Genomic DNA, 72,089 nt, shown 5'->3' on the forward strand with positions numbered 1-72,089 from the left:
CATGAGTGTAAACTAGGGGTAGCTCCCCAGAGGTGACGGCCTGCCATTGAAGTCCGTGGTGTTACACCTGTGAGGGAATGGAGACTTGGGCCCTAGATTTCTGAACCCTACACTCATTGGCAGCCTTAGGCTCAGTACCTTGCCCTCATGTGAATTGCCAATAGGGTTAGTGAATTCAGTAGAGTAGGGGAGCAGACTGCCATGCTGGGTCCCTGGACAGGGTGTGTGTGGGGCGCTCTATGCCCCCAGAAAGGGCGGGTCCTCTGGCAGAAGAGGCAGGGCTAGGACAGGACCCAGGATGCACCCAGAATGCACTGCCGCTTCTCCCCACAGCCCTTCAAGCTGCTAGGAAGCTGTGTTGTTATTGCGGCACTGTAACGGGCCGGGGGACAGCCAGAAGCCCCAGGCACTTTACAATCACTGGACCCTGCGGCAGTTGCCCTCTTCCTGTGTGGGGGCATGCAGTAGAGCTACTGTGACATCAGTAGGGTCTGGGCCCCTAGTTTCAGGGGCTGATGGGCCTTTTCACTGTTGGAATCAACCCCACCAAGAGAAAAACAAAAAAAACCCAGCCTGCCCTGGATTTGAACCATTGTGCCTTTAAGGTTGTTGGGCTGACGCTCCCACCAAATTATTCAACCCTGAAAGGAATCAGTTCCTAAAAAACCCTGCTACAAAGGCAGAGCAAACTAAAGTCCTGGGAAGGTTTGAGTTTGAGCCCCCCCCCCCCCCCCCGTGTTGTAGAGTCATTTACACCTGGGCCACAGGGCTGCACAATGGCTATAGAACAGCCCTGTTCTGACTAGACAGCACCTTAGCGAGTGCAAAGGAGGGGTCAGATGACTACACAAAGTGCAAGACAATGGAGAATCAGGTCCCTTCTAGGTTGATATGCCAGTGAGGTGTGATATGGGAGGAACAGTTGAGAGCATCAAATGATATCCTCAGCCAAGGCCATGAGCATGTCCCTGCTGAATTCTCCCTTCTGCTAAGCTCATGCTTTTGGGGAATGACAACTGTGGGAGGATGGAGTCTGACTTGAGCCATTGCACTTCTTAAAGTGGAACTCTGATTTTCTGAATAAATGGGCACGCGATGGCAATTATTCAGTTAGGTAAATCCTTGCTCCTGGGTAATCTCTTTACCACTGGGAGCAGCTGATGTCTTGGAAGTACGAGTAAGGGCTTTTATTGTGGAACATGGTAAGGGGCTCTTCCATCTTCTGGCTGCACCCAGTAATTCAAAGATCTGTTTCTTGGCTTTGTGATCAAGGGAATGGAAGCACGTGTGGTGTATCAAATGTTACCGTCATTCCATGCTGTGCTGGTGCTACGCCTACTTCCTATGAACTGGCATTGAACTGAAATTAGTAAGAAAAGGTATAAATGTCTTCTCAACCCTTTGTACCAGATGTGGGGAGAAGTGGTTGCCAGTCTACAATGTGCATTTACCAATTACTAAAGTTTGTTTTACTTCTTACACTCCTGCTTTATGTGAAATGATGCATATGTCTACATTCTGTCCAGCAAACACATTATTTGTTTCCCCCGTCATATGTTTATTGCAGGCTGATGCTTTTTTGGGTCTCCTCCCAAAATGTGGGAGGAAAAATTGTCTCAGATCTTGTTGCACAACATCATTAAGGTGCATCACATGAAGTCATGTATCAACTGGTAATTAAAACACAGAAGCTGCGTCAAAATCATTTATCAAAGAGCAGCAAAACAGTGGTAGCTGCATCTAGACTGGCAAGTTTTTCCGCAAAAGCAATTGCTTTTGCGGAAAAACTTGCCAGCTGTCTACACTGGCCGCTTGAATTTGTGCAAGAACACTGACGATCTAATGTAAGATTGTCAGTGTTCTTGCGCAAATACTATGCTGCTCCTGCTTGGGAAAAAGCCCTCTTGCGCAAATGCTTTTGCGCAAGAGGGCCAGTGTAGACAGCTAAAAACTGTTTTGCGCAAAAAAGCCCCGATGGTGAAAATAGCGATCGGGGCTTTCTTGTGCAAAACTGCGTCTAGATTGTCACAGACGCTTTTCCGCAAAAAGTGCTTTTGCGCAAAAGCGTCCGTGCCAATCTAGATGCTCCTTTCCGCAAATGCTTTTAACGGAAAAACTTTTCTGTTAAAAGCATTTGCAGAAAATCATGCCAGTCTAGACATAGCCTGGTGTGTTTTCAATGCCACAGTCATCAAGTCTGTATGTCCTTGCTAAAAAACTTAGGGTATGTCTACACTACCCCGCTAGTTCGAACTAGCGGGGTAATGTAGGCATACCGCACTTGCAAATGAAGCCCGGGATTTGAATTTCCCGGGCTTCATTTGCATAAGCGGGGAGCCACCATTTTTAAAACCCCGCTGGTTCGAACCCCGTGCAGCACGGCTACACGGGGCTCGAACTAGGTAGTTCGGACTAGGATTCCTATTCCGAACTACCTAGTTCGAGCCCCGTGTAGCCGCGCTGCACGGGGTTCGAACCAGCGGGGTTTTAAAAATGGCGGCTCCCCGCTTATGCAAATGAAGCCCGGGAAATTCAAATCCCGGGCTTCATTTGCAAGTGCGGTATGCCTACATTACCCTCCTAGTTCAAACTAGGAGGGTAGTGTAGACATACCCATAAACACTGCAGTTGGGCTGGACTGAAGGCAGAAGCCAAGTCTTGACTCGCAGTAGGAGATGGAATTGTTTCTGAGGTGCTACAGCAAGACTGGAAATAAACAGGACAGCTGTACTTCTGGGGTGACCAATAAACTGCAGCCACCTTGATGTTTGACAATGTGATATGTGGTGCTCACATAGCTGGAGTCACCATTAGCTACTCCAACTCAGACAGAGCCAGTTTTTCAGGTTGACTCAGGCCCCTTTATGCACATGAAGCTGGTGAAGTATTCTGTTCTGAAATCCGGTACCAGCTGCCCCAACCCCACTATAGGGGGACAACTAACTTGTATGGATGTCAGGCAGCTTTGACTCAGAGAGCTGCAACCAGCTCTGAGGGCACGTCCATGCTTACAAGAAGATTGACGCTCCAGCGATCGATCTTCTAGCATTTGATTTAGCAGGTCTAATAAAGGCCTATAAAATCGAATGCTGAGGGCAGACCCCCCTCCCCCCACTGGTGTTTGGTTCTCCTCCTTCTGTGAGGAGTAAAGGAAGCCAGCGGAAGCATTTGCTCCTGTCAGCCTCCCGCTGTGTGGACCCCACCATGGCTCACCTTAAGGTAAGTTAACACCAGCTACGCATGTTGCTGGAGCTGCATACCTTATGTCAACCTTCCTGGTCTTGTATAGACCAGGCCTGAGTGGCTCCCCTTTCACCGTTCCATTCAAGCTCCACATAGAGGAAATGGAGAAGCATCAAGACCACATTGTTCCTCTCCTGGGGGCCATGAAAGAGATTACTGAGTGCATGGGAAGGTATTTGTTGAAAAGGCCAAGGTATTCCTCGTCCCTTCTAACTTTCTTATACTTTTCGTTAGTACATCAGAACTCAATTCCACAAACTTGTCTCTGAACAGAGGAGCAGCAGAAAATGAACTGATAAATGAACAGCTCCCTTTTTCTCCTTCTGTGTATGTATCCACCACTGGTGGCAGACACGTGAGAGAAATGCACACAAGCTATAGGAATTCTTACCCGAGGCATTGACAAGTTACATGGTTAAATCACGCTCTCCCTACATCTGACAGACTCAAAAAGACCCTAGGGACTGCCAATGCCTTGATGTTAGTGCCAAGAAAATTCCTCGTTATTCAAGTCACATCACCTAAGATTGTGCTGGAAACTGACTTTCGAGAGCTCTCAGAATATGAACTGTGGACTTTGCTTAGAAATACAGAAAAGCATGGACTCTTCTCTAGAGCTGCTCTTAGGGAACTTTGATAATTTGGTTTGTGAGATATGTAATAGCAGTTTACATGGAATAAAAATTGAAGACCACAGTGACAAAAATAATGTTATAATATTAAAATAAATCAAATGATATACTGCCATTATTCTGATACAGAATTTTTACAGAGCAATATTAATACACGTACATGACAAGAAGTCCGGTGGCCCATTAGAATAGATTTTAGGGTTTCTTTTTAAATATAGACTACAATTTAATACATCATTTAAGATGAGCAGCGAGTTTTACTCCAGGTTAAGGAACAAGTCTTTCTTCTCTTTGAACACTAAAACAACATACAGAATTCTTTGAACACTTTTTACACTTAGACGCTTTGGTTTAATGCAACAGTTTTTAAAAATGTAAACGCTACACCTATTGATTAAATTATTAATGTAGTGATGCACCCAACCTACAAATACTATAATAATTACAATAAAGGTACCAAATTTAATTTAAATACACTTTTTTGGCAGTCATCTTTTGCCTTGGTCTATATTTCTGTATAACACCCTCCCATCACATTTTAAATCAAGCCTATTCAAGTATAAAAATACTGACCAAGAGTTACCAAGTAACTAGTGATTTTGGATTCCTCCATGTATGGGCCCCATAGCTCAGACATTTAAATGGGCATGATTTCAAGAAAGTGCTATGAAACTGCCAATCATATCCCTTTAAGATATCTCAATTTGGGCATTCAGAAATGGAAGCATCTGACATCAGCAGTCCCTTTTGAAAATCTTGTCTGTGACACCACAATAACTCAATGTTTGTTTTCAACATTTACAAGGCAAGAAAGTATGTTAAAGTATTTCCTCTAGCAAATAACTTGTTCATCACAAAAACAAGGAAAAATATAAATACATGAAGTGGCTGTTTCTGGTTAAGAACGGCTCCTGCTAAAAATAGACATCTTCGTTTCTGAACTCTGGTAGACATTTGAATCTGCTAGGAGATATCCGCAGGCAGGCTAGGGTAGGCAGACACGGGCAGGTGTGATGCATTCTTCTTCCAAAGAATGGGATCTGGAGGCAAGTATTGAAAACGTCAGAAAGGACGAGAGGAAGCAGCGTCAGCAACAGGCAGCAACAGTGCCCACTGGTATGCTGAAATGGAGGCAGTGACATGAGGTCAGCTTTCCCTCCAATTTGATAAATAGGTCTATTGTGAAAATGCATTAACCATAGTCATCAGGCCCTGCTTTTACTATCTGTACTTCACACAGATATCTGCATGCAGTGATCTAGAGGGAGCCCTCTGAGGTTTGACAACTGTCTAATCATACACCCCCAAACACCCTCGTCCCACCTCTTCCTTGAGGCCCCACCCCCACTCATCCCATCCACCCTCCCTCTGCCGCTCACTCCCCTCCCCCACTTCCTCACTTTTGCTGGGCAGGAGGTTGGGGGTGCGGTAAGGGGTACAGGCTTTGAGCTGGGGCTGAGTAGTTTGGAGTGTGGGAAGGGGCTGAGGGCTGAGTCTGGAATGGGAGGTTGGGGTGCAGGAATGAGTGCAGGGTGCAAACTCAGAGTGAGTTTGGATGCAGGAGGGGGCTCAGGGCTGGAGCAGGGATTGAGGTACGGGAGGAGATGTGGGAGGAGGTGCAATTAGGGTTGCCAGGTGTCCAGTTTTGAACCAGACAGTCCAGTATTTGAGCTTTCTGTTCGGGAAACAAATTGAGCGAATAGAAATGTCCGGTATTTTCTCAATCAGATGTCATGTAGATTGTGATGTAATGCCAAGTGTGTCCGGTATTTTTGTTCAAACTGTCTGGCAACCCTAGGTGCAAGGCGCTGGTTCCAGGAGAAGGCTGGTTGGGGGGCAGGAGGGAGGGAGGGGCATGGGCTCTGGCCAGGCAGTGTTTACCTCGGATGGCTTCTCTGCCAGTAGAGCTAGAGCAGGCTCCTTGACTGCTCCAGCCTTGTGCCATTCCCTGGAAACGGCCAGCATGTCCCTGTGGCCCCCGAGACAGGCCCGGGGGCTCCTCATCATGCCCCTGTCTGCAGACACTGACCCTGGAGCACCCATTGGCCGCAGTTCCCAGCCAATGAGAACCCCTCCCAGGCGCTGCAGGGATGTGCTGCATGCTTCTGGGAGCAGGGCAGGCAGGGAGCCTGCGTTAGCCCCATGGCGCCGCTGGACTTAGAGACCTAAAATCTCCCAGTTCGGTTTCGGTATCCTCTGAGAGATGGAGCCCGATTCCAGGTGACTCCTGGTGAAACCGGGCAGGTTGTCAACCCTAACCCCTGCTTCATGACTCTTTGCTCCGTACTGCCATCGTAAAGCAGCCATAAGGCAGCATGACTGGCCACAGAAAGATCACCCCACTGGAGAATAATTATCTGGTGGCCTACAGGTCACATAATGGCTTCTGTATGTCCCGCTTTCCCCCCCCCCCACTTCTGCCACCACTGGTCCCAGCAATTCCTGCCTTCCCTAATGGCCTGTTTGCCTTTCACAGTGCTCTAAATTATGTCCGGAGAACAGCTGGGTTGGCACGGGGAAGTTCAAAGCAGACTTCAAAGCCATTTTTGTGCAAAATTTCCAATTGTGCTGAGCTTTTTTTGGTGTGTATAGCTATATTACACATACACAAAAACGCCTGCAATAAAGAATATAGCTTGTGCATGTACATTTTGATACAGTCTTTGATTACACGATAATGTACTTTTCCCATAGGATCCCTGCCTTACTCAGATCTAGCAAGTATATACTGAGCATGTCTGCGATACAATTTTTCTAAGGCTAATAATTGAGCTGAATGTAAGGAATTTTTCATGGGGACAGCAAGACACTCTGAGAAAAAAAAAGGCCCTGCTTGTAAGCTTGAGGACACTTAGCTTTCACAAAACAAAAATCTCTAGATTTAAAAACAAACAAACAATCCTCCCTGCACCTCACATTTCCCCCTTGACTTCTAGAGTTAGGGCCTGTCTCCACTTATTGGGAGATCGATCTCCCAGGGTTTGATTTAGCGGGTCTAATAAGGACCAACTAAATCAACTGCTGATTTTATCCCCAGTGACTCTGGTAGTCTACTAGGTCATGAGGAGTACGAGAAGTCAATGGGAAAGTTTCTCCTGTCAACCTCCCACATTGGATATGCTGTGGAAATTCGACCTAAGGTACGTCGACTCTAGTTACGTTATTCACATAGCTGGAGTTACGTATTTTAGGTTGACTTTCTCCTCGAGCCTAGACCTGGCCTTATTCTTAGAAACAGCTGAAACATTTTCGTTGAAATCTTCCAAAAATCTCAGCATGAGACAGAACCCTGGCATGGGAAAATTCATCCCAAATAGGTAACATTTGACAAAGTTATGAAGAATTGAAAACAGAGTCTTACAATGGGAAGTGTCAGGCCATATTAATCATCCGCAGTGCTACCCGACCAGCCTATAATACAGATCTGTAGATTTAGAACATAGGAATATTGTTTCCTTCCAATTTGATTATTTCACAAAATTGAATTAATTTGACTCTTTTATGCCCTTAAGTTCAAATATGTCTGTTGCATAAATTACCATCTAAGATTTCTATGATAGAAGTGCTCAGAGGGCTGGACAAATACATATGAAGACACTGGGGAATGATTCTCCTCTTACTTATACCAATTTTATCCTAGAGTTTACAGCAATCCTAATTTACACCAATGGGAAAGGAGACAGATCCATGGCTTATGTCCTGAAGAGTTAATAATCTAAGAAATCTTGCCAGGTGTCTCTTTCATGTGTTACAAGAAAAAGCTTGTCTTGGCATTGTGCTCCGCTATGATCTAGAGCAGTGGTGAGCAACCCGCAGCCCCCCATCAGGGCTCGACGTGTGGCCCTCCAGACATTCTGTTTACTCTTGCCTGTGCACAGAGTTGCTGGACTCTGCTGGTTTCCATCTGTATGGTATTTTTCCTGCTGGAGTTATTGAAGTGACATGCATGTAAAGCAAGGTCCCGGGGAGTGACGTGCATGCTGATTGCACCCAGCTAGGAGACTATTGAATGAGAGAACCACGCGCTCCACTGCATCCAATCAAAGCACAGCTACGGTTCAATCAGCACCCCCCACAAATTCTAGGTACGCCCATGCAGTTAGCACAACTCTCCTATCCCATGGGACAGTGTTGGTTATGGCATTCTCCCGGCCCACTGAAATGAAGCAGGGCCATTCACGCAGCCCACTCACTAGCTTAGGTTGCCCATCACTGACCTAGAGACGTGTAAAAAAATGGGATTAATGTATATTCAAAGATACGATACCCATATATTCCTCTGTCTACAACCTGAACAATTCTCAGAACGGTACGTATCACATGATACTGTCAACGTGGCCATACTATCTAGCCCTCACCATGGGCCCAATTCCACAAGTGCAATTGTCAGTGAAGTTAAAGGGAGCTTCATTTCCACACAGGATAGTTTCAAACCCAAGGAAAACAACCCTTATATCCTTGCATGACTGTCACTAAAACTGCGCATTGCACTTGGGCCTGGCCAGTCAGGACAGACGCAAGTGCAATGGGGCCAAATAGCTAAAAATTATTAAAAACTGTTAAAACCACATACTTAGCAGCTTAAAGGCACTAGGGATATAAATGGTTAACCAGTTAGCCAGTTAACTGGTAAGTCTCACCCGCTTACCAGTGCCAGTTAATTGGTAGGGGCTGGAGTAGCTCCCTGCCCACCCCAGACCGGAGGTTCTTCCAGTCCTGTGGGTCCCACTGTAGGCAGGCGCAGATCTGGCTAGCTGGAGCAGCCCATGTCCATGGTGGGCCCAGTCTGGCCTTCCCACTGCAGGTTACACACTGGTGCCCCAGGAGCAGGGCCGGCAAAGGTGCTTTGCTGCATCGCTTGCCGGCCCTGCTCCTGAGGAGCCAGCTTCGCTACAGGCTTTGCAATCTCAAGCTTTACGCTGCAGAGCCCATAGTGTGTAACTGCTAGGATTGTTAGTGGTTAGACAGTCACGTTTTAAATGACTTTTTACATCCCTAAAAGGCACCCGTCTTGGCAGCCATCAGTGACTGCGGAGAAGGCAACAGTCACTCTGAACTGTAGCAGTCTCCCCCAGTTTGACACTCAATCCCAAGCAATTTAACTACACTGATGGCCCCACACAATTTCGAGACCTAACCAAGCAATGTCTGCCAAGGAACCCCCCGTGTGGGGAAGTCCCCACCGGGCAAAGAGCCACCAAAGATGGTTCCCATACCTCCCTGAGCTGTCTGAGCGTGGCCAGAGTGCAGTGCTCTCAGACTGTGTCCCGTTGGTGCATGGTCCCTAGGGAAATTTTGCCAGTGAGCACAAATTACAGCTGAGAGACACAGGGAGCCATAACTGGCTGTTGGTTCTCATCTGCTTCCCTTTCCCCCTTTTATTAAGCTGCCTCATGTCGGGGACTGGAGCCATCCTTTGCTAGGCACTTCCCTAGGCTAAGCAGAGCCAGCGTTTCCCCCACCGTTCAGTGTTTTTCCCACAGATCAGCAACTCTCTCTTCACCCCACCTGCAAGGTAGTGAGCAGCCAGCAGGGGATTGGCTTTCCAACTGCAGTCGGGAGGTAAGCGCAGCTTCTCATAGCTCAACCGGTCTCCTCCAAACCCTGGTGCAAGGGGTCAGCTTAGGGCACACATTGTCACTCCACACCCACAGACATTTTTCACCTAATACAGTTGACAATAAGGACTGCAATTTAATGGTAATGGCTACAGACCACACAGCAGTGGCCTAGGTAGATGGTGACTGATGAACTAAAGACAGAGAGATCGGACAGGACATAAATTCATCCTCATAGAGGGAATACATATCGGGTGCATCTTGAGATTGTTACACACAATGGATAGAAATAATATTTGACTCATTTTATATGTTGGTGTGTGAGGGAGATCAGTGGCTTACATCTGTGTTTTATTTGGGAGGAAGGAAGGTCCAGCGTTTAGGGCAGAAGATTAGTATTTAGGAGACCAGCATCCTCCTTTCTGCTCTACCACAGATAACCTGTGTGACCTTAGGCAAATCAATCTCTCTGTTGCACATCTGTAACATGGGGATAATAGCACTGCCCCACCTTCCAGGGTGTTGTGAGGATACGTATAAAGACTGTGAGGTGCTCAGATACAGGTAGAACCTCTCTAGTCCGGCAATCTCTGGTCCAGCAACATCCAGCATGATTTTAATTAGCTGGATGTCCACTTATCATGGGTGTGGCCAAATTTCCCGTGGTTCCATAACGGTTGTTTACAGCCATCAGTCCTGGTGCTCAGTGTTCTGTGCTGTTATTTAGAACACATTTAGGGGTAAATTCGAGCTAACAGCCCAGCAAGCAGTGGAAGTGTTGGTAATGCTGCTAGACAATATTGACCTCCTGTGGTTCGGCAAATTCTCTGGTTTGGCACCGATCAGGTCCGGAGGGTGCTGGACAAAAGAAGTTCAACCTGTATTATCAAGGACTGCTTGCATGAGGAAATGTATCGGGGTTGGGCTCTGAAACTGTAAAAAGCTTTTCCTATCAAATACTTTTGACTTTGGGTTTTCGTCAGAGTACTTTTGACCGTAATATATTTCTTTACGTATGTTCCTTCAACATGGTTTCCATAAAGCAAGCAAACTGCTGGGTATTGTAACCGACGCTACAGATCCGAACGTTTTTACCATGTATGATTTTTTATGCAATTTGACTTGCAACAAAATATATTCACATTTTTTTTCTGCCTTGTCAGTTTCAGTATGATCAGAACTGCCATTAGTACATACTAACTTTATGACTCAACGGATGGCATTCTTCTCCCAAGTCACCCATTGGCGTGCACATTCGGAGGCTGCGAATCCAGAGACTGACAGCACAGCACATGCCACCTCCGCACTGTAGATCCCTGTCACAAGCCTGAAGTTTAATAAATAATAAATAGCATTAGGCAAACCAAAGCACTCCAAAAATAGCACTGTCCCTAGCTTTTTGCAAATGTTTGAGCTACACTTTCAGGTGGGAACCTATGCATAACATGGAAAAGCTTGCAAGCTACGATGGATCATTTAACACTTATGACAGAATCTAGTCCTGTATGTTTAAACAAACCGTGACTATGCAAGGGGTCTGGATCAGCGCTGAAATATCAGCTCTGCCACCTGCTATCCCCCCATATGCATGTGAGGATAAAACAGGAACCTCTGTAGTCCCCCTCCAGGAAAGCATCTCAAACGGCTGTCTGATGTTCTTTCCTAATTCCTGGCTTGAGGAATTTGACTAAGTGTAAAATGAGGAAATGAGGAAAGCCTGCCAAACAGATAAGTGGCCCTGTCTTGAAGAAAAACTAATGCTGAAAAATACATAAATGAATTTAAAATGTTTTGAATCACTTTTCCTTCTAGATGCTAATTCTAGTACTTAATTGTAGTATTTTACGGTTGAGTGTCTTTGCCAAAGGTAAGACCATATTATACTTTTATTACAAAACTCCCTTTGGAGCTAGGTAAAATAAAAGCATAATCGGGGAACTTATGATTTCTATCTTTAGACCAGTTTTGGAATCTAAAATAAAAGAGGTTTTTAATATCTATAGGTACGTCTACACTTGCTCCCTAGTTCGAACTAGGGATGCAAATGCAGGCAACCAAAATTGCTAATGAAGCAGGGATTTAAATATCCCACGCTTCACTAGCACGATCTCGCCGGTGCGTTACTCCGATCAACAGCTGTTTCGAAAGTGAAAGTGCGCACTGGGACACGTTAGTTCGAACCAAAGCCCTTGGTTCGAACTAATTTTATTCCTCAAAAAATGAGGAGTAATGTTAGTTCAAACCAAGGGGTTTGGTTCAAACTAATGCATCCCAGCGCACACTTTCACTTTTGAAACAGCTGTTGATCTGAGTAACACGCCGGCAAGATCATGCTAGTGAAGTGTGGGATATTTAAATCCCTGCTTCATTAGCAATTTTGGTTGCCTACATTTGCATCCCTAGTTCGAACTAGGGAGCAAGTGTAGATATACCCTATGAGAATGGCTTGACAAACAGTCCACACCCAGATAGGTGTTGGTGTGAGCTGAACAACGGAGTGCTCTGCATGTAAATTTCAGCCTTAGGTTTTTAAGACATACTTATTATGAACACCAGATGAATTAGGATTTGTTTTGTGCATTTGGAAAATCAAAAGTTTAAGAGTAAGTGAAACATTGGGATTCAGAAGTGAAATATTATACATGTTTATTCCTATTAAATTAAAAAAAGGAAAGAGATTTTAATTATACCTATATAGAGCCAAATCCCATTCTATAACTCAAGTGAGGAGTCCCACTAAAGCAAACAGGCCTCATCAAATAACAAAGATTAACTGAATTAGACCTCTTTTTCTTCATCAATATTTGACAGCAGGACTGACAGGAAAAAAGGACTGATCAATTGTCTCAAATCGGCAAACCTAGAAAAGGATGTATCCTAATTGATCGGAGGGAAACATTATCATTTATTGGAACAAACACGCTTTTTAGAAAAAAGTGCTTGAGTACTTATACTGGATTTACATGCTAATGCCATTATAGGTACTCCCCCAGGTAAATATTATGCCATTTCAAACAGCAGAACTCGCATCAAAATACATATTTACTGAACAGACAATAATATAGGAAAAGCTCTTGGGACAAGGGGATGAGCAATAAAACAGCAAATGTAACCAAAATGTGCAAAACTCACAATAAAAATATATATTTAATAAACTCACCAGCTATTACAAAGAAGCCTAAATACATACTTACCCACAAGACTAATCTGAACTAGCTGCTGTTAGAACCTTTCAGGTAGATAAGGTTTGTTTTCTAACCTTCCATAAACAAAACAAATCTGCTGATCAAATTCTGCATTAGTGACACTGATATAAAGTTAGAATCATGCTACCGGTTCAATATACTTTCTTTTGGCTGTTCAGCAGAGGCTAGCCAAGGTGCTAAAACAAGTTTGAGGATGACAGAGTAGTCTGAGAACGCACTGGGTCTACAACTCCACTGAGGTGCTCATAAACTAGACAATTAAAATGAAGGGGCTTCTGCTTCATTTTTTGGTTGTCCTATTTCTGGAATTCGTGCCTTTGTTTTTTGTATGTAAATTATTAAATCTGTCATTTGAGAAGAGGGAGAAGGGACGGTGCTTACATTATACCTGCACAGAATCAAGTTTTAACTAGCTTAACATCTCTTGTGCTAGTACGTTTTGAATTAATCAAATGCATGCGAGTGTACCGTGTTCATCCCCTGATCCTGTGAAAGTTGCCCAGAAAGTAGGGAAACTCATGTGATGGTGATCTAAAAGCTGCTGCTGAACATGAACAACAAGCTGTACATTTGACTACCATGCTGCTCTTTATGGGTCAGGGTCAGAGTCTGACACCCAGGGTTCACTCTGATTAGTGCCTTATTCCCCAAGGAGACATGTTCGTTTCACTGGGACTATTGGCAGGGTGAGGTGCTACTCAGTGTCAGTAAGGGTGTCAGAATCTAGCCCTGAAACAAAACTCAATTCATTCCGAGTAATAATTATATTTAAGACATTGTGTTAGTCAATATTCCTTTCCAACCTGACCTTTGGCTATTTACTCGGGAACCCATTTAAAGGTTTTCCCTGTACAAATTAGATTACGCTGTCCCACATCCTTAAAAATGAATGGCCTTGTCTTTTTTTTTTTTTTTTAAGTCTACACTTTCTCTGATCTCCAACCTTTAACTTATCATAGAATCATAGATTAATAGAACTGGAAGGAACCTCAACAGGTCATCAAGTCCAGTCCCCTGCACTTCTACCAATATTCCCCATATCTGGGGTATGATACTATGCTTATTTAATTACATTCCTGCTCCTTAGCCTATATTGAACTAAATTCTTGGGGCAAACTCTGGTAATTTTCTCTACACTATTTGGGATTTAGTGTCTGATCCAAAGCCCATTTAAGTTAATGGAAAGACCCTCCCTGACTACAAGAGATTGTGGATCAAGCCCTTTAACCTGCACAAGGAGGAAAATCCACAGTGCACATGCATGCTTAGTGAACAATACAAAGAAAAACTACCTAGCATTCACCCGTATAGGAGTATTTCACAGTACATGGGAAAGGATTAGTAAAACTACACTTTGGGGTTTAAGCAAATAGCAGTTTTATAATTCTAATACACTTTTCTGTTCTAATCCATTTAATCCTTGACTACCGTTCTGTTCTTCCCTATTAGCTTTTTTACTGTTTTTTTTTAATAAGGTGGCTTAAGACTTTATTAGCAAATATTTAGACTAGATCTACAGAGTATCTGGAAATATTCCTAATGTAAAGAGATCTTCAAATTCTCAAATATTTCAAAATGCTTTCAGAGTTTCTCATGTGCTTCTCAATAGGTTCTGATCCAGTCTTTCTGCTGATTAGATCTGAACCTTGGAGAATAATGAAATACGTTTCCATGAATAGAATTTCTAAATGGTTACATTGTCATGAAAATACACTCTAAGATCTCCAAACACTACCCATGCTAATTACTAAGCTAAACCAAATGTTCAAAAAGAACTGTTTTCATTTAAAAATCCGTTAACAATTTTTATTTAAACAATGAACATATTAGAAAAATTGTATCCCCCCCAAAGTAAATTCTGATAGTAATTTGCCTATTGCTACTTTTTATCAACTCATGACCAGTTCAGGAAAGAGGGGGAAAAAAGGGAGAAAGAGATACAATAATATACAACACATTGTGTTTTCTGAACCTTTTAAAACAGGTGCATTTCATTGGGTGAAACCAACAGAATAATCTCAAAGTATATTTAAAAGCAATTAAGTTTGAAGAAATATTAGCTATTTCAGTGTCAATATATATATTGGACAATAGGAGATAAGTTATAGGGAGGAAATGAATGAACAGTAGAGTTTTAACAACTCTAAATACATTACATTAAAAGAATACTCTGTCAAAAGCTGGGAATGAGTGACAGGGAAATGAATGACTTGATAGTTTCCTGCTCTGTTCATTCTCTCTAGGGCACCTGGCGCTGTCCGAGGATAAGATACTGAGCTAGATGGACTTTTGGTCTGCCATTATAGGCATTCTTATGTTCTTATCAACACACAATAAACCCTTTCTTACACAACCACTCAAGGGGCGAATAAAAATGGGCTATTTAACAGAAATAATCTTCTCCAGCTAATTCTCTTAAGTGAGATGCAGGATGGGCTTGGGAGATCGTTTAGAGGCAATCCAATGTTAAACGACCAAGTGTCACTGCATGTTAAAAGTTTAAAGTGACAAGCACTAGGGGTGATTCTTTCCAAGGGCAAGCCGCCTAACCCATCTCAGACCCAGCTTCAAGGGGGAACCGCGACCGCTTTCAATCCACCGTCTGGAAAGAAGCTTCCTCAGCTGCACCGAGCTGGGTTTCCTTGGGAGAAAAGTGAAGTCTTCTGGCAAGTTAGGCAAAGAGAAAAGCAAAAGCAGATGGTCCTGCCCGCCCCTCCAGCCCCAGCTGGATCTGCCCGGGGGAGCGCGGGGGTGAAGATCAAACCGAGGGGAGGGGTTAACAGTCCGCAAGTCAGGTCCCCGCTCTCTGTCCCTCCACCCCCCGCCGGCGCAGGGGGCGCCGTGCAACCGGCCGGGGGGCAGGAAAGGGGGGGGCGAGGAAGGGCTCTGCTGCCCCCCGCCCCGCTGGCAGGGGACCCGGCGGGCACCCAGCGCCCTCGCGGCTCCGCAACCCCCGGGATCGCCGCCGCCCCGGCCCCAGTCCCCGCCGCGCTCCGGGCGCCAGGAGGAGCCGAGCGGGGCCGGGCTCTCACCCCGGTGATGACCGCGGCGTGGCCCGCGGCGAGCAGCAGCAGCAGCAGCAGCGGGGCGCAGCGCAGGCTCCGCATGGCTCCGGGAGCCGGGTCCCCTCCGGTCCGCCCCGAGGGCAGCGGCGGCGGCAGCTGGAGGAGCAGAGCCGGGAGCTGGGGCCGCGCCCGCCGTTATAAAGCTCGGGGCTGCCATTCACAGGCAGCGTGAGTCACCCCCGCCCCGCAGCGCCGGCAGAGCCAGCGAGACAGGGATGGGGGGGCCCTGGGCGCACGGGAGACACCCACGCACCCAGGGGCCCACTGCACCCCCACCACCCGGACACTGCACATCCAGGGGCGCACTGCACCCCCTCCACTGCACACCCACACACTCAGGGGCCCACTGCACCCGTACACTGCACACCCACACACCCAGGGGCGCACAGCACCCCCACCACCCGGACACTGCACATCCAGGGGCGCACTGCACCCCCTCCACTGCACACCCACACACTCAGGGGCCCACTGCACCCGTACACTGCACACCCACACACCCAGGGGCGCACAGCACCCCCACCACCCAGACACTGCACATCCAGGGGTGCACTGCACCCCCTCCACCCGTACACCGCACACCCACGCACCCAGGGGCGCACTGCACCCTCCCACCAGTACACCGCACACCCACACACCCAGGGGAGCACTGCATCCCCCCCACACCGCCCATCGGTACTCTACACACCCACAGGTGCATTACATACACCCCACAGGAACACTACAGCCTCCCCTCCACCAGTACACTTCACACCCACCAATGAGCACACTATCCAGCCACCCACTAGGGAGCAGAGGAGAGAGAAACACTTACCCACTGGCACCCAACACATCTACCCAGGGGAGCAGAGGAGAGAGACACCCACGAGGGACAGCGGGAACAGGACACACCCTCCCACAGGAGACAGGGGAGACACACCTACTTACACACCCATGGGGGACACAGAGAGAGAGATCCACTCCTGGGTACATGACATACCCACGTGGGAAGCAAGACAACCACGCAACCATTGGCTGGAGAAGCATGAGTAACAAACCCATCCAGCTGTGGGGGAGCCGTGCACTTGTATGGAGAGGGTCATGGGGTGGCACACACAAACACACCTGGGGACTTGAGACACACATACCCAGGGTGGGTGACCCCATAGCTTGGGGGAGGCAAGCCCCTCAGCCCCACCCCTTCCACACCCAGCAGATCCCAGCTCCCCTTTCACATGTCGCTACGTGCCCCTCCCTGCCCCAGGGTAGCATCCCCAGCCTGCTCCAACCCTGGAGTTCCGGAGAGCTGGCATGTGGTACAGCCTGCCCCTGCCCCAAAATTCCAGAGAGCCAGCGGATGGTGCAGCCCCAAAATTGCCAGCCTTAGAGCTCCAGAGAGCTGGTGGGCGGCACAGCAGCAGCATGTCCCAACCCCAAAGCTCTGGAGAGCCAGCTGGCAACCATGGCATGAGGAGGCTGGAGCCACACCGCTCGAACCCCTGACCAGCAAGGCCCTCCAGTGCTGGGAGGACACACATCACAGCCCCCAGCCTGCCCACCCTAGCCTCTGGCATCACAACAGCAGACACGGTCTAGGGGTCTCTGTTGGAACATGGGAGGGGGCAGTTTGGAAAGGCATTGCCTTCCCCTGCCTATGATATCTGCCACCTCTGCACACAGGCTGATGCAGAATGACACAAAACAACTGCAGGAGGGACACAGGCAATGCACCCAGAGTGACAAGACAGAGAATGGGACACAGGGAGGCCAACACACTGGGGTACATGTACAGTGAGCAGAGGTATCTGCAAGGAGAGACACAAACACAGGGAGACACAAACATATAAGGGTCCTCGATACACACCCAGTGTCAGAGAGGCACACTCTTGTTATATGGAATGGCTAATGGCTGGTCAGAGGATAAAGCAGCTGGAGCTGGCTTTAGTTAATGGGACAGGCCTGGTTTTTTTGGAGCTGAGGGTCCTGCACTTTTCCCCACCTGCTCTATACACTGGGGACTCTTTAGACACCAGGCACTTGTTCAAGGAGGCACTGGGCAATACATAGCCAGCTGGGCCATATGTGTGCATTGCCATGTGCAGTAACTGGAGCTGCACTTACATGTCTAAGTTCTAGTTCAAGAAATAACTATATAAATTCATAGCAGTTAAGTCCATCAATGGCTATTAGCAGAATGGGTAGGAACGGCGTCCCTAGTCTCTGTCAGAGGCTGGGAACAGGTGACGGTAGAGGGACTGCTTGATGATTCCCTGTTCTGTTCACTCCCTCTGGGGCATTTGCATTGGCGGCTGCAGGAAGACAGGATACTGGGCTAGATGGACCTTTGGTCTGACCCAGCACAGCTGTTCTTATGTTCCAAGTTTTGCCAGTAATAATACAGCTGTAGGGATGTCTCTGTCAGACACTCCCTCTGATTCTAGGATTTTTCAGAAACAACAGTATTTAGGGTTTGTTTCTTGAATGCTTTCATCTTATCTCCACTATGTTTCCACTACCACTTGTGTTACTGAGAGGTGTGAATAAGCCACCCCTTTGCCACATAAATTACACTGACCTAAGCGCCAGTGCGAACAGTGATAAGTTGCTCCCGCTGACCCCCACCTCCACTCCTGCAAGTGGATTAACTGACTGGAGAGTTCTTTTACATAGGTTTAGAGACGACACACTAGAGAGTTTATAGCAGCACAGCTAGCTATTTTAAACAAAACAGCAATTCAGGTGTATTAGGGAAGCAGTCTCTCATACACACTTTCTCAGTTCTTTTTCTCTTCTCTTCCCATTTTCCTTCCCTCTTTCCTTGCCCCTTTCATGACAGGTATGGAAAAATGAATAAGAAAAAGTTATTTACTTGTTCCCATAACATAAGAACTGAAGGGGGGTGGTGGTGATCACCAAATGAAATTAATAGGTAGCAGGTTTAAAACAAACAAAAGGTATTTTTTCTTCACACAGCACACAGTCAACCTGTGGAACTCCTTGCCAGAGGATGTTGTGAAGACCAGGACTCTTACAAGAAAAGAACTACATAAATTCATGGAGGTTAGGTCCATCAATACTTATTAGCCAGAATGGATAGGAATGGTGTCCCTAGCCTCTATTTATCAGGGGCTGGAAATGGATGACAGGAGAGGGATCACTTGATGATTACCTGTTCGTTTCACTCCTTCTAGGGCATCTGACAGCCACTGTTGGAAGACAGGATACTGGGATAGACACACCTTTGGTCTGACCCAGGCCGGGTGTTCTTATGTTCTTTCCTCATTTCCTGTCCCTTTCCTTCCTCCCTCACTACTCTATTCTTTCCCCTCTACACCGTTTCTGCCTCTGTGTACTCACTTACCTCATGTTCTCTATTTTTCTCTTTCCCCATTCGCTCCCTCTGACCACTTGCCCTCTCTCCCTTTGAATTCCCATTTCCCTCTTGCACATCGAGTTCTAAAATCAATGAGCGGTCCTGTAGCACTTTAGAGACTGATATATATATATATAGTATCGAGCTTTCATGGGCAAAACCCACTTCTTCAGAGGATGAGCTGGACATGGAGTTCTGTTCTTTCAGATTTCTCAGACTCTCCGTTTGCAAACAGAAAGGCTGTGCCACTGCTCCTCCCACATTTGCATGATTCTTAAAACAGTCACTTTCTTTGACTGTGATTTAAAATGTGGTTGAAGGGGAACATATAACACATGTACTGTCTCAATGAAATCCTGTTTAGTCCAACTGTGGTCAGGATCTGTCAATTCAATTTGTTGGACTGTGTCTCCTACAGGGGGTCGGTCTGTCTGGCAGCATTTTCATTATAAACTTGGGTGGCTTTTTTGGTGTTTATAACTTGGTCATAAAAATGCACTGAGGGCAAATATGATCTCAATAAATAAAGTCTTATTCCAAGAATGATTTGAAAGCAAACAGGGGTCAGCCATTTTTGAACTGCAACAAAATGTTGAGAATCACTGGGCCAGTTCATTAGCTGATGTAAATGTGCATAGCTCCATTGAATTAAGGCCAATTTGCACCAACCCATTATTTTTGAGGTTCTGGAGACTTAAAACGGTCTGATTTAATGAATTAATTACTTTCTCTTTTCATAGTTCCCAGGTGTCCAGCATTTGGAGAGGCAGGATAGCAATTGAACATCAAATCTGTTGAAACCTTTCAAAATCCAACAAATTTACTTCAAGAGGGGAGAATTGAAGAATTTTATCACATTTCATGTGGGGTTGGTAATTTCTTTTAAAATATATTTATTTACTATTTGGAATGAATTCTATTGGTCTATGAAAGGTTCCCAGTTCCCAGCTGTAAAAGTGGATGTTATAGCCATGAAACATGCTACCCTATACTGTCCCTCCAGCTGTGATCTGCTGGGAACACATCTATCATTTATGGCCATTCATTCCTTGTCCCTTTAGCTGAGACTACTGACAAAGGTGTTAATGCCAGGTTTGATGGAGACCCATGTCCAGTGCGAAATTGAATGAAATCATGCCATTTATTTCAGATAGGATGATAAGCAGCTATTATATATTACTGACTTTTGGTTGCTACTGACTTGTGCTGGATCTGGACTGGTGATCTGGAGGTAAAAGGTTCTTTGTGCACCATTACAAATTCCAGTAATTTCTTGAGAGTGCAAATTAAGAACTATTTTATCTGAAAACATGAATTTAGTGCAAAACTATATTGAATTTTAGCGCATTGCAAAACACATAATTCTGAATCAAATTAAATTAAAAGTGTGAAGCCTTTCAAAGTAAAAGGATTTTCTATTTTATGACTAGTATTTGGTTAATTTTCCAAGGAAGTATTCCTGGACACCCATTGACTTCAGTGGACCTTGGATCAGGCCTAGAATGGCTAGCATTGCATCTTCCCAAACCTCTGCACAGATATGCTAGTTCCTTTCCTTATCCATGTCTAATCTCATAGTCAGTACTGATCTCTCCTCTTCTACAATAGAGAAAAAAAGTACATGCAGCATACTTACTTCTCTCCCTTTTTAAAAAAACAATGTATCTGCTTATCCTGTAATTTCCATGCATTGTCTTTTAACAACTAACATCTGGAAACAGTATCATTTTACATCACCAAACAGTTCATTAAGTGCAATTTACAGAAAATGTTAATGAAAGGATATGTTTCTATACCACTCACCTCACAAAGTATGTCAGAACTTCAAAGTCCTTTTATTTCTTAAAAATCTGCCACAAAAAAGAGGAGTCTTGTACTAGCTCCTGTTGTTTTAAGCATTTTGGATGGCCCTCAGTCAGAACTTTTTGGAACATGTGGTATTTTTTTATAGTCTTGATGTAACAGGGTATGACTCCTCTCCCGCCTTCTCCCTGCAGAAATTGGATAGACTCCAGTTCCTGCCACCATTTCTACTATAATCCCTATGCAACAATCTCAACCACACTTTTGGCCCTCTCCCTGGGACCCGAGGGAAATGGAAGTCTCTCTCCTTTGAGCCCTGGTTGGTTGGTCAGGTAGGTTGGTCGGTCTGTCTGTCTGTCTGTCTGCCCATAGTCTTGGCATTTCCCTCCTGCCTCTATCAGTCTTGATTTGATGGGGGTAATGGCTCTTTACACAAGCAAGCTGGCTAGCCTGATTTTTCTCAGGGGGGAACTAATTAACATCTGAGTGATCACAGCGCAGGCTCACCTGTACCCACCCTGTGATGCACTCTGTCACAAGTGGATTCTCAGCTTGAAGAAGAACACAAATACCTCCATAGTCTCCTTAGCAAAAGATCTTTCTGTGCTATTTCCTGCTGCTCTGAGTGGCCGGACTGAGATCGGGGAACAAAATAACTATTTTGTTCATCAACCTTTGCAATATGTCCATGTTTCCCAAGTCAAACAGGACTATGATTAAACTGGATTTATTTCTTGTTCCTTCTCAGAGATAGCTTTTCAACTGACTATTTGAAGAATAAGAAGGTAATAGATTCTAGCCCTTAAGCAGTATGGTGTCTCCCATATTAACAATCCAATCTTCCGCTATGGCCTTCATGATCAAGTGCATTGTATCCATTCCTTCTATGCCAGGACACACTATAGTACTGAGCCATTGACTCCAGTCTCTGATAAGCCCATAATGCCATCATCCACTTGTTACACTTTCAAATAAACCCTTTCTTGATTTTTCCCATGCTGCCCCTCATGCTTGGGAGGTGCTCCCCAGAAACATCCACAAAGCTATCCATTATCCTCCTTCAAAAGACTCAACTTTCACCTCTGCCAACTTGACAGTCGTTTTAAGGCTGCTGATCCCCTCAGACCAATGCTTATCATGTTGATCAATATTGTCTCGTTGTTTCCTTGCACTACCTGTCTGTCAGTCTTCACTTGAGCTACATATACACTACATGCTTCTTGCGCAAGAAGCCTTCTTGCGCAAGAGCATGTCCACACCTCAAAGCACATCGTGAAAGCGATGTGCTTTTGCACAAGAGAGCATTCACACTGCATGGATGCTCTTGCACAAGAAAGCTCTGATTGACATTTACAGAATGGCCATCACAGCACCTGTGCTTTTTCCCATAGGGGTTTCTAGTGCAAGAAACCCCTCTGGAGCATCCACACTTGCCTTTTTGCACAAGAACTCTTGCGCAAAAGGGAGTTATGCCTCGTAAAAGGAGGTTTACCTATGTCAGAAAAAGCCCTCTGTTCTGCCGTTTTACTCTTGATTTACTTGCGCAAAAGCGCATTTGAGATGTGGACGTGCCACAGGTTTTTGTGCAAAAACCTTGCAGTGTAGACGTAGCCTTGTTGTCTCTGACTTATAGATTGTAAACTCTTTAGGCTAACAACAGCACTGTGAGGATTCTGGTCTATGATTAGAGCTCTAAGTACAACGGTAATACAAATAAGTAAATGCCTGTAGAGGGTACCCTGGCCTTGTTTCTGGCAGGTTCACTCTCTCCTTATGGTAAAAGTTTGTGCTTATAGATCTATATGTGTGTCAGATTAGAATCCTGACTGCTTTTTTTTAAAGAAAATCACTTGAGATGAAAAGGATTCCTTTACAAGCTTTGCTTTCAATCTGCTGACTTCAAGCACTTGAGGCAAGTGGGATTAAAATGCTACCGTATAATGCTATAGTTGATCCAGTTGCAGACACATGCTATCCACGTTCAAGTTGGGAGTTCTAAAGAGGCCTAAAAGTGTCCAATCTCCTAATGCCTTTAGAATCCTTTGAAATTCCAGCCAGAAGGTCATGATACTGCCACGGCTCATCTTTTTATTTAACCCTGCTTGTTTTTTACATCACCCTCAGCAATTCATTAAACTGCAGCTCTTTTTAATCACAAAAACTCTAATACCAGAACTGGGAATATCAGCCTAAATTAATAACAATACCTTTTAATGTGACACAATAAGTTATTGTTAGTCCAAAAGACCTCAACTGCTTTTAGAAACCTAAGTGAAACCCTTATTTTTAGATTTTCAATGTAGTTAGTAACAGTCTTTTTTTAAATTCCTTTCTAAACTTCAGTTTTACTGAAAGCTAATTGTCTATGAGTAGGCACTCAATTATTTGGTCTATTCAAGTGATAATGCGCAACAAAGTTTACAGATTTTTAAAGAATAAGAATACGAATATATCAGTTATCTAAAAGACTATTTTCTCATGAAAGAAATAAGTAAATGCATATAACACAATACAAGTCATGAACATTCACTCCCCCCTCCTCAAAGCTCTGTTAATCTCTCTCTCACACTGAGTACAAAACAAAGGTCTGAATTCATTAAGGATTAGTCCAAGTTCTGTGGGTTCTAGACAACAGGAAGAAAAGTCATGTAAATCAGATACATATGGGGATTTGTCTAGGATTATAATTAAAGCCACTAAGGGTCCGTCTACGCAGCCGGGCTAAATTCAAAATAAGCTATGCAACTTCAGCTATGTCAACTGCATATCTTAAGTCGAAATAGCTTCTTTCAGCTTTTGGTGCTGTCTACAGGAAGTCAAAGGAAGAATACTCTTCCTTTGACTTCCCTTACACCTCATAAAATGAGGGTTACAGGAGCTGGAGTAAGAAGTTCTCCAGTTCACCATTATTTTGAAATAATGGCTTTCTGAATAGACGCACTCTTTGTTATTTTGGAATAATGCGAGTTATTCCAAAATAACGCTGCTGTGTAGACATAGTCTAAATTATTACATACCTTTCCCTAGCACTGCATAGAAGACATGTTTCCCCTAAAAGAAAAATGGTCAATTGATCTTAGCAGCTGAAACAGATGCCAGCCAAGGGGCTCAGAGATGGCGCAATGAGGCTAAGACACACTCATTACCCTAGGCAATTTGGGGTGCAGAGAGTTATCCTAGTGGAACATTTCTTGAAGGACAGTGGAGATATACTGTATTGCTACTGCCTTTGGACTCTTTCTTCAGAGTGCTGGATTCTTGCATTTTCCTTGCCTCTATATGGATAATCAAAGTAGAGCTGATTGAAAAATAAGGTGGAATTTTTTGCTGAAAATTTAGAATTTTGTTTGCTTTGGCTGAAATATTTTATTTCAAACTGGCTCCAAGGCATGCCACAGGAATTGTAGGTCAGGCAGGGCCAGGCAGCTGACACGGGGGCAAAGGAGGCAGCTATGCTGGGGGCCAGAGATTTAAAAGGCCCCAGTGCTCCTGGCCCTGCGACTATCATTTAAATCCTGTCCTCTAAATTGTTGCTGGAGCCTGGGATGGCACATGCTGGGTAGTGCTAAAGGGCTAGCTGGAGAAGGCTAGTTCCCACCCCCACCCCTTCTGCCTGAGGCCTCCCCCCTTTCTGGGGGCCTGGAGTTCCTCTCCCCACATCTTGCCTGGGACCTGGGTAAGGGGCTTATATTATCATTGCTCTCTTTGGGCTGGACATTCTAAATCTCTTATACTCCTACCTGAATGGTGCAGGAGCCAAATTAGTGATCGGCATTACTCACAAAAGCCTCAGTAGTATGAATTCACTGTTTCATTTCCAACAGACCTATTTGTATTTAAATGGCATGAAGGGAAATATTTAGTGTTTGTATATATGTGTTATTCTCATAGCAAATAAGTTAATAACTAGGGCAAGAGGATAACTGAATTGGTTAGTAAGATAGTAAAAAGCATCCTGATTGGCTAATAATTAAATTACACAATGTCGTAATGTCATGTGCTGTGAAGAGCTGCAGGAGACACATTAAAGTGCCACTTTCAGCTTGTGAGCTGCATTCTGAGTATCGCTGCTTTAAGTGGACTACATTATATACCACAGCCACGCCTATAATGCAGTGTTGCATCATGGAAGATGTAGTCCAATCTGAGGCCTTAGTCTATGGTGAAGAATGGGAGCAAAAGCACTCAGACTGCACCACTCATGAAGCACCATTAATATTGCTGATTAAATATTGAAATTTGCTGCAAAAGCAAACACTTTATGAAAAATTTAGTTGAAACCCCAATTTTTCATTAAAATAAGTTTCAGCAGAAAATTTTTGAACCAGCCCCAGAGCAGAGAAACTTTTGAGAGTTATAAATATAGAAAATGCAAACTACTGCATTTATAAAGAACCTGGCAAAATGTCTTTTTTCATCCACAAACTCTACAGTAGAGAATATAGATTGTTAGTTAAGCATGATGAAGTTGGATTTTCCATGGTTAGTTGGAAGAAAGGCTGCATAACATGTGGCAGCTAAGTTCTGATGCTATGATGGGTGAAAAAGTTCAGATCTTTGGTGTAGCTAAGCCTCCAGACCTTGATTCAGCCATTCCTTTATATTCAGCAAAGGACTTAAACATAGGTTTACCTCTAGGCAAACTCTTACATCCCATTGAAGAATCCATATGGCTTAAGTGTTTATGATGTATAGGAATGGACATAAGACCATTGTCAAATACTTTGCTGAACTATGACCTCAGAAGCTGAGGAACTCATTCAAATCTCTTGAATCTGAATAATTAAGTTGACTTTCCTGGGGTACTTCCCAGTTCTAGTTTTTTTCAGCATAGCCAGAATTTGAAGAGAGATATTATGGAAATAGGGCCCCAGATATACATTTACTTTGAAGATTAAAGTCAAACTAAAAAAATAGACAATGAAGCTCTATCGGTTCAAGACAGTCTGTCTGTACATGTATATAAAAGGTACAAAATGTTTCTAGCCCTCAGGATTGTAGGGAAAAGATTGAAAACAGGAACTGTAAAGGTTCAACAGGAAAAGAGCAAATAAAACAAGTGAAAAAACTTCTTAAAATATTAAGGTTTTAAAGCCAGTTGCATGATTTTGTGGGAGGGGCTAACTCTTGATTTATGCTTGCTTGGAGTTAGCAATACTCAACAAGCTAAAGGCTACAGAAAAAACCCCCAGATCATCCTTCTGGGATAAACTCTACCAATAGATGTGTGACAAAAACGTTTAAATGGCAACTGCACTCACATAGCCAGGGATGGGATCTGTCATATGATAATAGCAAAGATTCCAAGAGACCGTCACTTGCTTCCAACACTGAGCAAAGAACTTTGTTAGACAGTATTAACCTCATACCTTTAATTTGCCCTCCCACTCTGCTTCACTGTAGAGCTTCTGCCTTAGGCCCTTCCTACACAAATCAGTGCAGTTCCTCCCCCACCACGTCATTTGTATATATAATCTTTAACGAGACTTCATATCTATTAATGCTGCTTAGATCAAAGTGCCTCATCACGATCACCCTTTGCCACGCCTAGTCATGAGGAACGTTCTATCCATGCAATTTACTTGGATTATTAAATTCTGAAGATGGAGACTCCTGATTTATCTGAAAAAAGGGAGATTTATTTAATCTGGCAATGATCCAAAGCCCAGCAAGCTCTTCACACTAAGCCACATCCTGAAGTCTTTACTCAATTTTCATTCATTGCTTATGTAACCCTGTGTGCATTATGTTTCCCCTTCTATGCCTAAGCCATAGAGTTCATGGATTTATTACAGCTCTGGGATGGGAGCCTGGTGCCTTAGCTGTGGAGATGCATGTTTTTATCTTCATAAGTTGCCTGTTCAATTCCCAGTGTTGGCTATTACATTAGTAATGCTCCCACTGAAGTCCACAGGTGCATTTGTGCTTTACCCCTTTTGCCTTTAATGAAACCAAAGGGCCATAGTTTTATAAAGATCTAGTCACTATAAAGAGAGTTTTCACCTGAATAAGGACCCCAAAATATGTCTGAGTAGGAACTTGGCTAGGGCTTGTCTACAAATACAATCTACAAAATCCAGAATAAAGTAGGGTGTAAATTTAACAGACTAAGCATGCTTTATTTCAAATGAGTTTAATCTACTTTCAACGAATAAGAAAGGTCCAGAATAGCTTCCCATGCAGACAAATCCTAAGTAAGAACTTGAGGGCTTTGCTCATGACTTGTAATTACAAATACTTTAGGACTAGTAGGAAGACTATTTTCTTCTGTAGTTTATTTTATTTTGCATTTACAAATGACCTTGAACTTTTCTCAACAGTTCAATGTTTTCATTCTCTAGAAACTTGTAATGAATAGAAATCACTCTTTTTTCCTCCCCCATTAAGACTGATTTCAGTATATCCTGATCTTTTCTTAGTGTGTTCCATTCTATCAAGGCCCGGTCAACAGTATAGGGACAAATAAACATATCCCATCATGAATGCAATTGGAAGGTGATCACGCATAAATGTGACCCATAACCTTGACTCATACAAGCAACACAAAATATTGTATAGCATTTCTAAAGAACCTCTGAATTTCCTCACAATGTAGGAAAGCTTTAAATATAATTTCTAGGTTTTCCTCCAATGTCCTTGGAAATGAAAGACATTTATTTATGACAGGACACTTTCAATTTTCTATAAAGCAAGGGGGAGTTAAGGTGGAAATAATTTAACAAGAGTGCAACACCCAATGATGTTATTTTAGTTTACTACAAATATTTGGTTTGTGTGAATTCATGTATTGTTAAAAAAGTTAAAGTTCATTTAGCGATGCTACACAGTACTGATGATGCTGTTATGATTCAAGGGCATGTCTCACATCTTTTACTTCTGACTGCCTTCCAACTGCATTCTGAGTTGTCCATGCAAACAGCATTTGTATGCAAAATCAATAGCTAAGTATCTATCTACCCAGTTTGTACTTTGCACAGAAAAATGGGTGTCAAGATGCAACAAACAACACTTTAAACAGACAAGCAGGTACAGGTTGAACCTCTCTAGTTCAGCACCCTCACTAACCAGTGCTGAAACAGAGAATTTGCCAAACCATGGGAAGTCAATATTGTCTATCAGCATTACCAACTCTTCCACTGCTTACTGCACTCTAAGAAGACATTTGGGGTAAATTAGAGCTAAATAACAGCACTGAACACTGAGAGCCAGGACCAGTGGCTGTAAACAAAATTTATGGGACTGTTGGGAACTCGATCACACCCATTATAGGTGGACATCTGGCTGACCAAAATCATGCTGGACAATGGATGTTGCTGGACCAGAGAATGCCAGATTAAAGAGGTTCAACCTGTGCATATGAAGTGTTGTTGTAGCTGAATTTGTCCCAGGGTATGAGAATGACAAGGTGGGTGAGGTAACATTTTATTGGACCAACTTCTGTTGGTGAGAGACAAGCTTTCAAGCTTACACAGAGCTTTTCTGAAGACCTGACAAAGCTCTGTGTAAGCTTGAAAGCTTGTCTCTCTAACCAACAGAAGTGAATCCAACAAAATATTAACTCACCCATCTTTTCTATCTAAGTAGGCAGAGTCTGTCTCCAATGTATGTAGTGAAAACCAACCAAACTAAAAGAACTGTATGAAAAATACAGGGAAATGATTATTAGTAAGATACCACACTCTATTTATGATTCAAATGATTCACAGGTTTGACTATTAATAGAATATGCGAGAAAATGTGTCCTTTTTTGACTTGACAGAAGGGATGGGATATTAGACACCAAATAAAAGATTACTCAAAAAAGAGTGTGTCAAAGATTTAACAATTTTAGACCCCAAGGTACCACTAGAATCATTTAGTCTGACCTCCTATAAAATACAAGCCATACATTTCACCCAGTATATCCTGCAGGTGACACAACTTGGTCTTGCACATCTTTCAGAGCACATCTTTTAGAGTCATTCAGTTTTGATTTGAAGACTCCAAGCAATTAAGCATTTGCTACTTCCCATGGTAAGCTGTTCCGATTGTTAGTTATCTTCACGGTTAGAAATTCTTATCTCCAGTTTGGCATTTGCTGATGTCAGCTTGTGACTGCAGTAGGGATGTAAAATTTAGTTTAATTAACTAGTAGATGGAATTTCCATCAACTAGTCAATTAGTTGATAAGTGGGGGAGCAACAATGGGGTTAGCTCCCAGCTAAAGTGTAGCGTGGGGGACCTGGTATGAGCCAGGACAGCTGATTCCCAACTGGCGCTGGGCCTTCCTCTTCCCCCACCCCCGCTGCACACCAGCCTTTTAAAAATATTAAGAGCCTGCCAGCTCTTAATGTATGTAAAAAGCAGATGTGCAGCATCTGAGACTGGATCATGCCTGGTCCCCACTCCCCCACTGCCTCTCCTGCCCCCCCACAGAGACAGTGCTGGGGGGAACTGGCTTTTAAGCTGGCTCCCCCTAGCACTGGCTCCTGCTCCCTCCCTTGCTGCAAGGGGAGGGGGAGAAGCGACTAGTCAAGGGACTAGTCGCTTACATCCCTAGATTGCAGCCCCCAGCTAAAACCTCTCCAATACCTCAAGGATCTACAACCTATCTGGGATGGTGATTATTCACTCTCACAGATCTTAGGAGGCAGGTCAGTGCTCACCTATAGACAGGCCCCCAACCGGAATCACATACTCACTACCAACCACGCACCCCACAAGGAACCAATTTCTGCAACAAACCCCCAGGCCAACTCTGTCCGCACATCCACCCTACTGACACCGTCATAGGACCTAACTGCATCAGCTACACCATCAAAGGCTGGTTCATGTGGACATCTACTAAGGTGATCTCTGCCATTTTGTGTCAGCAATGCCCCGCTGCTATGTACCTTGGACATACCAGACTGTCTTTACAGTTTCACATGAAAATGTTCTCCCACTGGTTTTGGTATGTTACCATTCTTGATGTCTTATTTGTGTCCATTTATTCTGTTGTGTCATGTGAAACTGCTGCACTGGAATTCATATGCAAATTTGACGCACTCAGAATGGGTCTGAATAGGAACTGGGAATGGCTCTCTCATAACAAGTAATTTTTCACTGTAGGTATTCGTACCTTCTTAGCCACATGCACCTTAACTAAAGAAGCTTTGATGTAACACTCCCATCTCCTTTTCTTTCATTTCATGCATCTGATGAAGTAAGTTGCAACTCATGAAAGCTTATGCCCTACTAAAATTGTTAGTCTTCATGGGGCCACTGGACTCCTTGTTGGATATTACTATGCCTTTGTCTGCTAGATCAAAGAGCTTCTAGCAATAAAGGGTAATTCTAGGCTGAGAACAAGTCACCTCAATCTTCTCTTTGATCATTTAAAATAGATTTGAAGCTCCTTTAGTCTCTCAGAAAATAATTTTTATTTTCTATATTTTTGTATTTAATTGATTCTAAAATTTCTTATTTAGGTGTATCCGTTACCTCTCTCATTTCAGGTATCAAATTGTGCCCATGAGGTGTGTGGGGGAGACCCTGTGTGTGTGTCACACTTTGCATCCCCCGGGGTGGCGTACAATAGTGTTCAGCCCCGGGGTCAGAGGCCCTGATGCAGGGTAAGATCCTTTCCGTAGAGCAGGGCTACTCAACATGGGGCCTGTGGGTGGGGTCCTTTGAACATGGCCTCTACTGGGAACATGCTCCACAACGGCGAGGCATCTCCCAGGCGCGGTGAGCACTGAAAGATGCAAGTGGACAGGCTGGCTGGGACAGACGGGTACAGGGTGTCGGCATTTCTAGCCCCTGCGTGAGGTGGTGTCAGGAGCGCCGGGGCATTGTGAGAAGTGCTGGCTGTTTAGTCTTGTGGGCAGAGCCTGAGAGGTGCTGACTGGCTCACACTGGCCACGTGTGGGTCCAGCACCCCGGCTTAATCTTTGTATTCATGCCCGTCAGTGTGAAAGAAGCTATTTACATATATTTGCATGTCTATGCAACCACACTTAAGTTGCAGCCCTCGGCATGTGCTGTTAGTATAATTGTGGCCCCCGGGGTGTCCAAAGTTGAATTGCCCTGCCCTAGAGTGTAGGAGGTTCTGGGGGTGGGTTGCAGAGCGAGTCTTCCCCACTGTCACCCCGCAGCAGTGGCTTTTGTCCCGTTGTGCCGGGCCTGGTTCCCCTCGCTAGGTGATGTGACTTGGCTCACTGAGTCACATCACCACGCAGGACAGGGCTCTGTCGTGGTGACACGGGGGGAGGCCAGGCGCCAGTGGCACTGTGACCTGGCACACTCCAGCCTCGTCCAGGTCCCCCTCGTTGGCCCACACTGGTTCCCTGCACAGCCCTTTCCATCCTGGGCTGCTGCTCTGTAATGCTGGGTGCCCAAGTAGAAACACAGACTAGGTCGGTGTGGAAGGGTCTCACCCTTTTCTGGTCTCGCTGTGCCACATGGTGAGGGGGGAAACACTGGCCACGAAAGGCCTGGGACTGCCCCTTTTCACCCAGGCTCCATCTCCGCCCGCCCCCTCCCCACCCTCACTCCGGCCCCTTCCCCTCTCTTCCTCCAACCCAGGTGGCCAGGGAGACTAGTGGGGCTGGGATTCCGGCCCCTCTCCCGCACTCACTGGCGGCAGCAGGGGAACTGGAGCAACACGGACCCAGTTCACTCTGCTCCCCCGACTGCATTGCTCCACTTCCCGCGGGAGAGGGGGCAGTCCTGTCCCCTCCCCCCGAGTGACACAGCCAGGACTGCGGAGTGAGGTAGGGCCACATTGTTCTGCTTCCTCCATCACTGCCAGTGAATGTGCGGGGGATGGACCCCCGTTGGAAACCCCAGCCCCCCGCCAGTCCCCCCACCAACTGCTTGTCAGTTCCTTGCCCCTCCCGCCCATGACATTTGGTGCACGTGACCCCCCCCCTTGTGCCCTCCCCACATCGTCCCTGTCTGAACTCTTGCTTCTCACTTTTTGTCTCTGTTTCTTCTCCCTCTCCCATTTCTCTTCTTTTCCTCTTTCCCCTTAATTCTGTGCCCCTTCTCTTCTCCCTTGGCCCGAGCAGCATTAGCTGCCCTTGCCAGGCTGCCACCTCACTGAGATGCCTCCCGGGCTGGGAGCAATACTGTGTGTGTGCCTTTTCCACTGACACATGAAGATCTGCTCAGAAAGGTGAAACATTGCAAGGAAATGGTACATTAGCAAAAGCGCACACCCCAAAAATGCCTTGCAGGGACACCTGCAAAATGTGTCACCTTACCAGAGTCATCTCCAGCATGCAAACTTTGCTAACTTTCTTCTAAATATAGACTTAAATAGTAACATCACTCTGGTGAGTTATGTATCAAAGAATCCCAAAGCCCGTCACAAGCCTCAGATACACAAATGACTTTAACTGCCGCTGACATGCACCCAACTCTGGGGTGAGACATCACAACTGTTTTAACTTTTCACAGTAACACTGCACAATAGTTTAGGACAGGAAGTGAAACAACAATACTATCTGCAATTCAGACTGTAGTGGGTTTTTTAAAATAAAGGATGCAGACCATAAATAGCCAGCATGAAATGTGGCTGGTACCCTGGAGCTAATACTCCTATTCTCAGGATGAGAGCTATGAGACCTTCAGTGGCCACAAAAGGTCCGCATTTCAGCTTTTGAATAGAACAGGGGTGGGCAATACAAAACCAGCAGCTCGCCATGGCAGGCCGCTGCCTCTATATTTATCTGCGCTTCTGCAGGTATCAGACAATTGCAGCTCTCATTGGCCATGGATCGCCGTTTTCAGCCAACAAGAGATGCAATCGTCTGATACCGGCAGAAACACAGGAAAAGGTAGCAGTGGCGACCCGCCAGGGACTAACTCTGTGGACCAGATCTGGCCCATAGGCCAGAACTTGTCCATCCCTGCAACAGAAATTCTGAGTTACCAACACCAGAGTTATGAACCACATTCAGAACTGGAAGTGTGCAATCAGGCAGAAGCCGAGACAAAAATAATAGCAACTACAGCACAGTCCTGTGTTAAATGTAAACTCAAAAAAAGAGGGAGTGTTAAAAAGAAAAGATTTGAGAAAGTAAAGAAATTGTTCTCGTTCCATTTAAATTCAGATGATGAAAAGCAGCATTTTTCTTCTGCAGAGTAAAGTTTCAAAGCCGCATTAAGCTCATGTTCAGCTGTAAATTTTTGAAAGAACCGTAACGTTTTGCTCAGAGTTACAAACATTTCAGAGTAGCGAACAACCTCCATTCCTGAGGCGTTCGTAACTCTGAGGTTCTATTGTATTGCTCAGGGCTGTCTAGGCAGATGCAAAAATACAGGCCTGCATAGGGCACCCAAATGTTTGGGGGACCAAATTTTCAGGTGCCTTTATGAAGCCACATGTGCTTATCTGCCTGAGGATGGACCTGACCACCCCTGCTGGTTCCTCTCTGCCCCTCCTCCCAGCTGCCATCTCCTGTCTGCAGCTGGACTTCTCTCTGCCCCCTCCCTGACATGCTCTTCTGCCAGCAGCACCTGGCAGCTAGTGAGGGCTCCCTGCTGCCAGACTCAGAGAGGAGCTGCCCCTCCCCCAGCATTTGCAGCTCTGCTCTGGCTCCAGGGAAGCCCCGGGGCCCAGTAGAAGCGGTACAGGGGTGGAGGCAGGGAAGTCCTGAGCTCTAGGCCCAGACAGAAGCTGCACACGGAGGTGTCGGGAGGGAGGGGGGGCAGCGTACCTCAGTTGCATAGGGGCCCATAATTGATACGGATGGCCCTGTTTTTTCTCATCTCAGTGATGGACTCTCTAGTGGCACGGTACTTAAGATGGGCACTAGGCTTAGTCAATTCTGCCGAAGAGGAAAGAATGCCCCCTGCTACATCATCTGTAAAGAGGAAACATTCTGAAGAACAATTTGTACCCTGCTTCTGTCATTTCCCCCCTACTTTCCTGCTATCTTCGTCAGCTGCTCTGCGCCTCACGAGCTCCTCCTGCAAAAGCCATTGAGTTACTCAACCCTAAAGATCTAAAATAAGCATTTAATTTCAGGAAATCAAATACACGTTTCTCCTTCCCTTACCAGAAAGGCTGAATGAAAGAGGGAAAAAAAAAGATGTTCACTGCTGTTGGTTCTGTTGGTCTCCTGCACAACTAGTATAAGGTTTAGAGAACATGACCTATGAAGCCAGGCTTCATGAACTGGGCTTGTTTAATTTGGAAAAAAGATTAAGGGGGGACATGATAGCGGTTTTCAAATATCTAAAAGGGTGTCACAAGGAGGAAGGAGAAAATTTGTTCCTCTTGGTTTCTGAGGACAGGACAAGGAGTAATGGGCTTAAAGTGCAGCAGGGGAGGTTTAGATTGGGCATTAGGAAAAAATTCCTAACTGTCAGGGTGGTCAAATATTGGAATAAATTTCCAAGGGAGGTGGTGGAATCTCCCTCTCTGGAGATATTTAAGAACAGGTTAGATAGACATCTGTCAGGGATGGTGTAGACGGAGCTTGGTCCTGCCTTGAGGGCGGGGGGCTGGACTCTCGAGGTCCCTTCCAGTCCTATTATTCTATGATTCTATGATTCTATAGCTGTTGGAGGCTGCATTTCGGTCTCAGGCAGGGAGGGCCAGGAACAAAGAGGCAGAGAGAGGAAATGTCATGGCTGCTGGAAGAGGAAACTGAAGGAAAAAGTTACCAATGTGGAAAACTGATAGCATGACACTGGTCCCTCTTCAATACATCCCCTAGCACAGAGGTTCCTAAACTTTTTGGCATCATGGCCCCCTTTTTGATTTTTGAAAAACCCTCACGTTCCCCCCCCCCAAAAAAAATAGCTAGCAGCAAAACTCATTGAGCAAAAAAAAAAAAAAGGAACTTAGCGGGGCAGCAAAACTTGATGGAGGGGGGAGGCTGGGACACCTCGCACCCCCCCCTGGAATTTCTTCACGCCCCCCAGTTTGGGAACCCATGCCCTAGCACCTCAGAGGCCAGCATTGAGTGGGCAGCCCATCCTGAAGCACCCCTATCACAAGACACTCCTTTCATTAAAAGGCACTGCGTGAATTCCTTTTGATTCTGGCCCCTCAGTGCTACTTGGTGCATAATGAAGAGCTGCAAGACCTGCCTTCTACCCACCTACCCATCCCTCTTTGGAGGAATAGTTAGGGATGTTAAATAATGAATCATGTACGCGATACAATTTGTGTTGAGTACACGATGAGTCGATAAGGGGCCGCTGCGGCTCTGCAGTTTAAATGTAGGAGCCAGATGTGCAGGCAGCCCGGCTCCTACTACATTTAAACTGCAGCGCCACAGCAGGAGTAGGTCTGGGACCTGGCACGAGCCAGGACTGCTTCAGTCCTGGCTCACGTTGGGTCTGGACCGCTGCATCGCTGCCCATTTAAATGTAGTAAGAGCCACCTGGCCATTTAAAAGGCAGAGGCACAGTGTGGGACCCAATGCGAGCCGGGTTTGTTTCAGACCGCTGCAGCTCTACCTTTTAAATGTAGTAATAGCCACCTGGCAAGAGCCACGTGCTCCCTCTGCATCCAATCAGAGCGCTGCTACGGTTCAGTCAGCACCCCCTGCAAATTCTAGTATACAAGTAGGATTGCCAGGTGCCCGGTTTTCGCCCAGACAGTCCGGTATTTGTGGCCCTTGTCTGGTAAAAGAACCCCAGAAAATACCAGGGATTTAAAGGCATGGGGACTTAAAGGAGCACTGCCCCTCACCTTTTTTTTTTTTTGCTCAGTAAGTTTGGTCCCCCATTTGGGGGGTGGGTTGCTCTTTATTGCTTAACCAATTTTTTTCCCCGCCATGTTTGGGATTTTTTGTGAAAGTATCTGGCAACCCTATACACAAGCGCACTTAGCACAACAACCCTGTCTCAGGAGACTGTTGTGGTTCTGACAATCTAGTGGCCCACTGAAATGAAGGAGAGCCACTCATGCGGCTCAGTCACTAGCCTAGATTGCCATGGGACATTGTGCCTATCTCTGCCTTGCAGTAGCTTAATGCCTTCGGCTAGCACCATCTTGGCTGTACGCACACACACAGACCTGCCCCACCTGTGTGATTCCTCAGCATTTAGGGGCTCAGATACATGCAGATAGTGCAGCCATAAAATCCATGTTTCCTTGTTCCCAGCTATTGCCAAAACGTGAAAGCGCGACCAGGAGCACGTGATGTGTCATTTCACACTCTGCCCCATTCCTATAGAGCGGACTTCTTCGGTTACCATAGGAGCCTGGCTACCAGTGATCACAATCTCACATAAAAACCTATGCCCCAGGGTAAGAGGCTGGGGTGAATGGCAGAATCAAATCGCAGTGTTTTGTCTTGTTGCCTTGACAATATGCTTGTGCTCAGAGATCCTCCGTAACCCTCATACTACAGGAAGCCTTGTTGATAAAGCCTGCTGGAAACATGACAAGTAGCTACACTTGCCCAAACCAGTTTTTACACATGCACAGTAAGCTCGTCCTTAAGATAAAGTGGCCTGTTGCATTACAAAATGGATCAGCTCCAGGCCAGAGGAAGATTTTGTAGCATTAGCGTCTATGGGCAAGATTTTCCAAAATGTTCAGCATCCAATGTGTACCCCATGCGCTGTGCTCTTTTGAAAATCCAGCCCTAAAATACCACAATAAGTAAGGGTTTATGAGTGTCTAAAATAATCTCTGAATGGAATCTGATCCAAAGCCCTGTGGTGCTCCAGGAAATGCTCCTGTTGATTTCTAAAGGCTTGGGATCGTCTTGGAAGTATAGCTTTCCTCTTGTACCATACGTGTTGACAACAGATTGTTGCTCACAGAAAATGGTACTTGCTGTTTCCCAGAGTGTCTCTTACCCTGTTTATTAAGTCAGTTGCTGGCGCGTTTGATTTAAGATTTCCCCAATGACCAATACATTTCAAGAGGACAGCAGCTGTCGGCATAATCAGACAGTGAGAAATCAGTTCAACGCAATTCCTTAAAACCAATCCCTTCGGTATTCTCTGGCACATTGCTCCATTCCTGAAGGGGAGGCCTCTCTTTGATAACTCTGACGTAACTGCGCAGTCCATAAATTGCAGGTGGGCTTGCTCGTGATCGTGTCAAAATGACCATCTTTCAGAGAAATCTGTCAGAGACTTTCCAAAACGTACTGGCACAGATAACTGTAGCGTTTACAAATCTGGATGATACCTGCAGAATCCACTGCTGAATATGAAATTCTAGGAGACAAGTCAAGTGTTTATGGGCTTCCTCATCTCTAGAGTGCTCCACTCCACTAGTGTGGAGTCTGCTGGAAAGAGACAGATGTCACAAGACACGTATGCTTAATAGTGTTTGTTTGTCTTGTCTTTTAAGATTGCAAGCCCTTTGGGGGCAGACACAGTCTTCTAGTCTACCTTTGTAGAATTTTTAGCAAAATGGAGCCCCAAACTTGTATGGGGCCTGTAAGTACTACCTCAATATGCCCAATTCTCTTCTTCCAAGAGTGGCCAATACTTGTATGCTCAATGGGACAGGGGTTGTGCGTTCTTCGGTGTCTGAAAAATGCCTAGCTCATTCACAGCACCATTACAATCTACATAAAGAATTTAGAAACAATCGTGGAAAGCTATATCAAGGAATCAGGAGGAAAGTATTCCTTTGGTCTTAAGACAGATCAGTATGCATGTGGCAAAGCATCTGTGCGTGGCAAAGCATCTGTGCATGAAGCGTGAAGACTAATGTCTTAGTCTTAGCATGCAGTTCTCATGGAGGCACAGAGATCAACCTAAATACCTAGATCTGTAGATGGCCAGGATAACAGAAAGGAAGATACTGTTAATAACATCCCCTGCTCAATAACTTCCAGTGGCAGTCTGCTAAATGGGAAGTAATATTTCCTTTACTTTACCCTAAATTCCCTGGTACTGACCAAGTAACCCCCTTGCTCTTGTATTATGAGATAGTGTAAAAAGGAAGGGTTGATCAATTTTCATTGAGAACCTTCAGTACCTCACTCATGTCTATTCTGGTTCATTCAGCACCGCGTCCAAGTGCTTACCATATTTCTCCTCTCCACGTTCAGCATTCATAGACATCACTGTCTCTCCTCATTTCATCAACCTACCCAAGACAACATTTTTAACAGAAGGTGCTTTGTGTTTTATCAGCTTACTGTCAAGTGGCTATTACCTTTGAAAGCTAACCCATGCACAGTAGACCCATTCAATCAACTGTCTGATAAATGGCTTGTCCATATAATTAGGATAATAGCCCAGGCACAGATTCAGGAGTATGCATTTGATATGCAATTCAGGGGAGAAACTGCACTCCTGCTGCCATATGCTTCCCAGATGTCCTTTTGGCTAGCTTTTTGAATATGGCTCAATATGAAGAGTTGTTTGAAAGCTCGAAAAGGAGTCTGAGGCCTTGTCTATACTAACCCTCACTGTTGATCTAATCTACATCACTTCAGTTACGCAAATAGTCCATGTATTTACCATGGTGGAAAGGTCGGCAGGACTGCTCTCCTAGCGATACTGGCTACTCTTTTCATCCTGGTGGAATACCAGTGACAATGGGACAGTGCTCAGAGATCGATGTATCATGTTTAAGCAGACCTGATAAATCAACAGCTGGTGGACCCACTGTTGTAGCATCGATCCCCAGCATAGTGGAGACAAGCCTTCAGGAAAGATTTCATTCAGGATGGGGTCCCCACTGAGCATGGGTAGTAATTGTTTAATGATAATCCACATGGAATCCAGTTTAGGATGGTAGGTGAAGCTTCAGCTCAAGCAATGAATTCTGTGATGCAAAATGTATGAAATCAACGTAACTTGGGACAGCGCTTTTCTGAACTGCGGTGAAGAATCAATAAAAAAAGAAACAGCTTTTATTGTGACAGTCAAGCTTAAGTCTGCTCTTGCTGCAAATAAAAGGCAAACTTTAAACAGTCAGGGCACATCTACACAGCAGGGCTACAGCTGAAATAAGCTATGCAATTTGAGCTGTGTCAATTGAGTAGCTTAAGTCGAATAGCTTATTTTGGCTTTTGGCGCTGTCTACGCAGCAGGAAGTCTGAGGTAGAGCACTCTTCCTCCAACTTCCCATACTCCTCGTAAAAAGAGTTGGAGTAAGAAATCCTTCAGCTCAACATTATGCTGAAATAACTGCTTGTCGTGTAGACGCGGACTGACGTTATTCCAAAATAACGCTGCTGTGTAGACGTACCCTAAAAGAGTCAAAGGGAAGGATTCAACCTATTGCATAAGCTAGGCTGTCAGTAGATTAAAGCATTAAAAAATATTCAGATTCCTAGTTCCTTTTTACAGGCCAGAGTCATTTCAGCACCAGCTCTTTTAACACAACTCAACTTAGAGATGCAACTTAAGGCAACCCTAAGGTACCAGAGTAGATTGGGTCCAATTCAGTAGTAGATTGGGTCCAATTCAGTTGTAGTAATCAGAATAGGGTGGAAAACTGCTTCTCTCTCCCAGGAAAACCGAGAGTGAAAGACAGACACACACCAACTCTGCCTCGCAATGTGAGAGAGACAGGTTCAAATTCCTGATCTGAATCAGGCTTTGCTGGCGTGGGGCTACCTGGTTTTCACCTGAAATGTCTTCCTGGGCTTGAGAACCTTTCCCAATGAAAGCTGAATCAAAACTGACCCTTTTTCACCAAAATGTTTGGTTTTGATGAACCTGCAGTTTCTGATGGAAAAAAACCCCTGCTCTGTCAAAAAATCCCTGATCAGCCCTACTACTAATTATGCAGGGGAAGTTAACAAAATTGCATTCTCTGCGACTGTGGCCCCTATCTTCATGAGTTATAACCAGCCAATCCAAACTACTGTCTGTTGACAGTCCATTTTATTATTGCCAATATCCATATCTACACCTATGAACCTATATTGGTAATAGATAGAGGTATATGTTTTTATTCCCAGCTGTAATTCTTGCTTGATGATGGATTGCATTCCCAAAAGTTAGCATGCACCTATTCCATGAACACAGCCAGCCATCTGTACATGCCGACTAGGTAAAGAAATGTACTGAGGCTGGCTGGAAACTGAGCAAAAATAAAATACTCTAACTAGATTAGATGATAATTCATTTGATTAAGCTTTCCTTTCTAAAGGGCAAAAGATACTGAGAGATAAAACTTAAAATAACACCAAGGAACTGTTGACAAGGCATGAGCTAGAGCTGAAATGAATTTTTAAAGCAGATATTATACTTAAACTGTAATGCATAATATTTCACGTGAGACAGTGCAGGCTCATGGGTTGCACAGGCAACCTGAAGCCAGGAAATCTCATTCCTAATACTGACGGGCTGTGTTGGGACTGGAGTAAATCACTAAGTTCATGCTGCCTTGGTCCTTTCAGTATTTCAGTGATGCCTGTGGCAGGTTTGGAGATAATTTAACCAACAGCAAGAGACCACTTGCAGAGTACGTCTACGCTGCAAGTGAAAGAGATTGTCACATGGGCAGGCATCCCTGTGCTAGTATGGGTAATAACAGTTTAGACGTAGTGGCATAGGATTAAACATGGGCTAGCAACTAGAGCTTCCCCTGTCCACAGCAGGCCCCGAAGGCTGGAGCAGCACCTTGCCTGTGGGAGCTGTTCCAGTCCCACCAGTAAACTGAAACCGGTAAGCATCACCCATGAAGGGCACTGCTTTCAGGTAAACTAGTTAACCTTGCTCATCTCCAGTCCTGCAACTAGTTCCTGCGTACCTGTGTGTGAGAATCTGTACGAATCAACAGTAAATGTAATGCTGCCTAGAGTTCTGGAGAATGTGTACAACTTTACACTTCCTGCTAGGGTTGCCAGGTGTCCAGTATTGGCCCAGTATTTGTGGCTTCTGTCCTTTAAAAAAAAAAAAAATCAGAAAAATACCAGACATGTAAAATGTGGAGTGAGTTAAAGGCACTCTTTTTTTGGTGCGGTCGTTTTTTTCTTTTCTCAACAAGTTTGGTCCCCCATTTTTTTTTATTACTCAACAACTTTGATCCCCCCCCTTTTTTTTGTTCAATCATTTTTTCCCCTGACATGTCGGTATTTTTTGTGAAAGTATCTGGCAACCCTACTTCCTGCCAAATATTAACCCTTTATAACACGGTCTCTATCTGTAGCAGTGATAGAAATGCCTCCCTGTCTATACAGGATGTTCCAAGCAGCGGCTAAGTTAATACTTCAAAACCCTTTGAACATTAAATGCAACAGATAAAGCCTCATTGTCACAATTTTGCTTGAAATACAAAGAAATGCTGAAAATATAAACAATACTAGCAGATGTACCCTGCATTGCTCGGATCTTTAACCACAGGGCTTTTTTTAATAAATGAAAAACGTATGCTGTTCCCCAGAGGGTGGCTTCTACCAGGAGGGGAGAATCCAGGTCTGTGCACTTGCCGGGTAGGGGTTGGGGCTCGGGGCCCTGCAGGCCGGCTCCAGCCTTCAATTGACTCCTTCTCCCTTGGCCGGCAACCGGTTGGGGGGCAGCCTCCGACCTGTGGCTGCCTCCCCTCTCCCAGCCTGGAGCCTGTCGGGGAGAGGGGACACCCCTGTACTGTGGCTGTCTCCCCAGACTACTGCTGCTCCATGTGGGGTCTTGCTTGAGGCAGTGGCTCTCCCCTCATCCTGTAGCTGGTTGGGGGGCAGTGCTCTGTGGGCTGGCTCAGCTGCCCCGACCTTGCCGCTACGGTTGCCAGGTGTCCAGTATTGACCAGGACAGTCCGGTATTTTCGCCTCCTGTCCGGTAAAAAAAATTCAGAAAATACCGGACACCTAAAATGTCTGGTATTTTCTGATTTTTTTTCCCAGCCAGGAGGTGAAAATCCTGGGTACTTACCTGGTTCCGCAGGGGAGCTGTCTGGCCCAGTAGGAAGACAAGATAGCGGACGGCCGCCAACAACCTGTTAGGGCCAAAAAGCCTCAAAACCATTTCTTAAAGGGGCCACGCTGGATTTTTTTTATTTATTTATTTTTTTGCTTAACTCTTGGGGACCTTTTTTTCCCTCAACATCTTTGGTCTCCCCCCCCTTTTTTTTCTCAACAGAATTTTTTCCCCGGTAGGGTTACCCCAAAATACCGGACACACTTGATCATGGGGGGGAGAGGGGGAACGGCCGGGAGGGGGGCGGGGCTGATGGAGAGGAGGGGGCTGCGGGGCTGTCCGGGAGGAAGGGGGGCAGGAAGCAGAGCTGGGGGGGGGATCAGGGGTTACCCCTCCAAGCCTGCAGGCTGTCAGGTGGGACCAGGCTCCAGGAGTTGCCCCATGCTCCCAGCATCCCCCTCCCTCCATGGCCTGCCAGCTATCAGAGGGGCCAGGCTCTGGGGAGGGGGTAGCCCCGCCCTCCAATAGCCCTTCTGGGGCCTGCAGGCTGTCTGGAGGGGCAAGGCTCCGGGTGCTGTCCCCTCCTCCAGTGCCCCTCCCCCCCCATGCAGCCTGCAGGCTCTTTGGGGAGGAGCCAGGCTCTCAGGGCTACCTTCCTTCAGCTGTTCCCCCTCCAGCTGCAGGGTGTCTGGAGGGACAGACACCAGGGGTACTCCCCTTCCAGCTGTCTCCCTCAAGTGCGCTCCCCCTCACCATGGCTTGCAGGCTGTCTGGGGGTTGAGGCTCCAAGGGCTGCCCCCCCAGCCTCCAGTGGCCCCCATGGCCTGCAGGCTATCAGAGGTGGGAGTTAGGCTCTGGGGGCTGCCTCCTCTTCCAGTGGGTACCCCCCATGTCCTGCAGGCTGTCTGGGGAGGGGCAAACCTCTGGGACCTTCTCCCTGCAGCTGCCTTTCCTCCAGCGGCCCCCCTGCAGCCGGCAGTCTCTCCATGGGGGCGGGAGGGTCAGGCTCCAGGTTCAGGGCAGGAGGGTTCCCGTTATCCAGACCCAACCAAACCCTGCCCTTGGTTTAAGTTAGGGTAAGGGGAGGCTGCCTACCAAATTTGGTGGTCCTAGGTCTTATGGTTTCAGAGGAGTTTTTAAACAAATGGACTCACAGATGCACAGACAGACTCGCAGACAGACATGCTCTAATTAATTATATATATATATATATTTGACTTAATTTTGTTTTGAATCGCATAGCAAAATGTTAATGTAATTTCAGTTCAAATATATTTTAACTGTAAACCTAATTTTTAGCCATGATTTTTAAATAGCTACACAATACATGCATGCTCACAACCTTGTATTAAATATACCTCTGTATATTATATTAATAATGAGACTTTTCATTGCATACTTACAAGAGACAGGATGACCCTGGTATGGGAGTGTTCTAGAGAGAGTTTGATGGATGTGTGAGGGTTGTCAAAGTTCTGGGGAAATCTGTGGAGCAGCTTAGCTCATCTGTCCCAAAGATAAAAATCATCATCAATGTACCTCAGCTATAGCATTGATTTCATGGTGCATTTGCAGCCAGAAACTGCAAACAACAATGGAAGATTCCCTTTTATAAATATTTTAACTGTAATATTAGATTCCATCAAGTTCCCTATTTTCCTACTGTATCTGGCAGATCATATAATATCAATGTTTGGCATTAATTTGCTTTTCAATTAATTTATTTATTGAAAGATTGGGGAAAAGGAGGAGGTCTCTTTGGCTTTACCAGTCACATCCTCTTGCAAAAGGCTGCAGCGCCTCTGAGTTGCCTAAGACTACTGAAGAAATTGAGCCATTAGACCCTGGTTTTTATTCTCTTAGCCCTCTGTGTCTAAAAGGCTTTGATGCTTCGGTAATTCTTAAATAGAATAGGTCATAATTTAGGGCCTTCGTTGCTACACTTCACGGACCTTCCACAACAAAAATAGATTCAGTATGAAGAGGCAGACTTGAGCTCTTCGGCCTGAACCCGCATTATAAAACAGCTCCATGCATTGGATGGTACTTAAATTGTGACCCTTTATTTTCTTAGTGTGAGGTAGCAGAGGAAAGGGAAGATTTAGTTCTGGGGAGAGAACAGCTGTGATTGTTTGCCCCAGCCGGAGGTTTGGGAGGCACAGACTGAGTGTTCACCAGGCTCCCACAGGAACCCCGAATTCTCCCCACTTAAATTGCTTGATCCAGCAGGGAGTCCCAATGACAGTGTGACAGGGCGTACCCAACCCACTCTGTGGCAATAGGGGTGGCCCAGTTTGTCACGCAGGCACCTTTCATTTGAAGATCCCAACGCACTTTACAAGGGTGGGAATAAGGTCAACAGAGAAGTAAAAATCCTGATCCAAACTCAACAGCAACAGCTTTAAGGGCCAGGCCCTCCGAGACTCGTTCATGGTGCCTCATCAAGCTGTTGGACATGCTAGCAATCAACAGAACTCAGCTTTCAGACTCAGTCCTATGCTACAATCATTAGCCCATTTTCCTCCCCCGTCAAAGGGAAATGGAAGAAAGGTGAAATGAGAAGTGGTGATTCCATAATTGTTATTCTAGAATAAACCCCATTATCTGTTCTATATTTGAGAAAGATGAGAGAGGAAAAAGAGCATTATCGCAATAAGTGAACTATAAAGCAGATAATATGCCACACATCTTCGGAAGCACTGATTACTAACTATTTACAAGGGCGTACATGCTGCTGCATAAAACCTAAGACAAGACACAAACCCTGCCCCAGGAAATTGGCAATTGAACCTAGGGCAAGACCGTGATTTTGCAGAGGAACTGAGGCAGATGCAGTGCGCTGGGGAAGGACTGACTTTTACGTTTGTTCACTATTTTAAAATGCTACCCAACCCCACTCCTACCTGCCCATCCTTGCTGATGAGAGGGAGGGAGGCGTACTGGTCCTATAACACCCGCTTTCCTCTGCATGCTACATACCCGCATGTATACACAATTCCACAGCAAATGGATTCAGAAGCATCTGACAAATCTCACAGTACATCTGTGTAAATGGGGAATAATCACGGAATGGTGATGTTTCTAATTGGGTCCCCCGAGGGATTTGCTCTCAGCCCCGTGCTATCCCCTATCATTATTAGCAATCTGGAAGAAAATATAAAATGACGACTGGTAAAGCTTGTAGATGAAACACAAATTGGATGGAAGGGTAAACAGTAAGAACAGGTCAGTCACATTGAGTGATATGGAAGAGTGTTTCTCAACCTTTTTTTTATAAAGTACCCCTTTAAAAAAAAAGTATCCCTAGTACCTACTGTTTTCAGACACACCATTTTTTTTTCTATCATTGCAACACATTTGTTTACACATTTGCTAATCGTAGCTGGGTGGGCGATGAAATTTTTGGGTGTAAAAAGCACAAAAATAATAAAGCGCTGTAAAACTTAAATCAAAAATTCAGTTTTCTCCAAATTTCAGTTGTGTTGACGTACCCCTAAGGGTACTTATATCACTGATTGAGAAACACTGATGTGGAGCACAGCGGCCCAATTAAGTGTACATTTTAATACAGCCAAATGCAAAATAGAGCTGATCAAAATATTTTTCCATCATATCTGTCAGCTCTAGTTGTAGATAACTCACTGACCATTATTTGCCAGTATGGTGACCTGATTCCTGGATCAACTGACAGAGAAGTATAGAGTAGGAACAGGGAGGTGGTATTACTGATGCTTTTGGCACCTGCAAGACCACTGCTCACTGGAGTGTCCTTGTGTCCACTCCAGGTTGTTAAAGAGCTGGAAAGGGTTCAGAAAAGAATGACACAAAGCCTGGAAAATTTGCCTTACAGGGAACAATGAAAGGAGCCAAACCTCCATCTTACCAAAAAGACGGTGCGAAGATGAGTACTGGGATCGCAACTGACCCTAACTTTCCCATGTGACACATTGAATGAGGGTGATGAACAGCAGAGAAGGGATGAGTGAGAATGGACTGGGGTTATCACCGCGCGGTGCCTCAGCTTAGGCAGGTGCACAGCTTGCCGGTGTCTGAGTTTCAGTTTAAACCAACGTTCCCTCGTTCCATTGTGGAAGAGGACCTTGACAGCTACAGACGAACAATGCTAAAGGCCTGCCCCAAAGCCCACTGAAGTCAGTGGAAGGACTCCCGCTAACATCCATAAACTTGGGGTTAGGGCCTGGCAGAGCTAGGTATAAAAAGAAAGGCTTTGAACACACAGAGCGCTGCTGCTTGCAGAACAGGATCTGGATGATACAAAGAGAGGCATGGAAACAGTCAGGGGAAGTGGACAAAGGGCCCAATCCTGAAAGGTGTAGCGGCCTTCTGAGGAGTGCAGAGCATCCTCACTGTCCTTTGGCTTTACCAGGAGAGAGGATGCCCAGGATGCTCAACGCAGGATGCTCAACGCCGCTGAATGTCAGCGCCATCTTAACTAGTGTAGTGGAGGGGCAGGAGTGCTGCGATCAGCAACTGAATCAGAGACGTAGGCAGAGACGGTGATAACGACACTGCGGAATGATTAAAATGAAAGTGCCCTTCAGTGCCAGCTTCCTTCTATTTCACTCCATTCCTTCACGATCCTGAAGCAAGCCGTTGCATGGGACGGTAGGGCTGCTGACACTGTGGGTTTACCAGATACAGACTAGAACAGCTGCAGCAGCATCCTGGGTAGCAGTGAGCAATATTGTAGTTCCCCAGGAACTGCTCGTTTCCCATCCCGGAGCAAGATTTGCAGTTGTGTCTGCCAGAGATCTCTCACCCATACAATCGCCAACTGTTCTCATCTCCATCACCTGAATCTCTGTGTCTGCAAAACAAACAGTCCCCCAGAACTTGAAATCTATTTGACAGCTGTGCCCTTTGGCTTCATTGATCCAAACAGCTCGGTAGCAGCCATGCCATGAAACAAGAATATGGTGTGCCACTTTCCCCTTGCAAATCAGTCATCTGCATGGGGGAAAAGAGGTGGGGAACTCACTGTAGGAGGCCAACTTGTTCCCAGCCCACCAAGCACCACACCTACAACGTCTTTCCAGATGCAGTTTTATTTGTCAAACCTAGGAAAGAGGGCTACAAAAACAGCCCACCCTGGGCTACAGCTTCCAGGAGGCCTTCCCCTTTGCCTCTCTCAGACCCTCTTGCTTTAGAGGCCCTTGCAAGATTCTTCCTTGCTCTTTTAGCTAAGCATGGCTTCCCAGGGCTTTCTCTCTGGAGGCTCCCCCAACCCCCCCTCCCCCCCCGGCAAGTTCCCGCTGCCTCTTCTCCTAGGGGTGTCAGTCTCCATTTCCCATTCCTGCTTCTGCCACTTTCCTTAGACCACATACCCACTTGCAGGAAGATTGACACTGTGGCAATCTTCTGGTGTTTGATTTAGTGGTCCTAGTAAAGACCTACTAAATCAAACGCTGAGCGCACCCCCGCCAGTACTGGTACTTCTCCTCACGAGGAGTAAGGGAAGTTGAGGGGAGCGTTTCTCCTGTCGACCTCTTGCTGCGAGAATGATGCCGAAGCCCCGCTTAAGGTACGTTGACTCCAGCTATGTTTTTTACTCAGCTGGAATTGCATATCTTGAGCTGGCCTGACCTGGCTGACAACTTGGTTCTTTATAGCCCAGGTGCTGTTCTGCCTCTTAACTGGCAAAACTGGGAGCACCAGTTCTGGCCCTGGACCTGCTTCACGTTAAGGGACCAGCCACTCTGTGACCCACAAGCAGCATCCTAGTAATTGTTCCTTTACTACCTCACCTCCGATAGCAGAAACCAGGGGCTCCACATAATTGGCAAGGAGCCTCTACATGGATTCCCCTCCTATCTCCTCTGCCCTGCAGCTCTCGTTCCTCTATGGGCTGCCTGGCTCTGCAGGTGACATGTTTTCCAGGGCTCCTGCTGCTGCAGCTGAAACAAGAACCTACCAGAAGGGGCAGTGCCATTTCCACATTACTGAGGAGCAAGCAATTTATATCTGACACTGTATTAACACTGTGCCTTGGGAACCCCCGGGGTTGGGAAAAGCGTCCCTTCGTTCCCTGCAGATTGGGAGGCCGTGGAACGCCACCAAGTGTCTTCCGTGGGGTTGGCATGTTACAGTAATGGACTTTTCCTATTCTGTGGGGACAAGATCCACTTCTGAGGCCCAATTGTGCACCTGTGGACTCCAAGAGGAGCAGGATAGTGTCCCAATTGCAGTCTTGGAAGCAATCACAAGTCCCTTTATTTTTATTATTGGTGTTTAAATGCTGCAGCCCGACATATCTGCATTCAACAAACTGGAGAGTATCACTGCTGTTCCGAAATGGAAATTATTAAAAAAAAAAATCAGACCCCTGCATTTACTCAGAATTATGATGTGTCAAGTATTATAGGAAGATTAGATTGGGAAGGGAATTTTAAAATCATTCTTTTGACATGTAGTCATACAAATAAGCTATTGAAAGTGCAGTCTCAGGCATTATATTTAGTAAGGAGCACGTAGTGCGTATATGCTTTTTTCCCTCTATAATAAAGCCAAACCATAAACAATAGCGCCAAGAGAAGAAAGACTAATTTCATTAGTGTAAAAGTGACATAAATTTAATAATAAATAATGGCCATTATCTATAAAAATATGAAAAGCCATTTTCAAAATCATTAGCTCTAATCACAAATGAATTTTTGCAGTGTTTCTCGATATTTTGCACCTTTGTAATGAACTCTGATAAATTCATAGGACTACATGTTAAATAAAGAGATAGAAAGGTCTAATTTGCTGCTTCATTAAGCCAGCTTATTTCTAGGCATCTTGCATATTGCTTTGAATTTCATATCTCTGAAAGGCGGAGACAATGGAACTATTCGTCTCTAATGTAGTGTGGCACACAATTAGGGACTCAAAAGGATGTGAATCTCTTTCCATCAGAGATACACACCGAGATTATTACTTTATTACCAAAGACTGTCAGCATTACATATCTCCAACAGCTAGAGAGACACCTGACTTGCATGTTTAAATTTGCGCTAAGCAATTTGGAACTTCTTGTTTCATTGTGTTATTCCTTACAGAGTGCTGCATGTAGCCCTTTAAAGGGCACAGTTGGGAAACATCTGGGTGGGGTTCAACACCTCTGATAATTTGCAAGCAGTTTAGAAACTGAAGACAATGTGACTTAAGTATATGGTCTGTCCTGGGTTGGGGCCTTAGTCTTACAGGACCAGAACTTAACATTATTAAAGCAAGTAGTCCTATGGCACCTTAGATACTAAGGGTATGTCTACACAGCAGGGAAAAAGTTGAACTAAGATATGTAACTTCAGCTACATCAATTGCATAGCTGAAGTGAAATAGCTTAATTCAGCTTTTGCCGCTGTCTGCACAGCAGGAAGTCAAAAGAACACTCTTCCCTCGACTTCCCTTACACCTCATGAAATTAGGGTTATAGGAGTTGGAGTAAGAAGTCCTCCAGCTCGCCATTATTTCAAAATAATGGCTGTCTGTGTAAACACATATTTTGTTATTTCAAAATAATGTCAATTATTCAGAAATAACGCTGCAGTGTAGACATACCCTAACAAAACTATCTATAGTATCATGAGCTTTTGTGGGCAAAACCCACTTCAAAAGCTCATGATATACCCATGAAAGCTCATGATACTATATAGATTTAGTCAGTCTCTAAGGTGCCACAGGACTATGCATTGTTTTTGAAGTTACAGCCTAACACTGTTACCCCTCTGAGATTATTAAAGCGAGGGGTTTGTTTTTTTTATTGCAACTTTATTTGTTCAACCCACTATAACGTTGGGGAAGCTAACCCTAAAGGGCCCCATCTTGCAATCTGTACTCACACAAGAATTTCTTCGGCATGCATGGTCTATTTGTGGAAGGTTGGCAGAATCATCGCCTGAATTTTTGCCAGACATGTGGCACCAAATCCTGCCCTGTCATGTGACCATGCAGCAGTTCTGCTGTTCTTAATGCAAGCTGTGGCTACACATTCTAGAGCAGAATGGGATCTGTTGTCCTTGAGAGTGGCTCAGTTGATATTTTGAACAACAGCGAAATGAAATGACAGAGATTTTAGGACCAGAGTCTGTCTTCAAATAGACACATGTTGGGGAGATAGGAATTACATACATGCCTCACAGAGTAGAAGTTGACCAGAGCCTTTAATGTTCTACTCCCCCAGGGAGCATTGTAGTTTTAGGCAGGTGAGGAGAATACATTTTCTCATAATTATCTCAATTTAAAGTGGGCTGTGCCCACGAAAGCTCATGCTACCATCTACGTGTTTCATTAGTCTATAAAGTGCTACCAGACCATTTGTTGTTTTTTTCCCATTTCTGTAGTTAATCCACCTCTTCAAGAGGCGGTAGCTAAGCCGATGGAAGAATTTTTCCATTGACCTAGTGCAGTCTACGTTGGGGCTTAGGTGAGCTTAATGAAGTTTCCTCAAGCATGTCAATTGTTCACATCTCTGAGCAGTGTAGCTGGGTCCACCTAACTTTGCAATATAGACCACCCCTGAGTACAACTGAAATGAACAGCTCTCTATTGACTTTTCCTTTCCATGAATTTTTGGGCTTGTCTATACTAGAAAGTTAGGTTGACCCCAGCCAAGTCTCTCAGCAGTAAGAAAAATTCACAGCCCCGAGACACGTAGCTTAGCTGACCTAAACCCCAGTGTTGACAGTGCTGGACTGACAAAAGAATTCTCCCGTAGATCCAGTTACAGCCTCTCAGAGACATGGATATAGTGTGGCCTTTCGTCACTGTACAGCAATGTAGATATTGTGCTGCTGCTGTAGTGTTTCTAGTATAACCAGTAGCTTTAATGAACGCCTTCTAAAGTTCCTAAAAACCTCCCACCAAGGAAGGTGTTCACTAAAGCCACTGGTTATACTAAAGCAGGAATTTAAAGGAGATTTGCAAAGTTACTATCATGCAGATGACCCATTAGTGCGAGACAGAGCCCAACTCTGCCCTTTTTGAGATACGTGCATTAAAATACAGTGCTTGTGATGGATCTGAACACCATCAAGTCTAGCATTGTACCCCTGGATTTTCACTGATACTTATGTATCTTGCGGAGGTATTCGTAGGTTATCAAATCTGCACATCTGCCATACATGAATAGTGCTTAACTAGCACACATTTACATACAGAGGTGTGTATCTAAGGGCATGTCTACACAGCAGGGCAAAACTCAAATTAAGCTATGCAACTTCTTTATATCAATTGCGTAGCTAAAGTCGAAATAGCTTAATTTGGCTTTCGATGCTGTTTATACAGTAGGAAGTCGAAGGAAGAACACTCTTCCTTTGACTTCCCTTACTCCTCGTGAAATGAGGGTTACCATGAGTAAGAAGTCCTCCAGTTTGACATTATTTCAAAATCATGCCTTGCTGTGTAGATGCGAGTTATTCTGAAATAATAACTCATACCCTAAACTTTTGCAAGCTTACAATGTAAGGTTACTATGTAAGAAGCCAACAGAATGAGCTTCTAAATTCAATCTTTTTCAAATCTACAGACCAGTATAGTGGCCTCTATAGGAGATAAGATGAGATGATCTAATGGTCTCTTCTGGACTTAAAATCTATGAAGCTGAGAACAGTAATGGTGATCAGCTTTATGTGAAGCACAAACAGTCTTTGGCTACTTAAACTGCAGAATCCAAAATGCTGTGCTAGCATATGGGAGACCAGGAGCTACAATATATTTTATAGCCACAAAATGCAAAAAACCCTAGTACATTAGGCCTGAGAATTTAAACTCACAAGTCAGGACATTCAAAATGATGGTTCCCACAGCATCCATAACTCAGCTCCATGCACATATGTAGCATGCTTTAGTGGAGCTGTAGTTAAATTTATGCCTTACTATATAGATGCATGGGGCAGAGTTATGGGTGTTGGGGGAGCCATAACTTTCCATTTCCTGACTTTTGTGCACTGATTCTTTAAGAAATGGAAGAAGATAAATAAAGGTCCATTTTGTACTAGGGTGAATGTTCAACTTTCTTCCTGTTTTCCTTTCCCTTATGACATGCCCTCTATTTACACACACACACACACACACACACACACACGTACGTGTTAACATTGATTAAAATACACAACTAGTATGCTCTTCGGGGGGCAGACACTCTCTTTTCTTTACTCATATACATTGCCTGGCACCAGGGGGCCCCATAGCACGACTGCAGTATAAATAATAGGTCACTCTTTATGTTCGAGTTCCACTTATAAATAATTTATACAGGCTTAATGACTGATAGATGTTTTAATTAATTTTTAATATAATATTCCAGTTTCCAACTGGTCAATAGGTTGTCTGTAATGAGCTATAATACCTTCATCTGATGTACTTATGATAATCTCTAGAACATATAATTATTCCTGTCTGGAACATGCTTATGACAATTTATTTATTACCTCTTTATAGATGGAATCTTAATACAAAGTCTGAGTAGTGTGAAATAAGCAATAATTTGCTAGTGGTTAACACAGTGCAGCCATGGAAATCCCACATTTATTATTTTAGGCACAATGGTAACTGTAGGGGAATGTTGATGTTTTGCGCATGACTGCTGTAGGGGAGACACGTACACACTTTCAAAGAATGTTTTCTTGTGTGTCTCTCCCTGAGACAAGTAAGCACTTCCGGGAATAGCCTAACAACTGTGATAGTAGTGGAAGGATCAGAACCTTCCCCACAGCCCACTGAACTGTATATTGAGCTTCCCGTTAACTTCAACGGGCTTCAAATCAGGCCCCAAATCACTCTGTCTCTTTGGCTCCCTCTGCTGCCTGTCCATGTTTTCAATTACCCAGATAACACAGATTGCATTCAATGGAGCAGAAATAGAAAGATATAGGATTAAATGCTGTAATATATGAAACTATTCAGAGAACAATAAGGAGCAGGAATAAAATAAACTTGATAATACGTGACATTTGAACATTCAATAGAATACTATTGAGATTTTTTTTACCGTAGTGTAACCAATAGGTCTCGTTTTAAATTTCAGTTTCTTCATTTATTTGTAAAAGAGAAGAAAAAATAAAATAAACCTGGATTCTACTACTCTGCTTTTCATAAAATAATACTTTTTTTGTAAGTGCTAGTGATTAAAAATATGTGTTTGATTTGGTCTTCTGGAACATTGTGTTATTTTCAACCTCAATCAGGATGCACTTTTGATATATTTCAGATGCTTTGAATGAGCGAAGATGCAAGGAAATGTATTGCATTAGAGAAAATCATACAACTGTTAAATGTCTTTTCAAATAAGTTATAATGATATTTCAAGGGCAGTTTAGACCTATTCATATTCCATATTCTCATTACCATTCTTAGCAACAGGCCTGAGTCCCTCAATTCCTGTGTAGTTCTGTTAATCTCTCTCCACAATGTTCAATTTCCTTACAACTATTCAGCTGATTTATTATTTCCCTTCTGTATTTTAACTGCATTGTAACCCCATAAATTTGCTTCACTCTCTCAGCTTCAATACTCAAGGTCATTAATACCCCCCAAATATCCTTTGCTTATATCACAACTTTAAATGCGCTCTTTCTTGCCCAATGGCTTGCTAAGTAATTACCGGTGGCAAGATCATCTTGTTTTTATAGTTTTATGATTAAAGAGATAAAAATTAACTGAATTGAGTAAAATGTAAAAAGTCACGTGAAAGATATGTGAAAATGCTGCTGCAATTTAACTCACACCAATGATGTCCAGAGAACCAAAATTAATTTTCTTGAGATGCTGCTTAGGAGAGAGGTGAGGTAAAATTAATACTTGGGATTGGATGCTGTATAAAACATGATCAGAATTTTTCCAAGCACAGAGACAAGTAATATCTAATGCAAATGCAGAAGCCCACCTTACATGCATGCTCTATTCGAACCTTTCCACTGCCTTGATCCTGGCTCCAGCTAAGGGCTGGTTCAGCTTCCATGTCTTAGAGCAGTCTGTAGACTGTTCTAAATTAAAACAGCCTTGGGGACTATCACAGAGTGGGGACTATCACAGAGTGGGGACGCCCCCCCCCCCCGAGGCAGGGTGTTAAGCCTGTTGTCTGGAGAAGTGTTAATAAGGCAGTCTCAGGATCTCATGAGGACATAGAGAGGGAGCATGTGGAGCAGTGGTTCCCAACCTTTTCCAGATGGGGACCCATTTTGACAATTCAGGAAGAACTGGTGACCCAAGGCAATTCAAAAACAGGGGGAGAAGGGGGGCAGAGCCACCTGGGGAGACACTTGGCGACCCTTTTGAAATGTAATGGTGACCCATATTCGGGTCCCGACCCATAGGTTGGGAAACCCTGATGTAGAAGAATACATGTGCAACAGGCAATGTCACCTGTGCACTCCCCCCGATCTCCAGGCGGTATCACCTCACACCCAAAGCTGCGCCTGTGAGTCCTATATCCCTGTTTTTAAAAGCAAAACCAGTATTCACCCTAACGAACCAACATGACCATGAAGCCATGCCCAATTGAGATGTAAAGCTGATGGACCCAGGTCTTAGGCTGGTGATACTGAACCTGGGACATTATGGGTTAAAGCCATGGGCCTCTGCCAAATGAGCTAAAAGTCAGCTGCTTTTTAGCTACGGCTGTACCGCAGACTTCACGGTCCCTTCTCCGTAGTCGCAGTGCTTCTGGGTCACACATATATCACTCATTCCTGACAATGTTACTACTGCCCATCATGATTCTAAAATTAAGATTGAGTTGAGTTTGCAACCAGAACCACTGTTGAAAACAAGTGGGGCAATTGCCTAGAGCCCTGTATGGTGTGGTTCAGACATGGGCTTTGCTTGTCAGGGCTTGGGCTCAGATCCCATGCCTCGGGGCTTGGGTTTGGACTTCAGAACCATTGCAGAAATCCAATATGTGAGCAGGTAACAAAGGTGGGATGGGTCCCCACGCCTTAGTGTGTGCTTTGAGCCCCAGCAAGCCAAATGCCGGTCCTAACACAGAACTACAGGCGCTTTGTTACCTGTGATACAAATAGCACAAAGTCCCCTCCCGCCATTATAGTAGTTATTCTGTGAGCAGAGAATGGATTTTCTGAGCATTTAGAGGTGAATGGGTTAAGACTTCCCCATTGATACACAATGTGGACCTCACAGCGTAAGAGCGGAACATCCATGCTGGGGGTTCCATTTTCTTGGCCCAAGAAGTATTGCTCCCAAAGAACTGACATCAGCAGCTAACCCAAGGGCTTAAGCTGATCTAGCACAGGATAATTGTTGCTGTCGATTGCCATATGTTAGTGTTAAAAGTTTATTATTTTCAAGGAAACATGACTGCCTTGGAATTTTTCGCCACCACCCTTTCTTTGCCCATCTCCTTTTTTACCATCCATAGATACTCTGAACAGTGCCTGACCAGCAAGCAAAGTGAATCCCCATCTTGAATTCCCACAAGTGGTTTTCTATTGTTCTTTAAGGTGAGGAAGTGCATGGTGTGCTTGAAATGGCAATGGCTCCAGGCTGCAGTTAAGCCTTGGGGCTCAATGGATACCACAACGAACGAGCGATGGAAAGAGTCTGACCCTCGTGCAGCAGCTATGTATGCATGGGCAGCGAGTTGTATGGGCTCGTGGTGCCCATGCTCCACCAATATTTGGAGCTGGGTCTCTCTGGCCCTGCTTGGAGCAGGCCCCGGCCCCCTCCCCCCGCGCATCCTCCCACCCCGGCCCCAGAGTCTCTCTCGTCCAGCCCCGTCCTGTCCCTACTGTGCACAACCTTCACTGAGCTCCCCCTTGCCGGCTGCTGCTGCCATGCACGGCGTGCTCAAACTGGTGGGCATGGAGACACCCGGGCGTGATGTAACATCACGTCACAGCCCGGGATTTTGAAACTGCTCGACGCTGCGCCACGCGGCTGAGTTGCAGGTTTGGAGTCCGGGGATGGAGCGCAGACTCCGGCCCCGCAAAATGGAAGGCAGAAGGTAGGGGAAGGTTGGGAGAGGAAGGGGCTTCTGCAAAGGGGAAGGGAAGAGGGGGAAGAAAGGGGAAAGGCACCAAAGGCACAGGGTAGAGCAGAGAAATGCCAGGGGGCCAAGTGCAGACAATGAGGAAAAAGGCAGGAGGGGAGGTGTCAGTGGGAGGGGGACAGGGTGATGCTGGGAGCGGAGAGGGTAAAGGCATTGGGGACTGGAGGAGGGGGAGGTGCTGGGAAAAGGCTTGAAAGAAGGGGTGGGCATGAGGAAGGCCAGGATGGAGCAAGTCATATGTGAGAGCACAGAAGCATGAGGGTAACGGGGGCAGAAGGTGGTGAGGGGGTGGGCATCAGGGAAAACGAGGGCAAAGAGGGCAGAGGCAGTGAGGGAAGGGGGAGGCACCAGGAGGGTGCAGGGCTAAGGGAAGGTGCAGGTGCCAGTGGATGCTGGGGGTGAAGCAGAAGGGCAGACACCTGCAGGGGAGGGACCAGCACCAGAGGAGAGAGGCAGGACAGGTGTGTAGACGGAGGTGTTAGAGGGGATGAGGAGGGGGTAGCTCATATGATCAGAGTGGGGCTACTGGAGGAGTGGGCACAAGGGGGAGAAAAAGGCTGGTGGAGGGAGGCTGAGGGCAGAGAGAAGAGCAGGAGTTAGGACAGCAGAGGAGGGTGAGGAGTTGAGGGGGCAGCAGGCACCAGGGGAGCTGATGGAGCAAGGGGAGGAGACATGGCAGCAGAGAGAAAAGGTAAAGGTTTAAAAATATTTATTAAACTTGGGTGCCACAGTGGCACATTCAAACAAGCCACATGAACTCAGTACTGTTGTACACCACAAAATTCATTCTGCTCATGGGAGGAAACTCTTAGGCTATGTCTACACTTGCGGTTTCTTGCGCAAGAACACCTGAAGTCTTGCGCAAGAACACGTCCACACTGACACGTGCGAGCTGTGCTTTTGCACAAGAGCATCTATGGCAGTGTGGACGCTCTCTTGCCCAAGAAAGCTCTGATGGCCATTTTAGCCGTAGAGGTTTCTTGCACAAGAAATCCCTGCTGAGCATCCACACTGCCCTCTTGCGCATGAGAGCCTACACCTGTTAGAAAAGAGAGTAGCTCTTGTGCAAGATGCCCTTTCTTACCATGCTGTACTGTAAATTTCCTTGCTCAAGAGCAGGCGGACAATGTGAATGCTCTTTCGGTTCTTGCACAAGAACAGCTGTACTTGCACAAGAAGCCGCGAGTGTAGACATAGCCTTAGAGGGAACACTTCCCCCAGCCTCTCTGCCCCTGAGGTAATGTCACACACATTGGGTTAATGCAACTGTAGGATAGTTGCATGAGGGGGGTTTGGTGGGGGCCAAATTAATTCCTGTTGGTAGGAGGATGGTGGGAAAAGCCCTTCGAGAGGGGTCACATGACACCTTTTACTTCTGGTCATGTGTCCATCTTGCCCCGAGCATGTTACCTCCAGAGGCGTGGCTAATGGGGCACCACCAAAAATTATACAAACCTGCCGCCCATGTAAAATGTATGCTCCTCCCAGTAGCAGTGCAGTGCCAGGGATCTATGAGAAAAGCATGACTACCAAGATATGAAAACGCTACTTGCCTCCCTCACAACCTCCAGATCAGCATGAATCACCATAAGCATAGCTGAAATACAATGTTTTCTGCACGTTTCAATGTGTGGGACAGTTATTACTGAGTCCACGCAGGTCGGCTCTACAAACGTTGTATACCAGCTTGCTCCACGATCTCACTGCACTTGCTCCATGATCTCACTGTGAGCCTTAAGAAGACAATGTGCACTGGCCAGTGGATCATGGCAAATATCATTGATAGCCCCCAAACGCCATGTTGCCAGCAGCATCAAAGTTCATCTGCCATTCACTGTACCCATTAGTAGTGACTGTGGCTTGGAAGGTGCCCTTGAGGGCTGGATCCATTAGCCTACGTAGTCCTCGTACTTGGGCTTTGCAGGATCAGCATTTGGACTGTGACTGGATTGTGTGATGAAAGGGTTGCTCACAAAAGAGAAAGAGTGTGTGTGTGGGGAGGGGGGGGAGAGGGGTAGACTTTTTCCTCTAAAGACACTGAGTATTTTACAATGATGAGACTTGTGCAGAAAAACAACTTTATTCTACAGTAGGTGGGAACAGTGGCAAAAATTAATGAAACCAAAGTATGACAGGACTCTGTGTATGCCCAGGAAATACAGTATGGAGATGTTTCAAAATGCTGTGGGACCCTTCTATTTTATGGTATAACGAGTAAAGGATAACCCTTAATTTTTGCTCATTACAATCATTTTTCGTTGAAAGGCAAAATAACACTTCTTATTCTTTGCTGTAATGTGCCTAATTTATAAAAGGTAAAAATATTGTACAAGGCACTGACTATTCCCTATAGGCAAAGAATCTATGAAGCAATCTCTGAAAATGTATTAAGAATGAGAATAAAATATTCCATTTCCTAAACTCTAACCACCAGGCAATGAAGGAAATAATTCACTAGAGAAACACTGATATGGTGCCTTCACCACCCATGTAATTGAAGAGATCCCATTAAAGATTTATAAAGCTGGTGGTGGCCAATTGATGCACCCTCCCATCTGTTTATCACCATATGGGCAAAAGAGCAAGTCCCCCAAGACTTCAAATGTGCCCTGATTTAATACATATATAAGAGAAAAGGTGACCGTGCATGCTGTGATGATCACTGGGGCATCTCACTGCTGCCTATAGCTGGTAAGATCCTGGCCTGGATCTGCTACAACCAGCTGTCATTACACGTATTCACAAATGGCATAATTCCTGAAAGTCAGGGTGGATTTCGTAGTGGTCGAGGCACCACCGCTATGATATTCACAGCCAGGCAGAGACAAGAAAAACAGAGAGCAGCATCAGGATCTCTGTGTGATTTTCATTGACTTGACCAAGGTGTTCGACACGGTCAACAGAAACAGGCATTGAAAGGTATTTGGGTGAATTGTATCAATATAGTTTGGTCCTTTCATGATGGTATGCTGGGTCGTATTCTCAACAATGGAGAGACATCAGCACCTTTTGAAGTATCAAATTGTACAACGCAAGCACTTGTCCTTGCTCCTCTCCTGTTCAGCATTTACTTTTCGATAATGCTGTTAGTTGCTGTCAAGGACTGCATGCTGAGCATACCTCTTCAGTTCCGAATGGATGGTAGCATTTTCAACCTCCATGAACTCCAGGCTCGCACCAAAGTGTTCACTACAACTATCAGACACCTGCTGTTTGCTGATGACTGTGCATTGTTGGTTCATTCAGTCAAGGATGCAAGGGAGCTTTTTGATCCTTTTACTACCTCTGCTCACCATTTTGGACACACTGTGAACCTTAAGAAGACAGAGGTTATGTCTCAGTCTGTTTGGAAAGTGCCCAGTACTCCAGTGATCACTGCTGCCGATAATGTCCTTATGGCGGTTGATAAAATTTTGCTACCTGGGAAGCATACTGTCCTCCAGCACAAACACTGATGATGATGTATCTGCTTGACTAGCCAAAGCCAGCGCTGCCTTCAGAAGATTGACCAAACACTTATGGAATGACCATGGTATTAAACTCCATATGATGGTAACAGTTTATCAGGCAGCTGTCCTGACTATCCTGCTGTATGGCTTGGAGTCATGGATATGTCGCTGTCGCATTTTGAAACTATCAACTCTATATGCACTGCCTCAGGAAGACTGCTCAGGTGAATTGGTGGGACAAAATTCCTAACAGAAAGGTTCTTTGGTTATGTGGTGTCATGGGCATAAAAGCGATGCTCATGAACAAATAGTTTTGGTGGATTTGGTCATGTTATGAGGATGGATGGTACACGGACAAAAAAGATGGTCTTCTATGGCCAGCTTCTTCATGGAAAGCACTCTAATGGTGGTCAGTATAAGCATTATAAAGATATCTTAAAGGGCAATGTGAAGTCATATGGTATATCTCCTGTGACCTAAAAATCATAGCTCAGGACAGACTCTTCTGGTGGTAAACTATTGTACAGAGTCTCAAATGCTTTGAGAGTGAATGTATCCAGAGATTAAAAGAAGAGCGTCAGAGAAAAATAAGTACGACAACCACAGATGGCGGATTTTTATGTGACATCTGTAATTGGATATGCTGCTTGAGGACTGGCTGAGTCACTCAGCCACAGCATCATAAATTAGATCTGTTGATCAACAGTTAAGTCCATACATAATTAAAGACAGTTGAAAGCAGCAAAAAACAAACAAAAAAAACCACAGTTCAGTTGTAGGCATAATTAAAGTAGGAAAAAGATCAGGAAAAGAAAATCGTTGAACAGAGTAGCCAGATTCTATCGATAGTTATTCCCACAGCCATGCATGCAAACTAGCTGCTCCTTCCTAAGAGCTGCTCAGACCACATTCTAGATCCTCCTCTCCCTCCACCCCTCCACATCATCTTTATAACCACTGTGATAACTACACCGCTCTGGAAGAAAGATCTAGTATAATAATAAACCAAGCTTAGGGCATGTTTACACAGCAGCATTATTTAAAATAACTCAAGTTATTTCGAAACAGAGTGTGTGTCTACACAGCAAGCCCGTTATTTATTTCAAAATAATGGGCTGCTTATTCTGACTTCTGTAACCCTCATTTCACGTGGAGTATGGGAAGTCAAAGGAAGAGTGTTTTTTCTTCGACTTCCTGCAGTGTAGACAGCGCCAAAAGCTGAGAGACGGTACTTAGACTTCACCACGCAATTAACATAGCTGAAGTTGCATTCTGGAAACCCCCGAGATGCGACCGCCCGAGTTGCGACACCCTCTCCTTCCCCCCGCACTTACAACCATTTTTGTAAGGGCATAAGGGGCCCAAAACCCCCCAACTTACGTCCTTGGCCTGCATTTACGACGGCGCACGACGCCTATCTTAAATGAGGGTTCGAGTTACGACACCCCCGACTTGCGACGCTTCCCCAGGAACCGATTGCATCGCAAGTCGGGGGCCACCTGTACCTCAATTTGACTTTAGCCTGCAGCGTAGATGTACCCCTATAGAAGAAACCTGACAGTTACAAGATAAGAACGACCATACTAGATCAGCGCAAAGGTCTCTGTAGGCCAGGGGTGGGCAAGATACAACCTGTGGCCTGGATCCAGCCCATCAAGCCTTTTGTTCCAGCCTTTCAGTAAAGCCTATATTCAGTTAAACAGCATGGCTGCGTCTAGACTGGCACGATTTTGCGGAAATACTTTTAATGGAAAAATGTTTCCGTTAAAAGTATTTCTGCAAAAGTGCATCTAGAGTGGCATGGATGCTTTTGCGCAAAAGCATCCGTGGCCAGTCTAGATGCGATTTTGCGCAAGAAAGCCCCAATCGCCATTTTAGCCATCGGGGCTTTTTGGCGCAAAACAATTCTTCCCTGTCTACGCTGGCCCTCTTGAGCAAGTATTCTTGCGCAAGAGGGCTTTTTCCCCCGAGCGGGAGCGTGAAAGTATTTACGCAAGAAGCACTGATTTTGTACATTACCAAGTCAGTGCTCTTGTGCAAATTCAAGCAGCCAGTGTAGACAGCTGGCAAGTTTCTGTGCAAAAGCAATTGCTTTTGCGCAAAATCTTGCCAGTCTAGACGCACCCCATGAGTCTTAGGCCTGCTCTACACTAGAGTTAAGCTCAAATAAAGCAGGAAATACCCTATTCAGCTCCATGGCCATTGGATAAGACACATAACACATAAAATTACAGATCAAGTGAGGCTACGTGTGTGTCAAGAAGATTCAGGGAGTCTAAACTGATTTAATTTCTATGCTGTACGGCTGGAACAAAGAGCATGTAGTCGGTTAAGAAAGTACCTGTCACCAGGATGTGGGCAGTCAGACGTAGTGGTCAGAGTAGGAGTCAGAACCAGGTTCCTGGAGCAAGGCAGGGCTGGAACAAGCAGGCAGAGGAGATATTACAACCACAGGCAAATTCTTTAAGTAGCCACTGAACCTCTGCAGCTGCTGGACTTAAGAGTTGTTCTGCTGACTCTCAACTGGCCAGCTGAGCATATTGGGTGGCCAATTAGTTGGCCCAGAGACTGAATCATAGATTACTAGGACTGGAAGGGACCTTGAGAGGTCATCGAGTCCCATCCCCTGCCCCCATGGCAGGACCAAATACTGTCTAAACCATCCCTGACAGACATATAGACTGGCTCTGTTGTACCAAGAATCCCTGCCATATTCACATACCCACACCTTTTGCATCCTGTTGATGTGTATATTATAATTTATACTCCTTTAGACACGCGTACTGACGGGTAATTCCCAGCTTGAGAGCTGGGACTGAAAACCCTGAGAGCTGGGCTGGGAAGCAGGTTGTTGCTTGCAAGTAGTTTAGTGGTAGCTGGGGCAAGCGGAGACTCAGGAGCGACCTGCAAACAAGGTGCCATGTAGACAGACTACAGGACTGGACTCTGGTTGGGGGATCTGCCGGCCAGCACTAGACTGCCTTTGGGAGGAGACCCATTTTCATACCCCTATATTGGACTGCCCCTAGTGACCAAGATCGGAACTGTTGCCCACCTTTTGTAATTGGCAAAGCAAACATGTCTGGGCTGTTTGTGCTGTTTATTCAGAGGAAGAGAATCCATTGTTATTTGAGATCATTCTTTGGAGTGAGGGCTGGGTTTTCTTTGTGTGTGTCTCTAGCACATAGCACCGCAGCGGCCCAACCCCTGATGGGGGAGGGGCTCTAGGCCACAATGCAAATTCCTAATGATGTTACTTCAAACAATCCAGATATATTCTCAGAAATTCTCTAATATCTAGAAAGGATTGCCAATGTCAAGGTCACAATTTCTGATGCTCCAGTTCAGTATGGTGCATTGTTGCTTTGTGACAGTCCTTTAGAGAATGATGAAAGGAACATTGTAGGCGAGTGTGGTTACTGGGGTCCCATCTGTAGGAGGGAGACTCAGAAGTTAATTTACGTGACTCCTACGACATGTCACCTAATGCCAGTAACAGTGGGGCTAATTAAAATGGAGTTGGTCCAAGACTACAGCAGAGTAGTGGCAGTAAGGCATAAACACTGTCTCACAGGCCCCAATAAAATTCCAGGCACTATAATGAACAAGACATGCTGGAAGCATGCAATGCGTGTTACAAAGCCAGGGAGGATTGCTAAGCAACATAATTAACTGATATCCTGGTGCCACTGATAACTCCGTGAATATTTCATAAACTCTTCCTGCAATTCTGTGCTGACAAACATGACATAGAACCCGTGGCAGCAGAATGTCTTTAATACGCATGTATGGTGCAACTGCTATATTCTTTACTATGAATTTATCATTAAACATGTTATTTTTCAGACACCTCCATAGGAGACTTAGCAACAGACATAGCCAACCTCCAAAGTGCACACACAGAAAGTGGGAAAAACTTCCTCTAATGAACATTTTTAAAGCTCCTAACAATATAGGTCATTTTTGTCACTTGGTACTAAACTTATTCAAAGCAAATCAGAATATAAAACAGGTTTTTAAAAATAAAGACCAAGCCATACATATGAACCCTTAGTTACACCTATTAACACATTATTGGTGTCAATGAAGATATAGTTTATTGGTGTCAATGAAGATATAGTTTTTCTTGAGAAAATAATTACACCCTGTCACTTTACACATAATTGGTCATTTATCAGCCTTTCCAAGTTGTCATTAAACTTTTCCAGGCCAAGGACAAAATCTACATGCCTTTCCATTACCATAAATGGTCTTTGGTATTTAAAAGATAGACTGTGCCTATCCAGAGAGTTAGTTATCTTTGTGTCTTTTTCCAATGCCAACCAATTACACAAAAAGATATTGCAAGCAATGTAGGCTACTTAAACTCTCCTATATATCTGCTCAAGGAGAGGCCAGACAGAGCAACAGAGACAAATTCCACAAGAAAAGCTGTTCTCACGTTTTTTGCTATCTAGAGGAAGCCATAAGTGTTCAGAACTTTGCTGGGGATTTTTATCCTAATTTCTATCTCAGCCTCGTCCTTCTAAGATTTCATAAATATTAGCGGCAGCCTGGAGCCACAAAGATAAGATCCAGATCCAATCTTCTCTTTAGCCAAGGGTTTGGATCCAAGATGGAGCCCATCTTACTATCAAATATTTAGATGACTTGATGCTTAGTCAACTGAATGTTCTGAATTTCGTTCATCTGGCATAAGAGTTCTCAAACTTCACTGCATCATGACCCCCTTCTGACAAGAAAAATGACTACCTGACCCCAGAAAGGGGGAAGAGACTGAAGTCTGAGCTGGCCCAAACCCCTCTGCCCTAGGAAAAGAACCAGAGTCAAAGGCTTAGCCCTACTGCCCAAGGTGGGGGGGGGGGAGGAAAAGAGAGAAGCCATGTTACCCCAGCCCCATCACACACCTTGGCTTTAAACCCAAGTCCCAGTAAGTCTAATCCCAGCTCTGATAACCCCACAATTTGAGAACTGAGCTAGTATGTTTTACCTGTGTGGAACCCTTACTGCTTTGCTTTTTTTTTAAAAAAAAATATTTTAATAATTTGATTCCTATGGTTTCACCCCCAAAATTTGTTTCCAAGCTTCAGCACCAAACAATCCCCAGATTTCAAAATAAGAAGCCATCCAATTCTACTGAGTTTTGCTTTGTTTTAACGACAAGCCTTGCAAAACGAAGGAATTCTGTGTGGTTCCCAGTTTACTCAAACTTCCTAACCTATTGTACTGCAACTTTAAAAAAAAAAGACATTAAAAAGGCTATTTCTCCGTAAGGAGCTATTGTGCATCTGTACTGGCTTGAATGCAGAATTCGCAGTAATTTGCTTGCTTTCTCTGAGGTATTTTCCCCAGGATACTGGAATTGCTGTCTCTCGTTTCTGGAACAGTATCCTCTTCTTACACATATGACCATATCATGGTATTTATAAAATACAGTTCTGAGCACTCTGAAAAGCACTGCCTTCATTAATCATTTGAAATGTTTCAACTAGTTGATCTCATTAAATATACATTTTTGAGTTGACAACAGAATATGTGCCATTTCATTCCTTTCTCTGCATTGTAGGTGTACTGAGTACTAGTCCAAGTTACTGTAGGCACATGAATCTTCTTCGGGTTAGTTCCCTCTCACTCCAAGTAAATTAAGCTCTGATTCACCGAGGGATTGTAGCAAGGCTTTAGCATTGATTTGAATGGGAGTTGAGCACGTGTTTAAGTGGTTTGCTGAATTGGGACCATAATGGATCAGTTTCTTATTGGTATGAACAAGGGGTCTGACCTTACAGATACGCAAGAGGGCTTAGCAGGATCAGTTTCTTGGTTACCCAGAGTGGGCCCAGTCTTGCTCCTACCATTGCTTGGCCATTGGCTTCAATGGGAGCTAGGTTGAGCCGATTAACTGTACTGGTGTTAAATACACCTTGGAATGGCTTTGGCTATCAACCTGAAGTTGACTCAATGGTCAAATCCCAACCTCCTGCTCTTTGCTGGCAGATGTTAACAGTATGGGCATATTCACACCCATGGCTGTGTATTGGCCTCTTAAAATATGCTCTGTTCTCACGTCTTTGCATGCTCCCAAGTCCATGGAATTCACAGTACCTAATTGCCTCTGCAACAAAGATTTTATGCGTGTGTGTGAAATACACATGCAATATACAGAGAGCATGCATGCATACACAAATCTCTTCACTTTCACATTGTTCATATCTCACTGTTGCTTTTGCTATACCAACTGCTTCCCCTAAAATGAGAGAATCAACTTTCCCCTCCATGATGGTACAGCGATAAGGACATGATTAAACCATACTGGGTACTGAGAGGCAAAACTATTGCAGTCCAATGTTCAAAAAGCCAGAATAATGTGATGGTTATAGAGACAGACAGCTCGGGCAAAGATTGCCTAGAGCATGGAATGATTGTCAGGATGGGCAAAAATGTAGAAAATCACGTGTGTGTGTAATCTGCCAAAGCCAATTAATCCAAAGAACATTTTGCAACCATTAGTGTTGTATTACTGTGCATGCATCATAATTGCTACAGGTTTATGCGGACAAGACTGCAGATCCTTTAAATGATAGCCAGTTTTTATTTGACCTCTAATTATTTTCATTGTGTTTATTTGCACTGAATAGCTGCAGGATCTCATTAAAAAATTGATGTAGTTTTTAATTCATCATTCACGTAGTACTGCAAGAATCCACCCAGATCTTTCTAAAGAGCATCAGGATCTTTTCACTAACAAAGTATAAGAACTTGCTCTGATGGTGACATTTGTAAGAAAAATCTATAAAGAAGCAGACACCTCGTATCAGGCAACATTAGGGGAAAAGAGGAGTGTAAAGGTGCATTTGTCTCTTCCATTTCTCACATGCACTTCATTGACATCCCACATGGCTAATACCACACCTGAAAAAACACTGGGAACTGGGAAAAACAGAGTGTCTAAGTCAAACTATATAAATCAAAGCTACAACTGCACTTCAGCTAAGCAGCTTTGATGTAATCACACATCCCTAGACTTGGAATGCAGGTGCCATGAGATAAAAGTGGAGGTGAGTCCAAGCTAAATTCCCATCTCTGAACATTTCTGGAATTTAAGAGGAAGGGGTGGGCTTCAGCATTTCAACGTTGATTCACATTTTGCAGTCAGTCCCATTTCTGTAATTGGCAGAATTAAAACCCTGGACTACTTCTGGGCTATGGGCCCAGAAGTACTCTACTACTCTACTACTTCTGGGCTCTGGGAAATCTGGATCCTACTGTTGTGGTCTGGATTCAGTTCTAGCCAAAAGCCAACCACATGGGATCATGCCCAACTTAGTTCTAGGGTCTACTGTAGCTGAAGGCCATTCCCCATAAATAACATGAAAAATACTTTTTTTTTTAAAATCACGTGTCTGCTGGCTACTTCTACTACTGTTAGAAAAGGCCAAATATTTACCACGTTCGAGGAGGGGGGAGGAATACGCCCAATTTTTTCTTTCTTTCTGATCTCCGACTTATGGAGCGTTTAGCTGATGCAAAGCACGTCACATCATCAGCCTTTGCTATCATCTGCGGCATAATTCCTATAGCACTCTAGACATCAGGTAAAATTTTTAGAAACACTTAAAGGATGTGGGCACCAAAGTGCCTCAATGTCCAGGATTGTTAAGGCTCTAAATCACTTAGGTCTTTTGAAAATGTTGTGCCTTGACTTCAATAGGGCTGTATCCACTTCATACAAGTCTTAAATTCAGCCTAAGTGGAGTTGCTGAAGCTGAACCCCTCTCAGGCTAAGGCCCTTTATTCTAAATACGCTGTATCAAATCTTGTTCTGGGTCCCCATTTGAAATGCCAGAACTTGTACTACTTTTTCAGCTGCAGCCATATATTGGGCTGACCATTTCCTGGTTGTGTCTAGCTTCAGTCCCATTCAGGCCCCTGTAGAAGAAATGTGACTGTTGAACATATAGTCCCCTTTTATTTTGAACCTTAAATCTCATGACCTTATACTTGTCTGTGGCTACCTCTATACTACCGCAGAAAGTTATCTGAAGGTCCGCAACTCCAGCTAGGTGAATCATATAGCTGGAGCTGACATTACTTAGGTCAAGTTACCACAGAGTCTACACCATGGAGAGCCGATGGGAGAAACTCTTCCATCAAACTTCCCTTATTTGTCTCATTGGGGGTACAGTAACAAGGTTGATCAGAGAGATCTGCAGTCCATTTGGCAGGTCTTCACTAGACCCACTAAATCAACCACCGGTGTATCGATCTCAGAGTGTCAATTCTCACTGCAATATGGATGCAGCCTAAACAAAGCCCCCCAAATTCCCCCATTGTGTGTCTCTTTCTCTCGATGTCAATCCTTTTGTTTTACATCACTTGCTTCTCTGCTGGATTAGATACCATCTGCAAACCTGTTTCCCTTCTGCATTCAGAAACATATAAAACCATCCAGCTCAACAGCAGCATGGACTGCCTAGTAGAGGGGCTACCTTGCCCACTGCTGTTCTCTGTGACCCACTCAAGACAGCAGAATTTAACACAATCAGGCAACTTGTTCTGTGTCAAATTCACTTCATTTGCTACATGGATTTCCTAGAGGATCATTTTGCCTAGAATGGCTGGCTCCCTGGTCCCTCCTCTGGCTTCATCCCCTACACCCTTGTAATCCATCAGCAACCCACATGTTTGGTGAAGAAAGGACTAAATAGATAAGTGTTGGTGCACAGAGGTGGATTCAGATTTTTTGGGGTCCTAGGCATAAAGAACATTTGGATCCCCGACAGCACCCCTTGCCTCAGAGCCATGCCCCCTGCTCCTCCTCTTCCCCTCAGAGCCCCACCCACTGGTCAGGCTGGAAGCTGGATTTGGGTTGTGGTAAGAGCTGCCCTGGGAGCCTGGGCCACTGGAGAGAGCCCTGGATCCTCCACCTACTATGGGTGATGCATTTTGGGGGTGGGGACACAGCCCAGTGGCTTCTCTCGGGTACCAGGACAGCTGAAAGGTCTACTCCTACTCACAGTAGCCCAGGCTTCCCAAGAGGCTTTTACCACAGCCCAGCTCCAGCTTCTGGCCTGCCCAGAGTGCATGCCCTTGGGGAAAGAGGCAAAGCAGCAGGTAGGACCACGATTTCATCAACGGTGCCCCTATCACTTCTACACAAGTTCCAGCACCTCATGGGGGGCCCTCCAAGTTAGCAAGGGATGCTAGGGACCGTCACTGTGGGCCTGGTCAGTAATCTACCACTGCTGGCATTAGCAGCATCCTAAGCAGTTGCCTTCTGCATTACTCCACCACCGATTATCCCGTGGTTTTGTTACTCTATCATGCTAGGAGGTTGTAGGGAGGCTTATTGGGGCCAGATTGTCCACTGGTGTGAGACAGCATTGCTATGCAGATTTACACCAGCTGAGGATCTGGCCCCACATTAGCGTTTTTGCTCTTGAAGTTGTTGGTTTTTCCCAACAAACCAAATTGTGCTAGGTTCCTAGCCTAGCAGCGGCGTGCACTGGCCCAGTTCTTGTTGGCAATGTGCATTTGGCCAACAGGCTAAGACAGTCCTCTTAAATAAATTGTTTTAGAAAAATCAGTTAAAAGAATAAATTCCCCTTGCATCAAAAGGAGAGCAGCTCTGCTAGGAGGGCTCATCCCCAGTACATTTCCTTGGCCTCACCTCTTTTGAGGTTTAAAAGCCATTAGGAGATGGATTTATTTAGACAAGCCTTTAATTGTTAATCTGTTTTCTTTGTCGGGAATTGATTGTGAACTACAAGTTATATTTTGTTTTTCCTAGATGCTATTTTAAGTGCCTGTGTTCTATAATTGGACAGTGCTTTGGGCAACTCAGTTGGAAATGCACCATCTAAATACATCTGCCTTGCCTTTCTGCTAGCATTTAACCAATCCCATTGGCTCTGAAAGAGGAGGAAAAGAAAGGAAGTAAAACAGCCTTGTCTAGAGAAGGACAAAAACAGCCTGCCTTTTAGCTTGAGGGAGACATACTGTATCCAGGCACTGAGTATCCTAGAGACGGGCAAACACCACTCTCATTTAGAAAGGAGATAAATAACAAACAAAGACCCTTAATATAGCGGAGGCCTCAAGCGTTTTTCACTTCCAAAGAACCCAAGTAGAGTGGGCTGTGTATCAGATGAATTTGCAGTTTGTTTAATTAAGATTAAAATGAATAGCTGCTCTGCTGGTGCAAATCAAAGTAGCTCCACTGACTTCAGTTTGGGATTTGGCGCAAATGTTTCTAGCTGCTTAACAAGCGTCATCAATTTGAAGCCATCATCATTTTGAATAAAGAATCCCAACTAGAGAGTTAATGAGATGGGTATATTTCCAGATACTGGCTTCTGACATGAAGAATTCCCAATAGTGAAAGCAAGGATAAAAGGGGTCAGTGAGGCCATGTCAAAACTAAACAGAGGATTGCCACTGTCACGATCGATCTTCCGGAGTTTGATTTAGTGAGTCTAGTTAAGACTCACTAAATCAATCTCAGAGGGCATCCCCACTGGCTGCCAGTACTCCTGCTTGTGTGAGGAGTAAGGGAAGCTGACAGGAGCATTTGCTTCTGTCATCTTCCCTCTGTGGGGCCAGTGAAGAAATGTGAAACAAGGTACGTTGACTCCAGCCAAGTAATTAACATAGCTGGAGGTGCATTTCTTGCTTCAATTCCCTGTTGAGTTTAGACCTTGCCTGAGCTTAATCAGTGAAAGAGGCAGGACATTACTGAGGTATTGTTCTAAAGCAGGGCTACTCAACTTAGGAAGCCCCAGGGGCCACAATGATACTCACAGCACATGTTGAGGGCTGCAACTTAAGTGTGGTTGCATATACATGCAAATATATATGCAAATATATGCAAATAGCTTATTTCATACAATGCTCCAGTGCGTGCAGCACCTCCTCCTTGGGGGCTAAAAACACTGACACCCTCTACCCCCCTCTAGTCCAGCCAGCCTGTTTGCATCTTTCAGTGCTCACCCCACCTGGGAGATGCCTTGCCCTTGTGAAACGTGTTTCCAGTGGAGGCCATGTTCAAAGGATCCCACCAGTGGGCTGCATCTTGAGCTCTGTGTAAACCCAAGCCACACTGTGGGCCCCAAACGAACAGGCCGTGGGCAGCATGTGGCCCGCCAGCCACATGTTGAGTAACCCTGTTCTAAGGCTTGTTGTCCAGTCTTTACCCTACTGCTCCAGAACAGCAATTTGCTGGAGGTGGGAAGAGACTGAGGGCTGCTGCTCTCATGGAACAGGATAACTGGAGAAGTGCAGTCAGACCCATTTTCTCTGTTGGCTACAAGCAATGCAGTGTGTCTGGTGGGCAGGACACCAGGCTGGTTCTAATACCAGCTCTCCTGCTGGGGGAGTTGGTACAAGTCACCTCATGTCTGTTTCTCCCCCCCCACATTCTGACTGGCTTGCCCAATTAGAATGTAAACTTGGTAGGGCAGGAGCCCAGGCTGCCATGTGTGTACCACACCTAGCACAGCAAGGCCCCGATGTCATTTGGGGCTGCTAACGCTATGGCAACAAGAACTTGGAAAGGCCATTCTGATCAAGAAGCAGCGATTCATAATGGTACAAAGGGGCGCAATGTGGAATACAGCTTGTGTCAGGAGGTAGGCCAGTCCTTGCATAACTCATGAGTGGCAAAGTGTTTGGGGGTAATATTGTCCTCCAAAATATATGCTTGTAAATCCTTTATGCCACACTATCTTCTAGCCCCGTGTTTCGCAACCTTTTTTTTTTTAGGCTAAAGTACCCCTTTAAAAAAAGTACCCCCAGTATCTACAGTTTTCAGACAATTTTTTTTTCCTATCATTGCAACACATTTGTTTAAACAACTTAATCATAGCTGGGTGGGTGATGACATTTTTGAGTGTAAAAAGTACAAAGATAACAAAGCATTGTAAAAAACTTAAAACAAAAGTTCAGTTTTCTCCAAATTTCAGTTGTGTTGAGATACCTCCCCAGACTTCTCTTGAGTGCCCCTAAGGGTACTCATACCACTGGTTGAGAAACACTGATCTAGTCTCTCTCCCTGCTCCTGGAGTGATAACATGTAGGCACAGCTCACCTCCTGCTCCGAAATGCCCAGTTATGCCCACTGTTTCATCGACCTCCCACGTGAGCACCCAATATCACCTTGCACTATAGAGTTGAGCTATTTACATAGTAAGGGAATTCCACATCTGCGACTCCTTGCACACAGAGGCTATGGAGAGGCTATTATTCCGGCTGTACTCCTTCCCTCTGATTTCAGTAGTGAAGCTGAAGGAAGGGCAAAGAACGGGTGGCTGCCCTCAGAGAGCTAGTCTGCAACTAGCTCTCAGCAGCTCAGCCAAGCCAGCTCCCCTTCACCTTGTGCACATGGGTTTTTTCTTTGGCCATTTCTTCTTTTCCAAGCTGGGCTGGCAAGCCTACGGCACAGCCAGTATTCTCGGCCCTCCGGTTCTCTCGCAAACCAGAAAGCTACGGATATTTGCAGCTCAACTCTTTTCCTCAGTAGCATATCTTGAGCTAGAGATCAATCAGTAGTTACCCCACAACCCACGGACTGAGTGCAATAATTATTTTAGTCCAAGAATGACAATTTGAAGGTGTTTGGAAGACTGATTAAAATAACTGGATGCAATTCCAGTTAGGATATCTCAGGATGCAGTCCTGGCAGCGGGGGGTGAGGGAAGGGGGAGAGTATAAAGCACTACTGATCATAACATGAGTAATTAATAGCACTACATTGTCGAGCTGGAACTCACAAGGCCTATTCGGAAGTGTAATGCAAAGTGCAGAAGTGAACATGAAGCCAAAGCGCACTCCCAGGGCCATATTGTGCCATCGATTTTGAAATGTTTTATGAAATCAAGGGGGAGTTCTGCTGAAAAATTGATGGCACAAGATGGCCCATAGTTCCTACTCACCGTGAGAGTGCTAACGGATTGTCTGAATCAAAGCCATATAATATGGACCTCCTACCCATTCAATTTTAATTCACTTTCAGAAACTTCTGC

General features: G+C 44.9%; 1 protein-coding gene across 1 annotated transcript; it reads right to left on the reverse strand.

Annotated features, from left to right (window-relative positions):
- Positions 1-3,948: 3,948 nt before the first annotated feature.
- On the reverse strand, positions 3,949-15,878 carry PROK2 (prokineticin 2). Its single transcript, XM_075938643.1, has 3 exons — positions 15,672-15,878; positions 10,635-10,760; positions 3,949-4,915 (listed from the first exon to the last, which is right to left on the reverse strand). The coding sequence occupies exons 1-3, from the start codon at positions 15,744-15,746 to the stop codon at positions 4,790-4,792; spliced, it is 327 nt and encodes a 108-aa protein (XP_075794758.1). The 5' UTR covers positions 15,747-15,878; the 3' UTR covers positions 3,949-4,789.
- Positions 15,879-72,089: the final 56,211 nt, after the last annotated feature.

Source organism: Pelodiscus sinensis, chromosome 11, assembly GCF_049634645.1.
Source record: "Pelodiscus sinensis isolate JC-2024 chromosome 11, ASM4963464v1, whole genome shotgun sequence".
Taxonomy (NCBI): Eukaryota; Metazoa; Chordata; order Testudines; family Trionychidae; genus Pelodiscus; species Pelodiscus sinensis.

Excerpts from the sequence above, each read along its gene's own strand:
- PROK2 (XM_075938643.1), bottom strand. The coding sequence starts at position 15,746 with ATGCGGAGCCTGCGCTGCGCCCCGCTGCTGCTGCTGCTGCTGCTCGCC. Across the intron at positions 10,761-15,671 it reads ACGCCGCGGTCATCACCGGG|GCTTGTGACAGGGATCTACA; the intron begins GTGAGAGCCCGG and ends ATTAAACTTCAG. Across the intron at positions 4,916-10,634 it reads GCCATCCGTTGAGTCATAAA|ATCCCATTCTTTGGAAGAAG; the intron begins GTTAGTATGTAC and ends ACTTGCCTCCAG.